The following is a 72,089-nucleotide window of genomic DNA, read 5'->3' on the forward strand; positions in this document are numbered from 1 at the left end:
ATCCGCGACACTCAGCCTCCTTCTCTCTGCTTCCACCACAAACAGAAGTCTTTGTGTCAGACTTAGAAGGTTCCACTTCAGCAGGACAAACTGGTCCCTGTATCTGGCTCGCTCTTCATTGCAGTTGGCCTGAACTTGTGAATTTCTCTCAGACTAGCAAGACCAGATGACAGCATGTGGCACTTTGGGTTTTTAGGTGCTAATTTCAATGAACGTTTTTAAATTGAATATATCTGTTTCTACTGATTGGATTTTTGTAGTTCTAGTATCATGGTAGTCAGTGTTCATGAACTTAGTGACTTTTTTGGTTCACTCTCAAAATGATTGTGGATGTTGCCTAAGAGGGGCTTCAACCCCCTAAACCAAAAACGCGATTTCTTACACACCAATTAGCTGGAATTTTGCCACTTTGCTTATTTGTCCACCTTATTATGCAAGAGGCTATTCTTCACAGTGCTTTTTTTACATAAGGTGTTGCCCTGAAAATTGACACAACAACACATTTCGAGCTAAATATAGCCCAGAATTACATATTGTCATTTCATGTTGTTATGCATATTATCACATAATTTTGCTGCAGTATTGCATCATTACACAAAAGCAAATCAAATGAATTTTGCACACACCCTTCTCTATTGAAATATTGGATAGCGCTTATTACACAAAAATTGGAATGGAAGCTGGGCGCAACAGGATCATACAGTAGGCTAAGTTACTACCACAAGGGGATTAGAAAAAATATATTAAGTTGCTAGGCATGAAAATTAATTTAAAGCTATGCTACTAATGTGGACTGGTGTTTCCACATTCAGATGTTTGTCCTGGTATTGGTAGAAAGTGTCAAAACTGAAATCACAACATGCAGGAAATAGGACTCCCTTAATAGTGGCCTCCGTGAATAAAGGTTCACTGGTGAAGCTCAGCATAAGGCCAGCCAAGAGTGTGCAGCTTTAGCAGACTGTATACCACATTACAGGCTAATTAAAAGGTTCTGCAGATTATAGTAGGGTCAATCTTACAAGTTGGCATGACCCAAATAGAGAAAAACATTCTGGACCACGAAAAGATAAAACAAACTGCTTTAACAGAAATAAAGGTTAGTGACCACACAGCCAACTGTTGGCTAAACAGGACACTCAGGTGAGAACATGTGTTAGCCTCTCTTTGGTATTAGAAGATTTACGTGACCATATGTAGAAGGAAAAGGGCATTACAGTGCATCTTGACATGCTGCTAAATCCTTAATCAAAATAAAACTATAAGGCGTGGAAGTCTCCATGCAGCTGATCCCAACATATACAAAATGCAAGAGAGACATTTCATTGCTAAATCCAATAAGCATGAAGTCTTCTCCAATGAAATGGGCTTTTCATTTTACCATGACCCTTGTATGAGGTAATCATATTTACTGTCAATGGCCCCTGATTCTGTTGTGTGTGGAGCAGGATGGAATCTTTGGAAACAAGAAAAAATAGGCCCCCCACCCACACTAATTTTATATTTGGAAAAAAGGGGAAAAGCACAAGAATCAACACAAAAATATATATTTCATCTAAACCTGTATTTCTTCACAACTTGAATTAATCAGCAAATAACTTCTGACCCAACTTTATTCTTAATACATTAATTCAATGTTCATAATGTTATATATTTTTATGGGGTGGGGTATTTTCTATCAGTAAAAAATACTATCACGCAACTCATAATTCCAGTCCCAGTGCAAACACATTCCTGCATCAGTTTGAAATTTAGCCCTAATCTACTGATAAGGACCTATGTCTCAATGTAGAAGCTGATCAGGAGTCCTTATTGAGACAATCATTAGCTCTTCTTTGGCTTTCCTCAGCACCTACTTACAGGAACTCAAAAGCTCTTCTTTGAAACTCACCAGTAACACACACACAGACAATTACAATTAAAGAAGACTATAGAAAACTCCCAACCCTCCTTCCTAAAAACATCAGCATGTCAACTAACAACTAACCCCTATTGTAATGTTGTTTAATTGAAACTCTTTTTGTATTACATTAAAACTCCTAGAAACACTTTCTACTATTTTCAAGGAACAATTTGCTCTGTCCCTTCTATAATTGCTACAAGAAAATTACCTTCTATTCTTAGCCTGAAATGCATGATTTTCTGGGGACATTTGTTGAATTATTACCCATCTTAGCAATGTATTCTTATCAATGCAAAACGGAAGACATAGTTGCAGGAGACAAAAATGTTTCTTGAGGGTCTACAACTGGAATTGTCAAATGTCAGTTTTTCAAAATACCTAAGCAGACTATCTAGATTCCTTCTCAAGTACCTTTCTACAAACACCCTTCACTCCAGACTTTTCCCACTCATGCAGATTTTCTTCGTTCCCCTTTCTTACTTTGTCTCAGTTTTCCTATTTTTCTCTTCCTCCTTCCTTCTAACTCATCTGCCTTTCTCTCTTTCTCTGGGTTATTGTTAATGTATGATGGACAAAAATAGATTGTGGTTCCCAACAGTGAGTGACAGCACACATCACCTACAAGTAGCAGCAAACGTAAGGCTTCTCCTGTATTGCTAGGTAATTGGAAAAATGAGAAGTCATAAATCTATATTTTTTTAACAATGTCCTTTTTTTTTTTTTTTAGTGTGATCACAAAATCTTGTCACGTATTTATACAAATAATCATATTAGCTAACACTACGATCCTAGCCAATTAGCAATCGGCTCCCATAACTGGCTCCCTTGCCTTTTTTTCCGAATGCCCTTTGTTCTATAGAGCGCCATCTCCAAGCGGTATATCGAGAGCAGCCTAGTTTGCCAATTGACAAAAGTTGGAGGATTGCTATCTAGCCATTGTGATGTAATGCACAAACGATACATGGCCATACATATAAATATCAAGCCCTCCTCAACAACCGACAACCCATTTCCTTGCCATCCAAAGATTACCATGGTCGCTGTAAGCTGCACTGAAATACCCAGACTGCCCGTGATAAAGGTCTGAATTTCCTTTATGAAGAGATGCATCAGCTGCATACTGTCCGCAACGATTGCAGCTGGTTCCCCTACCAGTATTCCATTTTGCCAGTTTCCCCGGAGTGCAATAGAGCTCAAAGATTGCCATGTAATGCTGGCTCTCCAGGGGGCCATTAAACAATACATTAATTGCTATTTCAATACTTCTAGTCAGATTGACCCCTTCAGTGGCGAGTTTGTTAACCCATTTTAACTCATAGAATTCTAAATCATCTTTGACCTTATTTATAAATAAATAATAAAGGGGGCGCATTTTACATCTAGACTTAAGTAGCTCAATGATCTCGATTTTCTGTAATATAATTGCATTTTGATTTTTTTTCCGCTCACAGTAGCTACGCAGCTGCAGGTATTTAAAGAAGTCCCCTCGTGGTAGGTTATATTTCCTTTGTAGACTTTCAAAAGAAATAAATTGTGACCCCAAAAATAAATCCCCTAGGGAGCAGATTCCCAAATTATTCCATCTTTTCATAACAGAGTCAATAAAAATTGCAGGTAACAGAGTGCAGTTCTGGAGCGGGGTATAAATATTCAAATTCGGGCCAATGCCCAACCTCTTTTTCGTTTTCCTCCATATTACATATGCAGCTAAAACCGGCTCGAATCTAATTTTTGGGAAGTAACTGGGCTCGATAATACGATTTATACATTGCTTAGCTTCTTGCCCCAAGAACATCTCATAAATTGAGGGAGCCGCAAAATCAGGGGTTGGATCTATAGGTAACAGTAACACCCCCATATGTTGTAGGATTGAGATCCAATGGTATAATTGGAAATCAGGGATCCCCCAACCTCCTCTGTCTCGGGGCAAAATGCATCTGTTCATAGCATGCCTAGCGCGAAGATAGCTCCAAAGGAACCTTGAACACATTCACTCTATGCGAGAAAAAAAAGCCGCAGGTATTAAAAAAGGGATAGCCCGAAAAACATATAAAAATTTGGGAAAAATAAGCATTTTAATAACGTTGCTACGGCCAAACAGGGAGAGATGAAGATTATTGATTCTTTCCAGTGTTTTATTAGATGCGGTGATAATCGGGTCAAGATTTTTAGCGACTATATCCTCAACGTTTGATGTAATCTTTATACCTAAGTATGTTACCTCTGAATCGAATACCATATTCACTGGTCGACCAACAGGTGAATGAATCACCTGGGTTTTTGCAACGTTTAATTTGTACCCAGAGCCCAGCCCAAAGGCATCTGCCGCCTCAATATTTCGAGGAAGCGCCTCTGCAATCTTAGCAGTAACCACGGCAATATCGTCCGCGTAGGCATATACTTTATGACATTGTGTTCTTATCTGGACCGGGTTAATTATGCTATCTGCCTCCATCGTAGTAATAAAGGGGTTGATATATAGCGTAAACAAGAGCGGGGAGCAGGGACACCCTTGTCTTGTTCCCTTTGCTATCACAACCTGCTTAGAGACTTCGCCCCCTACCCGGATTGCCACTGTTGGGTGAATATACAGCGTTTGTATTGCTTTTATAAACTCAGGAGGAAACCCCTTCCAGGCCAAAACTGCCCATAAAAACCGCCACGTGACCCTGTCGAATGCCATTTCGGCATCCAACAGGGTCACGCCGACGGGTGAGTTACTACTCTGAGCCCAATCCAGAATAGATAATATTCTCCGGATGTGGTCCGTGGTGTCTCAGCATTGAATAAACCCATCTTGGCGGGGTGAAACTAGTCCAGGAATCAGATCATTAAGCCTATTAGCAAGAATTTTTGAGTAGATCTTGTTGTCTGCATTCAATAATGAGATAGGCCGATATGAGCCCATTTCCGTTGCATTCTTCCCTTTCTTTTTAAAGATAACTATTGTGGCCTGAGACCATGAATCCGGTGCCCGACCAAGAAAAGCCTGTTGGCAGACTTCCAGCAATTCCTTCTGGATTGCGTTCCGGAATGTGCTATAAAATTCTAAAGGGATACTATCAGGGCCCATCGCTTTCCCCTGTGCTAATCCCAGAAGCGCAGTTTCTACTTCAACCCAGTCCGGTGGTGTAGATAAAATTGTCCGATGGTATTCTGTCAAAGTATTGGATGCTAGGCAACAAAGATATTCTGACTCCTTCTCCCCAGTCCTACCCACTTCCGTCTCGCTATATAATGATTGATAAAATTCATGAAATGCATGAAGTATCCCTGGCTTCGACGCTTGTATCCTCCCATTCATATCTATGATTTTTACTATGTCGTTATATACGGCCTTCTCCCTCAACCTCTTTGCCAATAATCTCCCAGTATTTTCACTATACTCATATGCCTCTTCTCTGTGTTGTGTGTATTTTTCCGCAATCGGTTCTGCAATATTAGCATAAGCCGAAGTCTTCGTAATTGTAAGATCTTGCTGAGCCTTTTGAATTAATTCTGTCTCTCCACCCTGAGATATTACATCAGCTAGATTATGTTCTTTCAAGACAACCTCTGCAAAATCCTGTTGACATTTAGTCATCCATTTCTTGTATTTAAATTTGGAGAAGCTGAGAGTTTCCCCACGGACAACAGATTTAAATGTAGCCCATACTACCTCCTGGGAAGCCGTGCCTTTATTTAGATAAAAAAATTCCTGTATGTGTTTGAGCATTAATTGACAGTACTCCTCATCGACCAAGAGCTTCCTATCAAAAGTCCAAGTCCGTGGGGAAACCCTCTGGACCCCCTCCATAGTTAATTCTAAAATCACTGGATTGTGATCAGAGACCACTTTCGGATGTATAACTATATTAACTTTAGTTAACAAAACAGTGGAGATAAGAAAGTAATCTAAGCGGACAAGCTTAGAGTGTGGGGCAGAAAAGAAAGTATATCCAGGACTTTCAGAATATAAAACATTCCATGCATCATAAAGGCCTTTTTCTACCATTAAGCCCCGTAGGGCGCCATACATTAATGTCTTTCTTCCTATATACCTATGATTCGATCTAACATTTAAGTCTGCAGCAATATTTATATTCAAGTCTCCGCATAGTACCACGGGTTGGGGTCATTGGGCCAATTCCACATTGATAGAGTTAAACAATTCCGCATCATCCAAATTTGGCCCATAAATATTACACAAAGTAAACGTACTGTGATCGATCTTTACCATTCCTATTGCCCAGCGGCCCCCATTTATCTGCAGCGGAACTACTACAAATACCTAGTCCGCGTTTCATCAATATGGCAACCCCTCTTTTTACCCCGGTTTGCCTAGAGCAAACTACCAATTCCATACCCAGATTCTTCAAAATATCCCTTTTTAGCCATGGTACGTGAGTCTCTTGCAGACATAGTATATCGATTTGCAATATTTGTACGATTTTTGCCCCCCAAAAAAAAAATGACAAAAAACAATGTCCTTGTATAGAAATTATGTTACTTGGTTAATTGCTTTCACGTTTGTTAAATGAAATCTTACACCATCTGTCCTTTTCTGCAGGGTACAGAGTCTGATATCAAACAAATGATCAAAATGTTCAGACAAGGATAGCTTAGACAGATCATCTTAATGTATTTCTATGAATAGGATGCCCCAAATGTGTTAGGAACTCAACTACAGTGCATTATATTTGCACTATTTTGCCTCTTGCTTGAGACAATTGAGCTAATTTCTACACATTTTGAGACTCGAGGGTATGTTTTTCATGAAGATAATTAATACACTTATTGAAAAGTTACCAAACATCACACAATAAAATTGATTTACATTGACAAAGTAAACAATTCCAAATAAACCCTCGATGAAATTAAGTACATCGACATATGAAAAAAAATATGACATATTTGCAGTTAACTTAAAACCATCACACATTAAAATTACAAACAATACATCAAAGAGGGAGGGGTGCCAATCACTTTCTAATTGCGGGGTGGTTCAAAACTGAAATTAAAAGCACATTAACCACAGAATGCTTTCTACCAACAACCGTAGATGTCCATATTAATGGGAGGTGGGGGGTAGGTGAAAAAACGTGCACACAAACCTGGTGTCAATAGTAACAATATCCTGAACAGTACAATCAATTGTATTGTGAGATCAAAAGTCAGGTTCCTCAAGGTAAAGGAACACCACCAAATGTTCTTCAAAGAGGACAAAGTCAAAACAGAAGGTAACCCCCGAGCATTCCACCACAAAAAAATACCAAAAAAAACTGTCCAATGATCTATAAATTGTGTGTTTGGTGCATCACATTGAGTGTAATGTATTTTCTGCGCATAAGCGGGTGCGCCAGGAGCAATTTTAGGAAGTCTTTTAAGTTGATAGTAGTGTGGGGAATATAACCTCCAATTTGTACAATTCTCTAGTGGACTAAGACAAACTAGTTACTAATAGCATTGTAAAAAGGAATAGTCATTCAAAACACTCAACCACGGAATCAGCTAGAAAGAATCAACCCCCTCCTTTTCCAAATGACTCAGGTGAATCTGACATACTGTGGTACAGATGGTTAAATAAATTAAACTCTTATTTAATAGGAATGGGGGTTTGACATTTTTCATTTGTACAGAAACAGCACATATTATTACATAATCTAGGTTCACAAGGGGTAAAAGTGTATGATGATATAACTGAAAGAGAATCTAGTGAAGCTGAGGAATAAACTAAGGAAGATGTTTATCAATGCACCCTAAGAAAGTTAGAAACTCATTTCCAAGAAAGAATCAATGTAGTAGTTGAAAGACATAAGTTCTTTAACGGAGTTCAGAAAAAAAGTAAAAAGGTGTCCACATATGTTGAGGTTCCCAGAGGGATGTCGTCTACTTGTGATTATTTCTTTATAAGAGATCAGCTGGTTCGTTGCACCAATGACCACAAAATTTAAGAAAATCGTCTTACACAAAACACTGATTTATCAGATTCCAGAAACATAGCAAAGGGAATAGAGCATACTGCGGTATGTATCAAGGACATTCTCAAATGAGTCACATAAAGTACATGAGGAAGTCATATCAAATCAAAATCATCTTTACTCAGACATTGTAGAACCATAAAAGTACAGAATAAAACATGTACATCTTCAGAAATATAAATATCACTCTAAAACCATCATTAAACAAACAGTCATTAAAGTGTATAGGCTCTTCTCAGTTTAATAGCAGCAATGATATATCTAGGAACAGCAGAGCAAACATCACACAACTGTAAGCTTGGCCGATTGATCAGGCCCTCTTTATAAGAATTAAGTTGCTTATGCAGTAGGGCGTCGCGTTAAAAATGCAATCTAAAAGAGTCATATAAAGTACAAAAGAACATAAAGGGCCAGATGTAGGTAATCCCAATTTACCTATTCTTACATACCAAATTTTACCGATTCGGTATTTAAGAATAGGTAAATGGGATGTAGATATATTTTTGGTAAAAATTACCGAATCTGTAAGACCTATGGATGCCCATAGGAATGAATGGCAATTACCGAATCGGTAAATACCGATTTGGTAAAATGGGGGAAACATTCAAGGGTGCCATGGCGTGACTTTGACACCCTGTTGCACCACAGAATCGTGCTTGTGTGCAGTTGTGGCACACATACATGCCCTAAGGGCATGTATGTCTGCCACATGGCACAGTTGAAAATGCACTGATTTGCAGTTTTAAAGGTATTCGTTATTTACCACCAATTTATAGTTGGTGGTAAATAACGAATCCTTACAGGTGAAAAGCACTCACTTGAGTGCTTCCTACATTTCAGATTCGGTAATTTACCGAATCGGTATTTAAGAATTCGGTAATTTACCGAATTCTTAAATACTGATTCAGTAAATTACCGAATCTGAAATGTAGCCACCTACATCACAAATGCCTAATACCGGTCGGTAACGGCCGAAATTCGGTAATTTTGGCCATTACCGACCGGTATTAGGGTTCCTACATCTGGCCCAAAATGTGTAATGGATTGGACAGTAACATATTCACAGGAGCAACATGGGAGGGAAGGAAACTAGGAAATCACTAGTGGGAAAGCCACAAGGAAATCAACTGGAAAAAGCTAACAGTGGACAAAGGCGGGCAAGTAGAGCCAACTCGGAAATAGCTTTGAATTGGTACTATTCAGCCACCGGGAGCACTTATCCAGAGCATATAGTGCAGGGAGGAGGGGAGGCTGCAGCCCCCACACTACAGTTGATACTTGACTCAATTAAACAACTACAAGATGAGACAAAAATGGAAGGAAAAAAGAACCGACTGGCAACCAAGAATTTACAAGGGGCTATCAGAAAGGTGGCAAAAATGTGTACAGATACTAATACTAGGGTGACCCAACTGGAGGACCGCACGAGCCACCTTGAAAATTGCCAGGCTAAAGACTCAGCTAAGTTAAGCACATATGATAAACAATTCTCTGTTCAATGGAAACTGGAAGACCTAGAAAACCATCTCAGGGTCCTGGGAATTGAGGAAGGAGTTGAAGGCGATGATATCAGGGCTTATGTCCTGAAATTAATGAAAGGAGCTTTCCCAGAGCTAAGTCATTGGGAGTGGGAAAGGGAAATCCAAAGGGCACACCGCTTCCCGTTGGCTCAGAGGAAGAACCAGGCTAGGTCTCAGGGAGGCACTAAGAGACCAAGAGCAATACTAATATACTTTGGCAATTTCCTGTTGAGGGAGGAGGTATACTCTAAAGCTCGTCCGAACGCCAAACGCTCCTTCGAGACTCAGTCCTTTCTTAACACCCCTGATTATTGCCACACTACTGTAGAAAGGTGATGGTGACTGAGGGAACTGGTGGATCCTTGTCAACAGATGGGCCTGCAAGCCTTTCTAATGAATCCAGCGAGGCAGAAGATCATCCACAAAAATAGTACCAGAGTCTTTACTTCCGAGATACAAGCCAAGGCATATATGGACACGCTAAAATCAGAAAATGAAGATACTGCTGCCAAATTACTCCCTTACAACTACAACTACAACAGTGTATCTATATAAATAGGACCTGGACCACGGAAATGCATTAGGAGGGAAAGGGGGAGAGGGCGAATATGGGGTAGAAGGGAAATGGAACGTGTCATGGCTTAGCACAGTTCACTATATAACAGACAGATCTAGGGGTATGGGTCAACATCGAGGGAAGGACTATCAAGTGCACCTTGAATATGGAAAAGTCACGTAAAGTACTGCAGAGGCAGGCTGACGGTCAGACTTCATCATAGAGACCTTAAGTCTGATTGCTTCACATGGAGGGGGGTAAGCGGTGGGAGGGCATGCAGAGAGGGGCAGGAGGGGGGGTGGGGGTAAAAGGGGGGAGAAAATCATCATCATCACCAGGGAACAAAGTAAACCACAATAGGGTACACAGGAGAAAGAATTGTGAAATTAAAGAAAATTCATGCGGATAGTTACAATCAATATATGTGGGTTAAATTATGCAAAGAAACGCAGGGATATGAAAGAATATTTAAGGACAGTACGCGCAGACATATTATGTTTACAGGAAACTCACGTTGAGGTCTCTTGCAAGCTTTTATTAGATCAGCTGGGATATCAGCTTTTGACATGTACAACACAGGGAACCAGAACACGGGGGTGGCGATACTAGCTCGGGCCAAGGTGGTTGTAGTGAAAAAGCAGATCGCAGACACATACGGCCGCTGGGCCATGGTTGAATGTCAAGCGCAGGGATTTAATTTTACTTTATGTTCCATCTACGCTCCCACAGTTGATGACCCGGAAATTTAAAATCAAATCAACATACAAATGGCCAATTGGCCTCTGTCAATAATAATGTGCGGAGATTTGAACATAAATGGGTTAAATGGCCTATGGAAAAACGACCCCGCTAGGTTTACTGGCCGGAAGAGGAAAAGCCACAGAGCTCTGATACAATTAATGCAAGATAATGGATGGATTGATATGTGGGAGCAACAAAATGCATGCGGGGGTGGGTAGCACATATTACTCTGCACCTCATAAGGCTGTAGTACGCTTAGATTATTTCCTGATCTCCCCTTTGCTAATATCCATCTCCAAGATAAGTAGGCTGCCGCGGGTGATGTCGGATGACAATCCCTTGATTTTAGAAATTCTAACTCCAAATTCACAGAAAGAAACAACTAGCTGGTCATTTGAGAGAGCCTTATTACAAGATGTCAAATATGTCACACACATGGAAGGCTGACTCAAAGAATTTCTCGAGATAAACAGAGGGTCTGCATCGCCTGCGGTAGTATGGGATGCCATGAGGGCCGGTATCAGGGGAGAAACCATGAGCTTTTCTATTAGGCGGAACATGATGGAGAAAGAGGAGATAGAGGGGAAGATAAGATCAGTTACCATACTAGAAGAGGAGCTGACTTAAGCAATCGGCGCACAACATGATATCACAAAGATAGCTCAGAATCTGGCTATAGCTAAGACTGCGGTAGGGGAATCATTTGCCTCTAAGGCAGCTGGAAAATTTCTAGCCTGGAAGCAGGATCAGTATGAGTATAGTGAGCAAGTCGGACGCATATTAGCGATCAGAACCCGGCAGGCCGCAACTAGGGGGGAAATATCAGAGCTGATATCTGAGGGAGGGGGTACAGCTACCACATCAAAGGAGATTTTTCAACACTTTTATAAAAAACTATTTAACCCCTATAGGGCGGTGGGTGGAGATGAAATAGAGCATTACCTAGAGTCGGCATCAATCGAGAGGTATCAATGGAGGATAAAGGAGCAATGGAAATCAGCTTCACTTCTGAGGAAATACAGGGAGCAATCAACGATCTCCCCGCCGGGAAAGCGGTTGGGCCCAATCTTATCCCACTCGAATTCTATAAGAAATTTTTTCCTATATTAAAAGAGGATATTAGTAAACACATGGTCCTGACACAAAGGGGAGCAGTACCCCCTCTGTCTTGGGGAAGGCTACAATGGTGGTATTTCTTAAAAAAAAAAAATCCCCCACTGACCCTGGGTCTTATAGACCAATTAGTCTCATGAACAGTGACCATAAAATATACTAAAAAATCCTAGCAAATTGTTTAAGCTCGATAATTGGCAAGAATATCTCCCCCAGACAGCACGGGTTCATCCCCAGGAGGGGCACTGCAGATCACATTAGGAGGGTATGTACACTATTTGACGGCACGGCAGCCTCACAAGACCCTATGGCTCTTATATTGTTGGATGCTGAGAAAGCGTTCAATAGGGTCTTGTGGGGCTTCCTATGGGCCGCATTAGAGAAGGCAAATATTGGAAAAGGCTGCATAGGGGCCATGCAAGCCCTGTACACAATCCCAAAGATCAGACTCAGAGTAATGGGTGAGCAGAGTGGGGCAATTAACATCAGACGGGGAACCCGACAAGGGTGTCCCTTCTCCCCGCTACTCTTTGCCTTTTATATCGACTCTTTTATAAGGAGAATAGATTCAAACAGGAACATTTTGCCAATTATATTGAATGGGCATGAAACAAAAATACTAGGTTATGCAGATGACCTAGTAATTACATCATCTGACCCTGTTTCTGCATTAGTGGAAATAGAAAAAGAAGCAGATATCTATGGGGCACAATCCGGCTATAAATTAAATCAGGTTAAAACACAAATTGTAGTTAATCACAAGATCACAATGACAGATCAGAGAGTAACAGACTCAGCGGTTTATCTGGGAATAATAATAACATCAGACTTAACGAAGATCGTGGAAAAAAACCTGGGCCCTGTGATTAAAAAATCCAAAAAAGACTTAGACGGAATGAACAACTTGCATTTAACAATAATAGGCCGATGCAATATAATAAAAAATTTATTTTTACCCAAAGTTTTATATCTATTTCAGAAAATTCCACTAAAATTTAATAACGCTTGCTTTAAGGAAATTGAGGGAGTTTCTAATCACTTTATATGGGCAAAAGGTAAAACTCGAAAGGCTATTAAATTTCTGTCTCTATCGAGAGACCGGGGGGCTTGGCGGTACCAGATTTTAAGGCATATTATTGGGCGGCGGTCCTACAATACATCAGAGGACTATTGGGGGGCAACACGGAAGATAGATGGAGGGGTAAGGAGAGCATCCCAGACATATATGAACTCATAACAACGGAATCCAATAAGTGGTTGCTAATGTTTAACGAAGCAAATTACTATAAAAAAGTACAATTTAAGACATTGGGGGCTGCAATGTCAGTCTGGACCCCGGTCCGGAAAAAAATGGAACTCGGGAGGATGAATTTCTATACTCCTTTATTTAAGAATCCCTCATTACCAGGGGTATTCCACGACAATGTAATGAAACGATGGGACATCCTAGGGGTAAAAACCATGGGGGGTCCTACGGACCTTACAGGGTTAATTAGTTTTGATAAAGCACAACAGCTATATAACTTAGAGCGCAGAGACTTCTACAAATATCTGCAGATTAGGTCGGTCCTACTAAAAAAACAGGGTGGCAATATGAATTTTAAAAGAGAGGAAGTTATGGAGCAACTGCGAGGTGAGGAGGGCTGTTCGATATCACAACTATATGATGAACTGAGTCAGTATAAGGAGGATGATCGAGCGAAAGTCTTTGAAAAATGGAGAATGAAATTAAAAATAGTAGGGAATGAAGCTGAAAGTTCGCTTAAACTCGCAAATACAGTATTAAGAGTAGCGAATCTCCAAGCACAACACTATAAGACTATGTTTGAGCTTTATTATACGACACATAGAATAGCTAGCTGGGGCGGAACTAATGGGATAACATGCTTGAGATGTCAAAGTTCGGAAGCAGACACAATCCATATGTTCGCTTTATGCCCCAGCCTAGATCCATTTAAATGCTCACTAGAACAGTTTTGGGATAGAGCATTGGGGATATCTATTAGCCTAACTAACGAAGTGATGGTATTAGGTGTAATAAGAGAAGGGGTCGCAACAGCTCACCATGAATTTGTATTTCTGGCAATGACCTTAAGCCGGTTGTGCATAGCATCTCTATGGAAAGATCCAAACGCACCAACGCTCCAACAGTGGATGACACGGCTGCTAGCCACATACAATCTAGAGAAAGCATTATATGAGAAGAAAGGCTGGAAGGCAAAGCAATTGGGGAAACGGATTTGGGCTCCAGTCTCAGAGTGGAAACAGAGGATGGAAGGACATTAGAGGGGACAAATTAAATGCATTATATTCACAGGGTGGGATCCTGGGGGAAAAAAATGATAGAAGCCACTCCATATATCCGGTAGCTCTACGATTATACTTAGGATAGGGGTCATGTATTTTGATTTGCTTAAAGAAAAAAATGGCATGTTTTTTCTTTTTATGTATTTTTATTTAGTATTCCAAAAGGGAAATATATGATTCATTGTATACATTCTGTGTAATACCGAAATGATAAGGTTTAAAAAACTGATGATGAATAAAAAAAAAATTGAAAAAATCAACTGTGTTTAGTCTCAATCTTGTGAGATAAAATCTATACCCTGGATTTGCTATCCAATCCAATTCAGGTAAGGCTTCATATCAAATGATGTAAATATCTGCATATATCTTTTAACTTTAGGCATACCAAAGGGTTTTTTCTAGTCTAATTATCTCTCTGTATGTTTTGTAGCTACCTTTGACTTCCATTTTAAGATCAGGGGTTGTACTTTGTGGTGATTCAAAAAGGTGACTGTGCCCCAGGCTGTGAAAGGTGTTTTACGCATAAGCCAACCATGGGATAGCAGTCATGTTGGCTAATTTTAGACACTCTAGTAATACTTTCCTCAAAAAGTTTGCATTCATGGAGCTCCAAAGCTTTATCCATAATAAAAGAGGTGCCATAGAGATCTGGTCCTCCATGAACCCTATTCCAAATTCCAGATGTACAATAAGGCTTGAGGAGGATTTTGGAATGGCCAGAAACCTGCACAAAAACCTATTCTTGACTACCTGGAATTTCATGCAGTCAATACAGCCCCAGACTGCGGCTCCATTAGCGCCCACCTATAGGCACTTGCTTTTATAAAGTTTGACCATTTTGTGGACTGGCAAATCTGCAAATCTGAATATTGCACCTTCTCCTGTGCATATCTTTTGTGCCCTTTGAGTAATTAGACACTGTGCTCAACAGGAATCATGTAGTGGCATATGTTGATGTTGATGTTATTTGTATTTGTAAAGCGCAAACTGATACAAGAAGGCGTCCTGGCACTATGAGAAGACCTGCTGTGAGCTGGGCATGGGGATATCCAGTTAGATTGCGAATAGCCACGTTTTCTGTGCCTTTCTGAAGGGCAGGAGGTTAGGAATATTTCTAATATTCAGTGATAGTGAGTTCCACGATTTTGCCACATTGATCGTGACCCTCCTTCCGCCCCAGTTCGCTTTTTTTACATCAGGGATGCTGATGAGTTTTTGGTCAGCTGAATACTCTGTTGGGCTTATACCAAGTAATTGTTGTTGAAGAAAGTTTGGTCCTATGCCATGAAGAGCTTTAAATACAAGGCAGAGTGACTTGAATTGAGTGTGTTTACTGACAGTAATTCAGTGAAGTTGTTTTATTTTGGTTGTGATGGATTTGTATTTTGGAGTGCCTGTTATGAGTCTGGCGGCTGCATTTTGCAGCATCTGCAGTTTGTTCATCGATCCTTTATGAACCGTAAGGTAAAGACTGTTACAATAGTCTAGTCTAGACATTATGAGGGCAGATACTACATTTTGTTGTGCGTCCTTGGGCAGCAGGGGCATGATTTTTTGCACGATTTAAGGATGTGCGAGGTGGTGGAGGCAACCTGGTTTATTTGGTCCCTAAAACTCATTTTATCATCAATCAAGATTCCAAGGTTCTTGACCTTTTTTATAGGGATAGGTAAAGGTCCCATCTCATCTGGCCAACAGCACGGGGTCCAAAATGTGGGGTCATTTCCAAAGAGAACCACCTCCGTTTTACCGGAGTTGAGCTTCAAACAGTTCTGGAACATCCAGTCTCCTACTGCTTTCATACATTCCTTCAGCCTTGTTGCAGTTTCGGGTAGGTTCTCCGGTAGTAGAGTCATGACGATTTGGGTGTCATCAGCGTATGATGTTAAGGCAAACCCAAAACTTTGAATTAGGGGAGCTAAAGATGAAACATAAACATTGAACAACGTTGGGCTTAGTGATGAACCCTGTGGCACACCACACGGCAGGGAGAAAGATTTGGCATTAGGTCCATCTAGTGTCACAGTTTGGGTTCTATCTGTGAGAAATGATTCAAGAAGCTTCCATGCGTTGTTCTTGATCCCTAACTTGTCCAACCGGTCCATCAGCAACTTGTGATGGACCGCGTCGAAAGCCGCCGATAAGTCCAGCATAATCAGTATGGCTTTACCCCAGTGATCCAGACTAGTTCTGATCTCTTCTGTGGACTTCAGGAGAAGTGTAACTAGAGCTATAAAGAACAAAAGATTTCAATGTGTCTTTTTTCTATCACTTCAGTAACATTACAAAACCAATGCCTCTGAGCCAATTAAAAAATTTATACGACATTCTCCGGGTTATAGCAATTTTATTATGATATTCCAGCTATCTTTTGGATCCCCATTGCCTTATTGAGTTTCTCTTTTTGGAATCAGCATTAAAAATTGTGCCCATTTTATGTGAGGTTCCTGTCTATATATATGCAATTATTTTAATGTGCGATTGTGTTAGTGAGATAGTAGTGCGGATGTGATTACGGTATGTTTGACTGTTTGGATTGTGTTAGGATACAATTGTTATGAGGATGTTTTAATTGTTTTGCCGCAATTTATCCATTTTGTATATATATATAAGGCCATTGGTCGCATGCTGGGCGGTGTGCATTGTCACTGCTGCCCCCGCCTTATTGACTCCTGATTCCTGGGGCTGAAGCGGTTATGGGGACCGGAGGAGGCAACGTTCTTGAATTTTCCAGCAGAAAAATTGATTTTAATTGCACGTATCACACCCTGCACTACCACACGGTGATTATTCTACCCCCGCGCAGCACCTACCTGTTTCCACCACAATGGATATGGTACTTGGAGTTCACTCAGACACAGCGAGCTCTAACAGATGTGCGGACAATCAAGGGGCGGAGCGGGCTTGAAACTATTCAAAAGGAGGCAGGACTCATTAACAGCTGACGGCAAATCTTCCTGGACACTTGGGCACTGACGAAGGCTAAATGAAAAGCCGAAATGCATTCGCCAAACGTCTTGTTCAATAAAGTGCTTCCAAATGGATTCTCCCCTGCGTGGCCTCTACACCCTTTCTCTGGAAGGTGGTTGCTGTATATATATATACTAGCAGTCCGTCCCGACGTTGTCGGGGTATGAAATAGAATGTGTGTAATGTGTGTATTTGGCAAGGGCAATTTATTTTAAAATCTTGCGGTAGAATTTTTTTTTGTTTCATTAGAATCGGGACGGAGAAGGCCCAGCTGCAGCCCTGGTTGATGTTAGCAGGCGCGTGTAATTGGTGTAGTGATCCGCCGCCTGAGCCCGGCTACAGCCTTGGTTGATGTTAGCAGGCGGGATCGTGTAATGTCGTTAAATGAGAGAGTTATCAGCCGCGGGTAAATCCGTTTAATGAGAGAGTTGAGTGACAGCGAGTAGGAGAGGCTGCAGTAATTGTCCCCGCAGACACGCTCATTTGTGTGTTCCCCACTTGAGGCCCAGATGCAGGTCTGTTTGATGTTAGTAGGCGCGTGTTCCCCCGCTTGAGGCCCAGCTGCAGCCCTGGTTGATGTTATCAGGCGCGTGTAATTAGTGTACTGATCCGCCGCCTGAGCCCGGCTAGAGGCTTGGTTGATGGTAGCAGGCGAGTGTAATTTTGTTAAATGAGAGAGTTCAGTAACAGCGCGCAGGAGAGGCTGCAGTAACGTTACTTACCACGCGTCCAGCTGAACGCGTTTGTCATGCCCCCAGCACACGGCCAAAGCAGACGATCTTCTGATTAATGTATGACCCGCATGGCATGAAGGGTGGAATGTAGCACACGCCCCCAGCGATTCTCATGCCCCCAGCGTGCCCCTTGATGCGGGGCAATTGCGTTCACATGGCATGAAGACCGGACACACGCCCCCAGCGTTTCTCACGCCCCCAGGGTGTCACGCCCCTAGCGTGCCCCTTGATGCTGCGCCGCAACATAATTGGCGCTTGTATGTACGACTCACATGGCATGAAGGGCGGATACACACCCCCTGCATTTGTCATGCCCCCAGCGTTTGTCACGCCCCAGCACACGCCCACAACCCACGATATGATGGCCGTACCACATGCCCCCAGCGTTAGTCACGCCCCCAGCCCACGCCCACAGCACAACGCAGACACGCCCACAAGGGACTACTTGCTGGCTGGTTCTTTTACCTTTAAAATGTATATGGTGGCGGTCTGCATAGCCTATGTCCTTCTGCTGCAACTGCCCTTTCTAACGCTGTATTGGGAGTTGTGATTGGTGCTGTGGTTACTGAGATTACCCGCCTCAAAAGTTTGGGCTCTCTCTTTATAATATTAGTATGGATATATCCATACTGTCAGTCTCGGAAGTAAACCGAGGACGCCATGTCCTTGCCACTTTCGACGGCTGCCCGTGGAAAGGTGGTGAACCTATTAATCACTCCAAAGACGCTGCAAAACTCTCCTGTGGATCCTACCGGAACACAGCAACCACGGACTCAAAATCGCATGAAAAAGCAGTATTTTATTCTGCAAAAAAAATCGGCAAACTTACTCGACGCATTTCGGGACCCAGCAACAAGTAATGAAAACAATGCCAGTACATCGGTCAGTCTGAATGATGATTCCTCCAACGCGGATACTGTGTCCCTAACAAGTGAATCAAGTGGAGACACAGAATGCATATCCAGGAGAAAACCCAAACTAAGGGGTCAATTAGGATGGCGGACGGATCGCCACCACCATGCAGGCGGTGGCGATCCGTCCACCATCCCTGCTCGTCCGCCACCTGTTTCCCCCCGCCATATTACAATGGCGGGGGGACCGTGGCGGACCTGAAGACCGTCTGCCGCATTTCCGCCTCGGTCGCCTAGCTCTAATATGGTGGCGGCCAAATTATAAGTGTAAAAGCAGGATTTTTGTGGTAAATGATATTTTAAACACAATAATTTTGTCAACTGCATTGCTTACCACAATATTGTGCCCTCTCTCTATTTTATGCATTTTTGTTTATTCTAGATGTAGAGATCTTGTTTTCATAATTAATGCCCTGATTTTTTATTTTGATTCTTTTCAGTTCCTCTAAAAAACAATTATTTCTCATTGTACTTTGGATGTGCCCTCCTCAGAATCTGGTTGTCCCTCAGTATTACTACTAGAAGGGATACTGGAGGAATGTATATTTCTGTTCCAAAGGAGTGCCTTCTAATGATCCTGATGTATTATTTTATAAAAATTAAATGGTCAAATCTCTTTGCAAAAGCAATTACTTTGATTTGATGATTTGATTTGATCATGTTCGAGTTTTCTAGCCTTTCTTGGTTTGATTTTTTCCTGTAAGTTACTCAGAGGTACTCTCCTTAACTCATTTACCTAGAGTCATTGTAAACATGATTTGTGTTTGTAACGATGGTCGCAAACATTGGAACTAGTTCAGGCAGGAGCATGATCTTTTTTGGAAAACCTGTCGCTAATGTAAATTTTAGATAATCATGTAAATAGCTGAATGTAAGATGAATGATTGTTAATGTCAATAGAGAAACAACTGTGTCAGTTTACTTTGTCTTCCTCCCTTTTGCTCTTTTGTCCTCCAGTTCTGTCAGAAAGGAAAACACACTTTGTTTGCTTGACCTTACTGTTGGATAATGTACCTGTCTCATGTTCACCAGGAACCAACCCAGCAATGCACACATAAAGGTCCACAATCCTTTCTGAGGAGGGAATATCTGTGTCAAGAGTCCTATTGGATATTCGAATGCTAGCAATGCTTTCAAACTCTTGGCATTGGGCTGCTGCCCCAACTGCCAAGGACTATGAGTGTAGGCTTGGGCCTACCTCCAGCATGGGGAAGATTTACTGATACACAAGCTGACAGTAGCCTCTAATGTATATCCCAAGTGGAACACTAAGCTACCAGCTACCATTATCCTCTAGTCTATTTCTAGGCCTGTTGAACTGCTAAGACTCTACTGCTTCTTCCTGCTTCTCACTCTGCTTCTGTAGAACCCCCCAGCCATCCCTAGGAATTCATAAACACAGAAATAATGTGGCAAACTGCCCTATGAATTCTTCAACATGGCCCATAGTAGGGTTTAGCTGAATCGATCTAAAGGTTTATGTGAACTGAGTGATGACTCTAGCCCTCAGTCACACTCCTTTTTTCTTGATGATTGTTTGCTTGCATGAACCATACCCCTCATACCTGCCCAATTTGCAGTACACAGTCTAATTTTTCTGGTGTAATGCTGAGGATCTACACTGCACTGGCCTGTGCGGACAAAGAAGGGTCTTTAAACCACAGATGAGATCACTTAACCAGCACTGATGTGCAGAGGTTCAGCACAAAGTTCCCCCACCTGACTACAAAGCGTAAAGAGGTCCTCATTTTTAGGTCTTGCTAGAGCCAGCGCTTTCGCTGGTCTGGTGAGACATTTAGTAAGCGGGTTTTTCAAGTGCTACCAAAGGCTTTTGCTGGGCACTAGCTTGCTATTACACGCACAAGCTTGCGCGCCTCGCTCTGCCTCTCCAATGTCTGAGCTTTTCACGCTAACACTTTCCTATCAGAAGCACGCATTTAGATTCCAGAACCATCTCACGCTTCCGGCTTCAAGACTTAGGACTGTCTACAGCAACGTCCGATCCCCTGTATGGAAAATTCCAAAGTATTGTGCCTCTTTTAACCCTTAGAAAAAGTTAGCATCCGATCACATTATGTCTCCCTTAAAACCAATGCGAAGGAGCTTGATTTTGAACAGAATGAAACATGTTCGCAACTTACTTGGCACCTTCTTCCTTCTGAAAATCGGACTGTGTGACCCTCTGCACACATGTCAAATGAGATCATGGCAACCCACTGCCCAAAATGAAACCAGGTGGTATGCTACGCACGCACCGCAATCAATTTTACTTTCACGGCCGCGCGGCGAGTCCCTTTCATGGCCGCGTGGCCAATGCTGGTTAATTTTAGGTGTCAGTGCCCGCATCTTTTCTCAAGAGCTTTGGAGTTGCCTGGTCTTGTTTGCGCATCCTAGATCCTACTTTCACCTCCCTATGATTCGTGTCTCCTTGTCTCACTATTGTAGGTTGTTTGGCATCTCTCTCTGCCTCTGTTTTTCCTCCATTTTAGGCCTTTCTCTCTTCCTCTGGGTGAGAGTCTCATGATGAAAAGAAAGCCCTGGTACTCAGAAATGATTGTTAGTGCCCACCACCTGCAACGACCATTCCAAGTTATGCGCTACTCCTACCCACCCTTACCAGCTTTTCAGTAGCTTTGGCCTTCTGGACAGTATGCACATCTGCCTGCATAAAGGCAGTCTTCCCACACCTCGCTTGCACTTTCTTCTCAGCTTTACAGTGTTGCTACTTCTCTGTGCTGTCGGATTCCTCTCAGTACACTTGCCCCTTCTCTACATGCACATCTCTCAGTACACTTGCCCTTCTCTACATGGGCACCTATGAGTACACTTGCCCCTTCTCTCCATGTGCACCTCTCAGTACACTTGCCCTTTCTCTACATGCGCACCTCTCAGTTTACTTGCCCTTCTCTACATGGACACCTCTCAGTACACTTCCCCTTCTCAACATGCGCACCTCTCAGTACACTTGCCCCTTCTCTACATGCGCACCTCTCAGCACACTTGCCCCTTCTCTACATGCGCACCTCTAAGTACACTTGCCCCTTCTCTACATGCACAATTCTCAGTACAATTGCCCCTTCTCTACATGCACACCTCTCAGTACACTGCCCCTTCTTTACATGCACACCTCTCAGTACTCTTGCCCCTTCTCTACATGCGCACCTCTCAGTACACTTGCCCCTTCTCTACATGCACAGCTCTCAGTACACTTGCCCCTTCTCTACATGCACAATTCTCAGTACACCTGTCCCTTCTCTACATGCCCAATTCTCAGTACACCTGTCCCTTCTATACATGCGCACATCTCAGTACACTTGCCCCTTCTCTACATGCACAGCTCTTAGTACACTTGCGTCTTCTCTACAAGCACACCTCTTCAGTACACTTGCCCCTTCTCTACATGCATACCTCTCAGTACACTTGCCCCTTCTCTACATGCGCACCTCTCAGTACACTTGCCCCTTCTCCACATGTACACCTCTCAGTACACTTACTCTTTCTCTACATGCACAAATCTCAGTACACCTGTCTCTTCTAGACATGCACACCTCTCAGTAAACTTGCCCCTTCTCTACATGCACACCTCTCAGTACACTTGCCCCTTCTCAACATGCGCACCTCTCAGTACACTTGCCCCTTCTCTACATGTACACCTCTCAGTACACTTGCTCCTTCTCTACATGCACAATTCTCAGTACACCTGCCTCTTCTAGACATGCACACCTCTCAGTAAACTTGCCCCTTCTCTACATGCACACCTCTCAGCACACTTGCCCCTTCTCTACATGCGCACCTCTCTGGGCCTGCCCCTTTGGTCACATTCTTCTCTCCGCTAACCCCTGCACAATTCTCAGTAAACCTGTCCCTTCTATAGATGCACACCTCTCAGTACACTAGACCCTTCTCTACATGCACAATTCTCAGTACACCTGCCCATTCTCTACATGCACACCTGTCTGTACACTTGCCCCTTCTCTACATGCACAATTCTCAGTACACCTGTCCCTTCTATACATGCACAATTCTCAGTATATTTGCCCCTCCTCTACATGCAAAATTCTCAGTACACCTGTCCCTACTATACAAGTACACCTCTCAGTACACTTGCCCCTTTTCTACATGTACACCTCTCAGTACACTTGCCCCTTCTCAGATGCACAATTCTCAGTAAACCTGTCTCTTCTACACATGCACACCTCTCAGTACAATTGCCCCATCTCTACATGCACACCTCTCAGTACACTTGCCCTTTCTCTACATGCACAGTTCTCAGTGCACCTGTCCCTTCTATACATGAGCATCTCTCAGTACACTTGCCCCTTCTCTACATGCACACCTCTCAGTACACTTGCCCCTTCTCTACATGCGCACCTCTCAGTGCACTTGCTCCTTCTCTACATGCACACCTCTCAGTGCCCTTGCCCCTTCTCTACATGCTCACCTCTCAGTGACTACCCCTTTGATCACATTATTCACTATCTGCTGACCCCTGCCCCCTCTCACTGACCTGCTCAGCCTCTCTCCCCTGCATCTCTTGACATCTGGTATTCTTCGCAGTACTTGCTTTCTGAGAGATAATAAATATGGCAGTGACCTATGGGTATCCAGCTAGTCCAGGGTGATTACAATAACATAATTTACAAAACACCCATAGCATTGACCATATTGCAAGAATGTTCTAGCATGTCTATGTGTAAGTGAGGCAGACACAAGATGGATGGAAATGCTGTCCTTTGCAGTGTGATGCAGTTTAGATATCCCCCCACCTTCCTGGCTCTTAAACAGTGCTTAATTTGAGACAGTGGTTTCCGTTGCTTGGCACCGGCACATTATTGTCAACACCAGTGCTTGTGCGAATCTGCCACAAGGTGACGCTGTCGGGGAAATTAAAAATGACTATTACCTGCTGCCCAAGCCATTTTTAGGTCTCGCCTACCCAGCCCGCATGCGCTGCATAGGAGACCTTTAGCCGTCGCTCAGCTCTTTTTCGAACCACATACTCGTGCTTGTGGCGGCATACACCTTGTGGGAGCGCACAAGGGTGCACCACAAGCACGAGTATGTGCTTCGAAAATTAGCGGACTGCTCTCCGAAGCGCACGTGCGCGCACCACTCCCAGGCCTGCAATGGCTCCTCCTCCCATGTTGCTCCATCGCACACAACTTCTCTTCACGCCGTTCCTGCTTGCACACTTGGCACAATTGACAAACCCAGCAACCGTTTATTTAAACTTGCAGCGCCATCCACTAACATTCTGAACTTTCTTCGTTGGTGCTTATTGAGGACGTGCTCTTCACCGTGGCGGACTTTGAGGAGTAAGTCTTGTTCTCTATGTCTCTCTACCGCTTTGCCGATTTGAACTTGTTTGTTTTTCCTTGAATCCAGTTTTGCATGCAGTGTTTAATATAATTTATATGAAGCTACTCACGGGCTTAAGCAAACAGCAAGTATCTCTTAGACGCTCAGCTGGCACGCAGTCTTAGAAGGATGGGGTGAACATCCGAACACTTCTGCTCCGGTGAAGCATTCTTATTATAAAATAGTAGCATGTTCAGACACTTGCTTCTTCATCGGCCCCATGGTGCATGGCTTGTTCCTCCAGCTCATGTCTGTTAAAGGGCATTGTTTGTGCGACATCCGTTGCACAAGGCTCACTTCCTGCAAGTGACCAGAAGAGGTGCTTAGGGAGATTGTCGTGCCCATATTTCATTCCGAGTGTGTCCACTCACACTGCTACCAGCTGTACCCAGTGCCGTGAGGCTGCTTCAACCTGTCCTGCTTCCTGGGCTCACAACACTGGACAGAAGAGGCGGAGTCTTCTCACTGCATGGAACGCTGCTGTTTCAGCACTGGGACGTCACCTCGGAGTTGTTATGATTGGAAAAGAGAGTCAGTTGCCTTTTGACTTCCTGGGGAACTTATGAAATGAACTCTTCTCTGCTGCATGTGTACTGCATCCAGGCTCTTGTGCGTCAGCAGGGGGAGAGAAGATGGCAAAGGGGCGACCCTACGTGCTGCATCTACAGTTCACGCTGCTGAGGTCAGTGCAGAGGGGAGTTTACATCCATCATACACCATTGATTTAGAAAACACAGGTACTGTGCACACGTCAGATCGAAACAATAATGGTAATCTTGTAGTTTTTGAGACAATGAGACATGTAAATATCATTGATTACATGAAGACAGTTCGTATTGTTGAATATTGGTCTTTATTTCTTTTTTTCTTTATTCAAAAAACGCCAGCCGACACGTGTTTCATCACAGGTGAGAGACTGTGACTCATCAGGGCTGTAAAACATAGTATTTGTGAGAGGATGGACTTAAAGCAGCAGTCCAAAACAAGGAAAATAAAATAAAAAATATAAATGAAAATTAAACTACTAAGTAACAGAGCTCGTTCTGCAAGTGACCGTGAGGATGCGACATGCAGTGTTGGGCTAAGAAAGAGAACAGAGTAGTCACATGCACGGAAATCGTGTGATAATCAACAATTCGTTACGCGAAAAGGTGAAAAACGCCGTGAGGACCGAAATATGGTGTCAAAAATAATCAAAAAACAATACCAAATCATGATGACAATCCATGGGGCAATCTTGACATAATGGTGGGCCCAAATCGTAGTTATTCAGAGACAAAGAAGTGGTATATAAAGGTATAATGACATATATATCCAGGTTGTGGATGGACCCATGCGCGTGACATGCAGGTATTAGAAAAAAGTATAAGCAAGAGAGCGCATGACGGTGCAACTCTGGTAAGAAGTGCACGTGAATGATGTGTCATTAAATAAATATAGTAATAGAACGGATTGCAGTCATGTTCCAAACCACGTTGATAAATCTGTGCACCGTGCGGGGAACTTATGGGCCCACCATTATGAAATAAAAGAAATAAAGACCAATATTCAACAATACGAACTGTCTTCATCTAATCAATGATATTTACATGTCTCATTGTCTCAAAAACTACAAGATTACCATTATTGTTTCGATCTGACGTGTGCACAGTACCTGTGTTTTCTGTTTCAAGTGTCCAGGCATCTCTGTGCCTGTTCACCTTAGAGAGGCTTCAAGGATTCCCTCTATACTGTTTGCACCGTGTTACCCTTTTCCCAAATCTCCCATCATCACTGATACCTGTTGCACTGTGTGAGCGCCTCACACTGTCAAACCGAAACCTTCAGCTGAACCCCCACATACACCATTGATTTGTTTCTCAACGGCGGTTGCCCCGCACGTTCCACCACATCACGTGTGTGTCAGTCACTCTACTGACCTTACAGGTGCTCGAGTTGTCTAGTGCCTGGAGGGCGCTTTCATCTACTGGCTTCTCTGGACTGATCGATTTAAACCCAGCTTGACCTTGAGAGTAACAGAATTCAACACTGTGCACTTTCCTCGCCCCCATCACCACCGGAACCGCACTGGGAAGGTGGGCACTGGGCGAAAATGGACGGGGTTTTAGGGTGGGCTGAGTTGTGTTTTTAGGGCCTCCGTTACCCGCCCACGGCTGCCAGTTCATGTCCGTTGTTTCCTTCCTATTTCTGGACCAGTTGCAGCTGTTTGCTTTTTCTGACCCCTTACCCTGTCACCTCAGCTCCAGTGTCTTCCAGGCCTTGGTGGATGAGCGGGGTGATTGCATAGGCCTGCTGAAACAACACCTTCCGCAGAGGAACAAGCATTGGCATAACCAATAGGTCTAGCCTTTGGAACCTTATAAGTGTTTAACCATGCAGCAGTTAATGTTGTTGCAGTAAGGATATTGTGCTGCATAACTAAATACTTATAAGGTCCCAAAGGTGAGACCTATAGGCCATGCCAATGCTTGTTCCTTTTGTGTACTCTTTATAGTTTTTCCCGTGCAACCTAATTTCAACCTTTTCAGAGGTCAGATTTCTGTTCTCCTTCATTACCAAGAACTATCCTGCATTGACATTGGCTTTTGACCCAAAGTCGACAGGGCATTTGTGTCACAATGTATCCAATTTCAAATAAACAGTGTCACTCGAACACTCATCTAGGAAACAAAGAGGTTTTCAAGGTAACTACATTTGAACGGCAAACGCTGGCTTAAAATCATGTTGCTTGTCCCCATCAATTATATTCACCATATTTCTTTTTGTAATATTCCTGAAGAACATAATTAGATAGGGATCATGAATAGTTTATCAGGAAGTACTATTTTTGGACAGGAGGATGATGATCCGTATTGTTATAAGTGCCTTTAGCGTATTGTTCTCAAACACAAAAAGAGTACGGCTGGACATTCCATCTTGATTGCTACTGTGTTAAATGCATTATATTGCAATTTGTTTCAACTTTCAGGCCAGTTCTTTTGAGACATACATGTACTCCTCGACAAAGTTGCCTCCACATTGGTGTATCAATGCTGCCATGGATCCAGAAGCAAGCAAATGGAATGGTACCACTGGCCATAGTTTGATAGCAAATATACAGCCACAACTGTGGCATAATACATGGAAGCCTGCAACCCCTGTGAAAAACAATCTCTATTCCTATTACAGGTGACTTGTTATGTACCTTGTAGCCCTCAGTAAAGAAAAGGAGTAGCGGCTTACCGTAATAACATAACATTTGAGTTCATATAGCACAATAGACAAACAATGCAACCGAGGGACACAGAACACAGTTTCATTACTCCAATCCCTGATTCACAAGTCCATTGTGGTCGTGAATAATGATGGGTTCTTCCTTTTAATAAACATATTTATGTACAGGTTGTATTCCAACAAAAAGCAGCTGACACGTGTTTCGTCCACCCAGACTCTTTCGAGGCTAAGAAGTGTATCCAATATGTGCTGAATGATACAAGGGTAATGACTGTAACACGTTCAGAATTCACTGCGTATGCAAATAAAGGTATCCAATACACCCCAGAGTGTTATCGATCTAATCTGGGTAACCAAGGGGGCAGCCGTCCCTCCGAGGTTCGGACGTTTTGTCCAACGGACTTAAGTATGAGGGGCCTTATTTATGAAAAGTGACGCATCGCTGCGTGAAAACAGCGATGCGTCACTTTTCACTGCGCTCTCCCTGCGACATGATTGATGCATCATATTTATAATATGACGCATCATGTCGCAAGGAGTTACAGATACGTCAGTATTTCTGACGTATCTGTATTCGCAAAAGTCACGCATTGCTGGGGTGTGTCACAAAAGTGACGCAACTCCAGCAATGCGTCCTTTCACATGGGGAAAGCCCCATGTGAAAGGGCTTGCGTCAGTCTTACGCCTGCTGTGAGGCAGGCGCAAGATTTTGACGCAACAGCGTCCTAAAAGTGACGCAGTGAAATCTCATAGATTTCACTGCGTCACTATTACGAGGCTTTTTGCGTGTGAACGCCCCCTTTGCATACATTATACCTGACGCAGGTATAATGTAGCGCAGGGGTTTACAAAGTGACGCATCTACCTAGATGCGTCACTTTGTGTATATATCTCGCAACAAGGCGCATTGTTTACGCCACTGGTGCGTCACAAAAAGTGACGCACCGGCGGCGTAAAAGGCACGCACGGCCTCATAAATGAGGCCCGCTGTCGTTTAGAGTTGCAGGACCGTGATAAGCCTGCAACTGACAGTACACAGGACGCAACTAAGGCACCTATATGTTGTCTTGCTCATAAAACTAGTTTTGGATACTACTGCTCAACACAACTGATAGATGGGCACACACCAAGCATAGCCTCCTTTGTTCTGTTATGTTCATATATCACAATGCCTGCTGGCGCAGCCAGCAGCCTTGGTGAGAGAAGGCAATGGAGCATAATTAACTCTGCATTGATAAAAATAATAACGTATGGTCTTGCACTATTCTTATTATGTAAGGAAGGAGGTACTTTATCCCATATATAAATTGCCCCACTGCACCTGCTGCACTATTGATAGCTATGCCTAACTTTCAAGTTCCATGATTCGTAGGGATCAATGGCTGAGTAGTTCCTGTGACTTCAAACATCAGGAAGAATGCCTGTCACTGGCCAAAAGTAACAGAACCTAATAGTCGATGAAAAATATGCACATTTACAGCTTCTTTTTTAAGTTGAAATCCCTTGTTAATCTGCTGCAGTAAAGGGCCTCTTTGTGAGTTCATGCTCAGAGAAAATACTTATGTTCTGCTGTATATTTTTAGGTAATAGGCTTTTCATCATGCACAATCATCTGCAAACCCATTTTGACAATTACCTCATGATAATGCATCTTTAATTGTCAGAGCTGCTTGACAGCAAGAAAGTGTTTTATTGTTTTTGCTTTTACGAGTACTACTCGACGCATTTTTATCATTTGTACTATGTGATGCAAGAGCTTTTGTATGCCATCAATTATGCATGTCACATTAGAGGTTAAGCAGAAATAAGATTGGGAAACATCTCAATGTGTTGTTCTAATTTTCCCTTAAATTGATTAGCTAAATGGTTTAAAAGTAATTATATTTGAAGGGCTTTGGTCATAAAACCTCTGGGACCCAATGCACTGAGACTGGTATGATTCATATCTATGCCGCTGTCGCGGCGGCTTTTCCTGCCTTCCTTTTCGATTGCCGTTTTAATGCTTCTGACACTTTAATAGCGCCAATCTAAACAACACCTCGTTTTGAAATTTTGTGGCATGGATGCTAAAGGGATATACACCTTTTAAAAACAAGCCTGCTAGGTCTCAAATTACAAATATCTCAGATTTGTGTTTTTAAACTGTATTTCAGTCAAATAAATGTACTGCAACGATTTAACAAATATCTCTAAATAATGACAGATGGTTGGCACCTAAATTTCTATTTTTCGTAAAAAATGAATGTATAAAAACTTGAGCAGATCAGAAATGACGAATACATTATTCAAACAGCCATCTAATTAGATCAACAGATTCAAAAGTTGTAGAATGACTAACAATTCTCAAAATATTTTGTACATTTAGGGGTATATTATCAAGGGGTTTTATCTCCGCTTTTTTGGCTTTAAAAGCCAAGAAAGCGGAGATAAAATTATCTCCCTATTACCAAGCTGTCGCTAACACCAGTTAGCGACAGCTAATAGGAGATAGCGACCATCATGGGCCCCACTTTGCATGTCAGTGGTATTTATCACTAATGACATGCAAAGTGGGCGTGCCAAGATGTTAGCGACTGGAAACAGTCGCTAACATCGCTATCTCCTATTACCAACTTTTGGAGATATTCGCGCTAAGCGCGAATATCTCCAAAAGCTAACACCTGCCCTGAGCAGTTCTTAGCCATGTTATCCAATGGGAGGTGGATAACATGGCTAAGAGCATTTGCTCGATAATGCATGAATATCGCTGACTTTTCAGCGATATTCATGCATTGCGGCCGTTTTTTATCGCATTTGCAATAAACCTTGCTAATAGCAAGGTTTATCTGCGATAAAAATCGCCGGTTTGCGGCGATAATTTTTGTCTCTAAACAAGTTAGAGACAAAAACTATCGCTAGTTGTTGGTAATATACCCCTTAGGGTCAGATATTTTTATATGTCCTCAAACGAAATGATTCAGATTTTTTGTCATTAGAGATGTTCTTTTAATGACAAATCCCATTTTGGGAGTGGGTAAACGTTTGCCAACTCCTAAAATGGTACTGAAACTCCATACTGATATCATATTTGCAAGTGGCATGTTGTAAGCACCCCATCCAAATACAAAATGGGTATTGTAGTGTCACGTCGATATGAATAGCGGGGCCCTTCTGGTCCCTGATGGACTCCATAGGAGAATGAAATAATTATTTGGGTGTATCTGGGTGTCATCAATAAAGTTCATGATGCAGTGCGTATAGTTAACGGTTGCACTCTGAAGAATAAAGACAAGCACTACAGAACTCCATGGTTGGTGTTGGCATTTGCATGGCGCAGGGCTGGGGAGGAAACTACAATTGGCAACGAGGTGGGGGATCTGTAAACCGAATAAACAAGAGTGCTTTCCCAGAGAGTTTGCTGAGGTCCAGGAAATTGCCCGTGCATGCCAGGTGCCCCTCAGTCAAAGTGAAGTAATCGAAGGTAGGCATATGTGGAGTGAAAAAGCCACTCCAGCCAGTTCAAGGCTTTCAAAGAATTTATAGGCCCTACAGAAAGTGCAGTCAGAGTCTGGAAGGAGCCTGCTGGTAAGGCTGAAAGATGAGGTACTGCACCTCAACTTAACACAGAGCCAGCATACATACAGTACGATGGAGTTGAAGGCAGCGACAACCAGGTATAAGGAAGCACAAAAAACTGTGATAGCCAGGTGCAAATGTGCACCAAAAGCAGAAGCTTTCAGGTACGAAGACATGCTGAAGGCAGCGAAAACCAGGAATGAGGCAGAAGGTTGAGAATGATGATGACCCTGCACTTAAGACAAAGCATTTACTCATGCCAAAGATGAAAAAGAGTACGAAAACTGAGGAGTTAGGTCCCGGGACACAGGGTAAGCTGGACCATAGAATAATTTATGGAGAAAGAAATGCCGACCCTGCAGTTTTTGATGGCTATTTTAATTCAAGCAACAAACCAAATCTTTGTTATGATTTGTATGGTCTGATTTATTTAAACCATTTACTTTTTATATAAATCTCATTAATTTAAGGCATTAATTGCATGAGAAAAACACTACGTGCATACAATAAAACATATACAAAAAACATTTAGCTCAAAAACATTTGACAAAGAATATTTGACAAAAGAACATGTGACAAAGTAACATACAATCATTTAGTGTACATAAATATGTGAATACAATCATACGAGAAGCGTCAATCGTTATATGATATTTAGCAAAAACTTAATTATAAGAATAAAGCTGTTCGCAGTAAGGACCAAGAGACAAAATAAATTGTAACAAATACAAATTTTTCAATTGTCTGATTAATAAACAGATCACTTAAATCCTTTCTGCTATTGCCGACGCGTTTCGAACTTGCTCTGTCATTTGACAAGTTCTCATCAGGGCTTTCTCGTTTTAGTCGTCTTTATTTTCAAGTTGGCAGCGGGTTTCCAAATGTTCAAGAGATCTTATTCAGTCAGTGTTGGTCGTTTTCTTAGAGCCGGTGGTCTGCACCTTTATTTGGTATGTGTTCAAATCAGCCGTGCGCTGGACAAAAATCTACTCCCAACCGCCAGCCGGCGGTGGCCACGTCTTTTTGCTCCTTATTCTTGGCGATCGGAGTATTTCCTTGCAGTTCCCCTGTTATTCAGACCTTTAGCCGGTTTCAGTTCGATTTTCTTATTCTGATTTCAGGATGTGTGATTGGAAAAGTCAAGTTTTGATTCCTAGTTCATCTTTCATTCCTGTCACTGGTCTCTCTTTCTCAGACCCGCTGCGCCCCACTGACTGAATAAGATCTCTTGAACATTTGGAAACCCGCTGCCAACTTGAAAATAAAGACGACTAAAACGAGAAAGCCCTGATGAGAACTTGTCAAATGACAGAGCAAGTTCGAAACGCGTCGGCAATAGCAGAAAGGATTTAAGTGATCTGTTTATTAATCAGACAATTGAAAAATTTGTATTTGTTACAATTTATTTTGTCTCTTGGTCCTTACTGCGAACAGCTTTATTCTTATAATTAAGTTTTTGCTAAATATCATATAACGATTGACGCTTCTCGTATGATTGTATTCACATATTTATGTACAATAAATGATTGTATGTTACTTTGTCACATGTTCTTTTGTCAAATATTCTTTGTCAAATGTTTTTGAGCTAAATGATTTTTGTATATGTTTTATTGTATGCACGTAGTGTTTTTCTCATGCAATTAATGCCTTAAATTAATGAGATTTATATAAAAAGTAAATGGTTTAAATAAATCAGACCATACAAATCATAACAAAGATTTGGTTTGTTGCTTGAATTAAAATAGCCATCAAAAACTGCAGGGTCGGCATTTCTTTCTTCATAAAAGATGAAAAAGAGGGCATAAGATAGCAGATCGGCAATGACAACACTGTTGCAAACAGATGGCAGGGGCTTAGACATGGTATGAATGGAGCTGGTTCAAGCGGGCAGCAGACAGAGCCGGCTCTCGACTGCAGGAAAGTCCATGTCGCCATGTTCTTTAAACCACTGCTTCCATTCAATACCACCAAAAAACTGAATATTGGCATCAGATGGAAACTTGCAATGATTTCCTCAATGCAATAGAATTAACAGATGCCAAAAACATAATTACATTCTTAAAGAATCTTGCAGGTGATGGAGTGAAAGAAGCGATAAAGAAAATACCATAAGCTGATAAAATATCTTGTTACTTGGAAATGTTATGTTATGAAATGTTGTATAGCGCGCAGCTGCCCCAGCAAAGAGGCGTCCCAGCGCTGACAGCAGAAAAAGAACAGGGCCACTAGTGGGACTAGGGCCTACAACATAGGAAAAATATGTGTTTTGATTGCCTTCCGAAGTGCCAAGTAGTTGCTCAAGCTATGGATCTTTAAAGGGAGGGAGTTCTAAAGTTTTGCTGCCATGGTGAGAAAACAATGTCCCCCCAGCACTCATCCTCATCACCCTGGGAACAACCACCAGGTGCTACCCTATAGAGCGAAGATGGCGGGTGGGTACATAGGGCAAGAGTAGGTGGGCCAAGATACCTGGGGAAGAAAGATTCAGAATCTTAAAAGCTATGCAGAGGGCTTTAAACTCTATCCGCCTAGCCACGGGCAACAGTCGAGTCGGCGAATGGCATTAGCTGTAGAACAAGTTCTAGGGAGACCGAGAAGAATTTTAGCTGCCACATTTTGGACCCTCTGCAGTTACAAACTTCTGCTTTATTTGTCCCCAGATAGAGCGAGCTGGCATAGTCCATTCTTGACAAAATCGAAGAATAGACAATAACTTGCCCGGTGGATGGGTCAAAGAAACCCAGCTGAGGTTTGAGCCCCTGCAGTAGACCAAAACAAGTCCTTGCCACTTTTTTGTTTGGACTTGAAAACTGAGGGCCAAGTCCATCCAGACCCCCAGATTGATTACCACCTGCTTGGGGTTGGGCGCGCAACCTAGGGTTTTGGGCCACCAACGCTCACTCCATAACTTGGAGCCTCTTCCAACCAACAACACCTCAGACTTGTTGGCGTTGGCCTGGAGATAGTTAGGAGTCATCTACTCGGTGACAGCAGCGAGATCGTTCCCAAACTTGAGAGCATCCTGAGGAGCGTCGACAGAGAGGGCCACTACCAACTAAGTGTCGTCCACATAAGAGGCAATAGTGAGCCCTCTGCTCCTGGCCACAGCAGCTAAAGTTTGGACATACACATTGAACAGTATTGGACTCAAAGCTGAGCCCTGTGGCACACCTTAAAAAAGAAAAAGAAAGTCCAATTGGTCGCACACTGCTTGTCCTATCAGCGTGTTGCCCCAAAGCATTGTGGTCCATGACCTTGTTTGATGGTATGAACACGGGAAGTGAAAGGGGAGGGCTGTCACCTGGAACGTCCTCTCAGAGAGAAAAGAGCTGAACCAATCTTAGGCAAAGCCAACTATGCCAGCCTCGTCCAGTCATTGCAGCAGGATCTTATGGGAGACCGTATCAAATGCGGCACTGAGATCAAATATTATCAGTGCAGAGATGTGCCCAGCATCTAGTGCTGTCTGCAAATGTCCAGTCACAGCTAGGAGAGCCAACTCTGTGCTGTGACCAGGGTGAAAGCCATTTAGAGAGGGATCTAAAATGCTGTTGTTATTCAGAAATTCTGTCAAGATGGAGTTAATATAGGCCTCCAAAATCTTAGACGCCCATGGCAGAAGAGATATAGGGCAGAAATACTCCAGCTTAGCTTGGTCCAGAGTCGTTTTTACAAGCAGAGGGACCACCCTCGCCTGCTTCCACATCCTAGGGACAACCGCCATGGAGAGGGACATATTAATCACCTGGCACAGAGGTGCTGGGAGCACAGGCAGAGATTTCAAGAATTGGTCAGGCTTGAGGGGGTCAGCAGGCAAGCCAGATTTAACTTTGCTACATAGCAGGCACAGCTTATCCTGAGAGATCGACGGGAAGGCCGCAATACTAATTTATCTTTAGTAAATGAAAAGACCAGAAGCATTTGGCAAAACAGCAACATCTTAGTTTAATTAAATGCTGCGGCTGGGAGAGCCTGAATAGAATGCCTCCACTCAAAATCTATTGATGTACAAAGTTTTGGCCGTCCAGTTATATAGTTCATGAGGTACAGTAGCATGTTCTCTACGTTCCAAAAGAGCATCATAGTCATAAACCAATCATGCATGCGCTTCTGATAAGCACAGAGTTGGCTCTTGACCTTGGGGAGACTAGGAAAGGTGCATCTTCAACCAAGCCGGACAGCAAGCTGAAGAAACACTGGAAGAGTTTGCTGATCGACTTGAGGCCCTCATCAAGCACTGCAAGTTTAATGAATTTAATGATTAAAAATGATCCATCCATCTCAGAGTCATCAATGGTTGCCTTTCCGACTCATTCAGATGGTGTATGCTGTATGAGAAAGTCAGTCTAAAGAGAGTGCTCATGGCTGCAAGACCAAAAGAATGTGCACATCGACAAGCTGCTGACATGAGAGCTGGAGTAGCTCAGATTGTATCAGCATTGAACATGAAAAGTAAGCAAAAACACAAGGTTGAAGGCCATAAAGTGATATCTTAGAGGAAAAAGAAATTGTGTTTCTGATCTGGATTCTACTTTCCTTACAAAGGTAAATGTCCTGCCATTAGACAAACATGAAAAGGCTGCAGGAAAGAAACACAGTTTGTAATGGTTTGCTAAGCGAAAGAGAAACTAACTGCATCATGAAAGTTCCAGAAACCATCTAGCCATGCCCACAAGACCAACCAGCGATACCAATTGACACAAGTGGAGACTAAACAAAGTCGTTCATCATGGAATTCATCTTCTAAAGGTTCCTCAATGTCATTTTAGAGCAACATTGAAGAAGATGGCTGTGCAATGATGTCGACTGGTGAACAATGTGAGCATGTAGGTTTGGCTTCATGCAGAGAAGAGTCAAAGTCCAAGCAAGATTGACATCTGAAACAACCACATTCCTTTGGACTTTGTCCCAAGATTGCCCAAAAGGTGAATGATTGGTCCATACCATGTGTCATCTACAGCGGTGATTCGATAAACGTCTTGCTGGCACAGAAGTACAATGACTGTCACCAGTGCCCCGTCTCACACCTTTGAAGACAAAGGTATATACATGGGCTGCCTCCAAGCCTTGAGGCAACCATGCGACACAAGAAGATGGAGTACAAGCAATGATTCATGTTCTTCAAAGTAGTTTGTCAAGTGCATGTTTACTAATTTTCTTACAGCTGCTGACATGGGTCTGATTTCTATCAATTATAACATAAATGCACATGCAGACATTGTAATTCAGTTCCCTTCATTGTTTCATGGACTAGGAAAACCTAAAACCTTGAAAGTGGCACTTCATATCAATAAAGACATTCATCCTGTTTCTCAATGACATAATTGAATACGTTTCATATGCAGGAAGCTGTTGAGAAACAACTGGCAACGCTGTTAAAGCATGATGTAAAACACCATCAGTTTCCCCCATAGTGGTAGTGCCCAAAAAGTACAGTGGATGTACTGTGCACATCTGTGTCAACATGCAGCAAGCTAGCAAGGCAATTGAGAGAGAACAACATCCAGAGTCTCAATATTGCAGTCATGATTACACAGCTGAATGGTGCCACAGTCTTTTCTCATCTTGATCTGAACAATGGATAACATCTACTCGAACTAGGTGAAAACTGCAAGTACATTATCACCTTTTCGACTCGTATTGGGTTGTTCAGATATAAAAAACTAAGGATCCAATTATGATGACGGGTGGACTTGAGTCTGCATGCTATCGTAGCGGGGATTGGGACCACCCACCTGTAAGGCGGTGGTCCCGAACCCCACATTAGGATGCGACCGCCACCATGGCGGTTGCATCCAGGCACTTCAACATTGCGGCGGGTGCTGCTGGCAGCAGCACCCGCAGCAATGTTAAATCGCCGTGCTGTGCATCTCTCTGCACTACGTGGCAGGCACTATGCAGTTTCTGCCACTTAATGCAGTAACATGTAGGGGGTACCATGAGTACCCCCCAGTGCACCCCCACCCCAGGGGGGCCCATAATGGGCCCCAAATAGAATCCCCACCAGCCTGTAAATGGCGGTTCCACCACCATTCACCAGCTGTTGGGGATGCAGCATTTTAATTTGGCAGACGGTACATGCTAGGCGACGCCACCATTTTACGGATGCTGACCGCTCCACCAGGCAATCGGACCACTTGCCTGTGGCAGATCCGTGGCAGGCGGTCTTTGTGCCCACCATGGTCATTGTCGGATTCCCCCCACCATCCTAATCTGGTGGGGGCAAATTGTGGTCTGATGACGGAAGGCCCACCACCGCAAGGCTGGCGGTGGCGGGCCTTCTGCCATCGTAAGCAGGCCCTAAGTTTTGTGTGATGTTAACAGTTGCATAACTTTTTTAGGACATCATCCACCACATAATACAGCCTGTCAAATAAGCTTTTAATTATAATGACGATATACTGGTATTTGGGGCCACTCGAAAGGAACATGACAAAGCCCTTACACAAGTATGCCACTTTCTAGCTGACGCCAGTCTCACTTTGAACACTGAAAAGTGTTCATTTCACAAAACAAAATTCAAATTCTTTCAGCATATTTTCTCTGAAAAGAGGATGACACCATAGCCATTTGAAGTACAAGCCTTATCATCCACTACTCTAACACAAAAGGTGAGCATGTTGTGATCCTTCCTTGGCATGGCCAGTTGCTGTTTCAGGCACATTAGCAATTTTGCCAGTTAGTGCCTTGTTGTTAGGCATGGCTGTGTTCAAGTGGTCACAGGAATGTGAAAGAAGCTTTAAGAAATTGAAATGTGCAATTTAAAATGTGACTAAAATGGTCTTTTTTATCCAAAATGTCATACTGGCCTTGAAGTACATGCCAGCCCAGTGGGGTTGGGTGTCATCCTCGCCCAGTACAGTGGACACATCAACGCTCAAAGGCACATTGTGGCTTATGCAAGCAGAAGTCAGTGGCAGACAGAAGGTGCCTATTTCCAACCTGAGAAAGAAAGTCTAGCTATAGTGTGGGCTTTGGAACACTTCAATGTATTTCTACACTGAAAGCACCTCACCCTTGTCACTGACCACCAGACGTTGCTCACCATTTTTGGGATTGCAAAAGGCTAAAATGCCCCCTTGCATTGAGAGTTGGGAGGGTTGGGATTGCAGAGTAAGGGTTTCATCATTGTGTATGGGCCAGTGAAAGATCAGAATCCCACTGACTACTTTTCATGAGTACCAGTGTAGTGTCACAGTATAAAGTCTGAAGCGACTGAGGCCTATGTTATCTTTATAGTCAAGTCAAGAACTCCTGCAACTCTCTCGGTGGAACAAATTCCTGCTACTACAAATACAGATCCAAATATGTGTGTTCTCGAAGATGTTATTGCCCAGTAATCCTGAAAGACACACACTCAACCTATTACGGATGACTTTGAATACCAAAAATTAAAAAATGTGAACAAGGCACTCTGTCACTCAAGAAGGCATTATATTACGAGTTCCTAGAATTGTCATTCTAGAGAGTGTGCGACAACAACTCATTCAACTAGCCCATGAGAGTCATTGTGACATTGTCTCCACCAAGACAGCTTTTCGAGACCGAGTGTGGTTTCCTGGACTTGATGAAAGACTTGAAAGAGAACTAAAGGCCTATCATTCGTGCAACTACTTGTTTCCTAAAACAATGCAGAAACCATTAGTTATGTCTGACCTCCTGAAGCAGGTGTAAGACAGGATTTCAGTTGATTAATATACGCCCCTTAACAATGGACATCATCTAATGGTATTTGTTGATGAGCACTCATGATTTCCCCTTGCAGAAGACCTGTCATCATCCACATATGACAAAGGGCCTGATTACGATCTTGGTGGATGGGATGGTCAAATGTGATGATATTCCATCGGCTGTATTACAAGTTCCATAGGATATATTGGAATTGGAATTTGATGGACGGGATATCCGTCATGTTTGTGATTGAGTAACCCTGTCCACCAAGATTGTAATCAGGCCCAGAGTCATTGGGACATAAATTTAATTTTTGCAACATGGGATGTCCCAACCATTCTCAATCTGACAATGACCCACTGTTCAACAGCCAAGAATTTAAAGAGTTTCTCTCTAACATGGATGTTAAAGATTAGAAAAGGACCCCTCTCTGGCCACAGGCCAATGGTGTTGTCAAAACTCCTCATGGCACTGGAAAGGAACTGAACTGGCTCAAGATTTCAAAATGCATTGAATTTATGGTACTGTGCTATATGTTCAGGGCCAAACATGGCCTAGCACCCTCATATATCCAAGGACTGGTGACTCCTTATATGCCTCTGAGTTTGCTGAGATCCATTAGTCACTCAATGTTCGCCACGCCTAGGTTTCAATTAACCTGTATTACTGGATGCTGATTTTCCTATCTTGGCTGTCATTATGAGGGATTCATCACTCTTCAAGCACCTACCTCGATGTTTGTCAGCTCCAGATGCCAGAAGTGAGATCTGTCCACCTGAAATTCTGAAGAGCCCACCTCCTACATCTGCATCCCTTTTGCCTGGGGCAGGACCCACTCCTTCACTTCATCAACCTCACACAACTAGTTCTGTAAGACTGTTCCAAGCACCTCAACAACTCATTGAGGAACAATGAGGTACAAAATTAATATGTGGACTTTTTATTTAACAGAAAGGAGTATGTAGTGTCCTGAAGATATGAATAGAGTGACCCTTTTGGTCCCTGATGGACTCCATCGGAGTATGACATAATTGTTTGGGTGTGGTTAATAAAGTTAATGACTTAGTGCATAGAGTTAATGGTTCCACTCTGAAGAATAAAGATGTGCATTATAGATCTCTGTGTGTGGCATGGTCATTTGTGTGCTACCAGTGTGAGGATGACGTTACAGTTATGACATGGATCAATGCTGCACAACAGAAATCCAATTGAAAAATATAGAAAAACTATAGACTTCCGATTTGGGTGGTACCCTACTGGCAAAAGGGAAGGTATCGCCTTGGGATCTCCTCCCCTTTGTGCATGTTAGAAAAAGTTTGTTAGAGAAAAGTTATTGATCCAGAAGACCACTGCCTACTGTCCAATAGGGTTTACATGCAGACCATATTGTTACATCTGACGGCCTTAGGGTGGTCTCGCTTCCACCTTTTTGCCTGCCTCCTCCACTTTTCTGACCTCGTTTTTGCTGGTATTAGGACCCTGTGCACTATACCACTGCTAACTAGTGCTAAAGTGTTTTTGCTTCCTCCACTAAACATGGTAATATTGGTCCATCCTTAATTGGCATAATATGCCATGGGGTCCCTAAGGAGCCCATTGTTGTTTTCCAAATGTTGGCCTAACTATACACATTGTAGGCTGTACTTGGTTTGCACATGTAAGAAAATATCACGCTTGTTTTTGTACCACAGTGCTATTTTAGAAACAGACTGCACATGTTTTCGTGGTTTGTTCTTCTGCTGGGATTTAATTAAAACAGCACATACAAGGTCAAACAATCCTGCTCCTTTGTATTTTCTGTGGTCAGACACTAGACATAATAGAAAAACCCAGCTCTTGTTTTTGAACACACGTTTTATCATATAACTCAGGTTTGCCAAAAAAAAACAGAGTGCGAGACTTGCAGGCAGTGCAAAGGTTCTGCGATGGAAAGGCTGCGCCAGCTATGATGTAGAGCAGCTATCTATGTATGCCAAGGTATGGGGTTTGCCACTAATCATAGATATCTATAATCTATAACCACTTAGCTTCTGAGGTGAAGGTGGGTTTAGGCAAATCTTTGAGCTACTATGACAGGGCTTTACATCGTACATGGTCTTTTGATCATGCTAATGACATTACTGACCTGTATATGTTTTCTTATTATGGAGAAGTTATTGAATACTAGAGCACAATAGTTTCAATAAATATTTTAAGCTTCCTTCATGTTTCTTTTCAATTTTATTGTGGACATATATGAGTGAGAGAACAAAAGGGACTGACCTGCTAGAGTGATCCCTGAGAGAGTCAAGAGTGTTGCATTCTGGGGCGCCAAATAACCTGTTTCTGTGGGAAGGTTAGGAGGGTAAGTGAGGCACTATGAGCTAGTCAGGTTCGGGCTCGTAGGTACTGATATGCTATGGTGACTCAGTTCCTACATTCTGATGTTCTATTGTCCCAAGCATAGTTCTGTTCCTGAGCAGAATCCCTGCAAGATGGTGCAGCCAATGCTTGGTCTTGAATTATTTGCGGGTCACCTGAGTAGTGCTTGTGTTTGACCACAATACTCTTACACCTTTAACTGGAGATGTCCAAGGTGTTTGGGATTACTCCTCCACAGTACTTAGGAAGCACCTAATTCTGTTGGTTTTTCAGGCTTGAAAGTTTAAAAGTTCTGCTTTTAATCCATTTTAGTTTTTTAGATGGCTGCACAACCTGAAGCCATTTCAACTAATTGCAGAACCGCAGTTTATGCACATTTAACACAACATGGACTTCCTCATTTGCGTGGTCATAATATTTTTGTAGTGGAAGCGGATGCATCATACCAATTTAGAGTTTTTTATTCTTGGGTCACATTTCCAGCTATGGGTGCTAATACTAATACCTTCCAGACATACAGTACACCTGCATGGTCTAATCAATGTAGACCTTGCGCGCTTTTTGAGATTATTATCACCCAGTGGGAACATCAAAATTGGTTCCTTGGTGCCCTCCTACATGTTGAAACGCCTGTGTGCTTGGGTCCCCTTACTAACGATGGGTCGGCCTGGCCAGCATTGGCTGGATATACACTGTACCCTAATATGGCTAATCACAATCTTGTGCAAACACAAGCTTTATACACTTGTCTTGTGACCTTATAATAGAGGCCTGAAAGGGAAATTCCACTCGCCTGCAGTACCCACCAAAAGTCCTTTAATTGTTCATTCAGTTATGGGGAAAAGACCCACTAATCATAAGGAAATACTACTGGTTCGCTCAAATAATGAACCAAATTGAAGCTGTGTTTGCCCTTACCAGACCACAAGATAAGCATAGATCTTTGACTATGTGGTTTCCCAATGGGATAGTTCTGAATATTGAAGAATGCAACACCTGAGGGACAATTTACGCCCCTGCATATAATTTTCGCCATGGCACTTCCTCAATGTCCGTCCTACCAGATGTACTCAAACAGATACAGAATGAATATAGGGTGACTATTGCCCTAGATTTGGGAATGAAACCAATGGGAAACTTTCTCTTTGTTTCCGAAATTGTTCTATCTAACGTTAAAGGTGAATGAGCATCCCTGGCTATACTCCAGCGGCTCACAGTGGTTGCACAAGCTGACTGCAAATGGGAATTGCCTTTAATTATTGCTGAGATGTGTACATCCTTAGGACGCCATTATTTGGAAATTAGACCTACCAAGCCACCTCTTGGCGAAGCTAGTACAGACAAGGAAGCCACCCAGGCCCATGAGTTTGTTAAAAAATCATGGGATAAATCTAAACAACCACAGAAAGGTAAACCTCGCTGAGGTTCTCTACCTCCAGAGTCCTTTGTGAGATGGTACAATTTATGTGATTGCACTAAAATCAAGACTCTTTCAGGAATTGTCTGACCAACAGTATGACAGAAAGACCAATCAGACTGCAGACAAGAAGAGTATGTGAAACAGAAATGGAAGACACAATGCTAGTCTGCTGAGAAGATAAAGAAGGACAAACCTTCTTTTTTTTAAAGCCCCTTTTCAGAAGAAGAAAGAATTGTAACTTTCCCTTTAATAGTGGTGCACCTAATGGAGTGTGGGGGCATCATAGGAACACTGAGTGTGACCTGTCAACAGTAAGTTGCAGCTTTGAATGCAACATATGCTGGTGATACTGAGAACCCTCCGCCTGAAAAGGAGTTGGGGCGGTGACTATCCTAGACAACGCAACAGAAGTCACAGTTGTACGCCAGAATCTCCTGGAGTTTCTGGTAGTGAGAGCAACTGATCTTTTTATTACAGTTGAGACCTCGGATAGGAGCGTTGCTTCTCTGGATAGATTATACAATCTAGATATTCAGATAGAAGGTGACAAACAGTGTACCATTAAAGCAATATTCTGGGAAAATTTAACGTTGTCTTATGACATTCGTCTGACCAAGGTTGATTGGCATCCTCAGTTTGTACAGAAATTCCCTAAAGGAGAGGATGTTATTCTTCCTTCGTTTTCTGCCCTTGTCCCTGAACAAGTCAAACACACGTACGTGCCAGAATGGGCTCTTCCTCTAGCCCCTGTGACATATTGCAACCATGTCGGCTGGGATAAGGTTTTTCCATATCATGTAATACGCTTTCTGTCCAGCCCGCAAGTGAAACCACAATATCTCATAAAACGCAATGCAAAAGCACCTGTTTAAGAAATACTCACACAATTGGAGTACTAGGGAGTAATTGAACCCTGTGTCTCTCAAAAGAACAATCCTCTTTTTCCTGTCTTGAAAACAGATCATATATATTGCACTGTCTTAGACTACAGACATTTCAAAAGTCATACACTCACATTTGCTGTGCAAAAGACACATAGTACAGCACTGATTAATAATATAGTCCGTAAAAAATACAAAACAACCTTGGACATTTCCAATTGTTTTGTTCAACCACAATCTCGGGCCTGAAAGCCATGATTGGACCACTTTTAGCACACTTGGAATTCAAATGAGATATGAAAGACTCCCGCTGGGCTATAGGAATAGCCCAGCACTATTTGCTGCACGCATTGGGGTCGATTCCGATTCGGGAAAAAGCACTCCGATTAGCCGGAAGGAGCGTTTTTCCCGTACGATTCGTACACCTACAACGTCCCTGTACGTACGAGCAAGCACGATCCTAACCAAAAGCGCCACTCCGTACGTCTCGTACCAAACACCGTGCAACTTGAAAGTACATACGGATTGTATCAGGGTGACGCGGTACGCTACGTCCAAACGTAAATAGGCCGCTCTTTACGGACCAGGAAGTACGATCCGTGTTGACGACACTCCATACGGCCCTTTTGCTACAGGAGCTGAAAAAAGCCGTAAAAACAGAGTCCGGCCCGAACTGCAACCCAGTACGCGACATACACGACATGAACCCCATCGTCCGTGTCATCCCTGTCCTGTACGCCTACGACCTCGTACATAGAAACCCCCGAGGGCGCAGACGGTGAGTACAACCTACCGCTACAACTTAAGTATAACTGTACGGCACGCCCCACGCTCACATCACCATTGCAATAGTGAAACGTGCCGAACATACGCCATAAATGTCGGGGTACGGTGTGCCACACGCTAGCGCATATCACCATTCCAATACTGATACGTGCAGCACATACGCCATGAATGTCGGGGTACAGTGCGCCACACCCTAGCGCATATAACCGTTGCAATAGTGATAAGTGCCGCACACACGTCTGTAATGTATGTGTACGGTGCGTCACATCTGAGTGGTGGATGGAAAAGACTCCTAGCAGTGCCCAGACATGGAAGGAGGGTGTGGATAGGACTCCCAGGAGTACCCAGACGTAGGAGGGGGGTGTGGATAGGACTCCCAGCAGTGCCCAGACATAGAAGGGGGGTGTGGATATGACCCCAGCAGTGCCCAGACAAAGAAGGGGGGAGTGGATATGACTCCCAGCAGTGCATAAGACATGGGAGGAGGGTGTGGATATGACTCCCAGCAGTGCCCAGACATAGGAAGGGGATGTGGATATGACTCCCAGCAGTGCCCAGACATAGGAAGGGGGTGTGCGTAGGACTCACAGCAGTGCCCAGACATAGGAGGAGGGTGTGGATATGACTCCCAGCAGTGCCCAGACATAGGAGGGCGGTGTGGATATGGCTTCCAGCAGTGCCCATACATAGGAGGAGGGTGTGGATAGGACTCCCAGCAGTGCCCAGACATTGGAGGGGTGTGTGGATATGACTCCCAGCAGTGCCCAGACATAGGAGGGGGGTGTGGATAGGACTCCCAGCAGTGCCTAGACATAGAAGGGGGTGGATATGACTCCCAGCAGTGCCCAGATATAGAAGGGGGTGTGGATATGACTCCCAGCAGTGCCCAGACATAGGAGGAGGGTGTGGATATGACTCCCAGCAGTGCCCAGACATAGGAGAAGGGTGTGGATATGACTCCCAGCAGTGCTCGGACATAGGAGGGGGGTGTGGATATGACTCCCAGCAGTGCCCAGACATAGGAGGGGGGTGTGCGTAGGACTCCCAGCAGTGCCCAGACATAGGAGGAGGGTGTGGATATGACTCCCAGCAGTGCCCAGACATAGGAGGAGGGTGTGGATAGGACTCCCAGCAGTACCCAGACATAGGAGGGGGGTGTGCGTAGGACTCCCAGCAGTGCCCAGACATAGGAGGGGGGGTGTGGATATGACTCCCAGCAGTGCCCATACATAGGAGGGGGTGTGGTATGACTCCCAGCATTGCCCAGACATAGGAGTGGGGTGTGCGTAGGACTCCCAGCAGTGCCCAGACATAGGAGGGGTGTGTGGATATGACTTCCAGCAGTGCCCAGACATAGGGGGGTGTGGATATGACTCCCAGCAGTGCCCAGACATATGAGGAGGGTGTGGATATGACTCCCAGAAGTGCCCAGACATAGGAGGGGGTGTGGATATGACTCCCAGCAGTGCCCAGACATAGTAGGGGGTGTGGATATGACTCCCAGCAGTGCCAACACATAGGAGGAGGGTGTGGATTGGACTCCCAGCAGTGCCCAGACATAGGAGGGGGGTGTGCGTAGGACTCCCAGCAGTGCCCAGACATAGGAGGGGGTTATGGATATGACTCCCAGCAGTGCCCAGACATAGAAGGGGGTGTGGATATGACTTCCAGCAGTGCCCAGACAGAGGAAGGGGGGTGTGGATAGGACTCCCAGCAGTGTCCAGTCATAGAAGGGGGTGTGGATATGACTCCCAGCTGTGCCCAGACATAGAAGGGGGTGTGGATATGACTCCCAGCAGTGCCCAGACATAGGAGGAGGGTGTGGATATGACTCCCAGCAGTGCCCAGACATAGGAGGGGGGTGGATATGACTCCCAGAAGTGCCCACACATAGGAGGGGGGTGTGCGTAGGACTACCAGCAGTGCCCAGACATAGGAGGGGGTGTGGATATGACTCCCAGCAGTGCCCAGACATAGGAGGAGGGTGTGGATATGACTCCCAGCAGTGCACAGACATAGGAGGGGTGAGTGCAGAGGACTCCCAGCAGTGCCCAGACATAGGAGTCGGGTGTAGATAGGACTCCCAGCAGTGCCCAGACATCGGAGGGGGTGTGGATATGACTCCCAGCAGTGCCCAGACCTAGGAGGGGTGTGTGGACATGACTCCCAGCAGTGCCCAGACATAGGAGGAGTGTGTGGATATGACTCCCAACAGTGCCCAGACATAGGAGGGGGTGGATATGACTCCCAGCAGAGCCCAGACATAGGAGGGTGGTGTGGATATGACTCCCAGCAGTGCCCAGACATAGGAGGAGGGTGTGGATATGACTACCAGCAGTGCCCAGACATAGGAGGGGTGAGTGCAGAGGACTCCCAGCAGTGCCCAGACATAGGGGTGTGCATTTCCAACATCATACAACAACTACATGCCTGTATGTGTACATCCCTAACCTGTGACACTCATGATAGTTGCATATCAACACATCACTCACAGCAGTGACCTACTCCACTAGGAATGGTATCCTGTCACACACTGGGTAACACATCACATGTGGTTGTTTTGTCAGATCCCACAGGCATATCCACCCATGTAGTTTGCTGGCACCCCCCCTCCAGCATGACTCAATAGTGTATAGTCATGTAACAGACCACTCAACAAATGAAGCACAAATGGAATAATAAAGTGTCATGTACAACCCGGACATGATGTGACTGTCCAGGTGGTGAAACATGTACTCCCTCATGGAAGGTACAGGGTAGGAAAGTCCTAGATACAAAGCACCCAAATGTGTTTTGTGTGCACCAATTTCAAATTAGGCAATCTGTATCTTGAGGTCAAGGCGGATAACATTGTCATGCATAGTGTGAAACATTATGATGGACTCAAGGCATTACTACACACCACAAACCCAAGCACAGTGAGTAGCATGGATGGCACTGACCAATTGTCAGATAGCATTTGTGAGCAGGCATGGCCATTGCGCAAGTGAATGTTCTAATCAATGGGAAATCCATACTAAAGTCACCACAACAATTGTGCAACTGTCTATAGTGAAGATCTCATGTGTCACTGAGGAAGGGACACTCTTTCGGATTATGTCTGTATGCAAACTGCACACACACAAATCTAGATAATTATCTGCAAAATTGGGATAGCACAGAGATACCAAGGTCCACCTCATTCCCATCTGAAAAATAGTCAGTCAGTCAGTCAGTCAAAGAAACTTTATTCGGTTATTTAAAACCATAAAAGCAAGACATGGTATACAAAACAAGTTTAAAATTCAATTAAACTTATATAAAAAGACATTACTACACTTTCATAAAAAGCACAAAAAAACGAATATTATTAAAAATAGATGACTGTAAGAGCAAATTTACATGGTGTCCAACAAAAGTTATACAAGTGTCAAAATTTGGTTGTTAGAAATAGCAGCCATTCTTAGTTTATTTTGTCTGGCAGCTGCTGCCAGAAAACAAGCTACCCCATATGTTGTCTGTACCGAGTTCAGCATCTGTAAATGTAATAATGCTGGCCGTACCTGGACAAAGTTCAATTTTTTCAGAATAGGTACCAGGAATTTTTTGCGAGCCACCAAATAATGTTCACAAAGCATAACTAAGTGGAGGGTGTCCTGTATGGAAAAACAGTCGCAGGTACAGGGGGGTAAGTTCTCTGGTGAGCCCCACTCTGAAAAATAGTCATCTTTCACAATACCAAAACATTAACATTACACCAACTTGTAGGCACACAGCACCTAAAGCAATTCCCTGAAATGCAATAGTTCAGAATGAAAAATAATATGCTTTATTCAGCGCCATAGTGTAAAAGAATAAATAAATGAGTCCAGGCTAACAAAAAGCCAATGGTCGGTCCAAAATACTGTCCATAACAGTGGTGACTTTGTGGAGGTTGTCACCCCCAAAACTTGCCTGCACATGGTGGACTTAGAGGTCTGTGGACCCATGGGGGCCATCATCGGAGTCAGGGTCCAGCACCGCAGGGACAGGAAAGGGAAGGGTATGTGTAGTGGGTGCAGGTGGGGAGGATTCCTCCACAGTGGCAGGTGCAGCGCAAAAGGTTGCAACATATTCAGCGCTGCACACTGCTGCCAGTTCTGACAGGCTACCACCTGAACCCGGGGACACAATGGGAGTGGAGGTAGAGGGCTGTGAGTCAGGTGTAGTGAGTCTGTGAGTGGGTGTGTGATGTCTGTCCCCTGTCCCTGTGAGTGTGCGTACATCCCCCTGAGATTGGGTGAATGGAGGTCTGCGCTTAGACTTACGTGTGGGTGTGCTGGGTGTCTCTGTTGGGGTGTGTGATCTTGTGCGTCTGCGTGTATGGTGGACAGGTATGGGAGAGGGGGATGTGGATGGGTCAGAAGGAGTGGGAGGATTGACGCTGCAGGATGGCAATTGCTGTCGTCAGTGTTGAGTCCATGGACGCCAAACTCCGACGTTGATCAGACATGTCAGCTGACATGCCCTCCATGAATGACAACAACTCTGTCATGATTTGTGTTTGGCCATGGAGGACAGTCAGCATTGACGCCTGACCAACTTGAATCTGCCGGAGTAGGTCCACAGACTCAGCACTGAGGGCAGCATGGGAGACAGGGGCAGGGGCTGCGGTGCCGGGGACGAAGGAGACATGGGGGCAGCACGGACGAGGGGGCCCTAGCAGCTGGGAGGGTGTAGATGGGTCTGGAGGAGGAGGGGACAGACATAGTGGGTGCAGATGCTGCATATTCCCCCTCCTCCTGGGAGTCCGAAGCCGAGCTGTCCGCATGAAATGATGTGTCTTGCTCATGAGGTCCGGCCGTCTGGCTCCCTTCACCCTCTGTGCCACTGCCTCCCTCCGACACTCCAAAGCTGGTGGCACTGTGGCTGGGTCCCTCTGCCTGGTCCGTGCTTGTGTCTCCTCCACTTTCGGGTGATGATGCTGTTGGCAAGGAGAAATTCAAAATATATATCAGTCACCTGTACACATCAGACATATGAGCAACAAATCATTTGGGGACATTTCTAATCATGGCATGCATCATGAGTTACATGCTACATAACTCAGCACATATGTAAGTCTAGTACTGCGCAATAGTAATAGACACAATGCTCCTTGTATACAAAGATACAGGTAACAGACCAGGCCACAACTTGATTGAGAGTCACAATGATGAGCCACTGTATGTCAACAGGTCAGGTGTTGATCCATCACCTTTCTGTTGCCCACTCTGCCACCCCAGTCCAGACATGGTCATGTTCAAATCTGTCTGAGCCTGTGCCACATGGGAACAGTCCTGCCTGAAGTGCCATGTAATGCCATCCCTGGACCTGAAACAAGCTTTCTATCACCTCTCACTGGCATCACAGCTGTCTACAGCCAGGCTTGCGTGAAACACAGATGTGTATACAAACAAGCAAAGGTTGAAGACGGCTGTAATGCCAGTAAGTGGTCCCAGGAACCTTGTTTCCAGTCCAGGGAAGGCATGGCTTGACATATTTGGCTGGACTGTTCCCATGAGGCACATGGACAGACGGATTTGCACATGGCCATGTTTGAACTTGGGGGGCAGAGTGTGCAACAGAAAGGTGATGGATAAAACCCTGACCTGTTGACTGGGTTTGCGTATATGATTGGTACAGAGGCTCCCTCCATCACCACACACTATTGTGACACTCCTCACAGGGGCATCTATCACCAGATCATACAGTTGCTAGCACATAACACACACTGGCTGTCAAGTGAAGTGGCCCACATGTCCAAAATCCAGGAAATGCCTAAGCTAATGTGCCTGGAATTGAGAATATTCAAAACATCACTGCATTGTTGACACACCCTCAACCACATGGGAAATGTGAACACAATAGTGTGCACACCAAGACAAAACTGCGTTGCACCACCAATACATACATGTAGCACAAATCTATGTGGAACAATCATCTCTGTGAGCCAACAATATAGTCTCTAAATCCAACAATGACAGCATTGTCCAGCATCACAGGGTAAGTGCATAGTGATGAGTTCGCATCAGAAATTACATACACAACTCACCACTGACAACTCAAGGCTAAACAGCCCGGCCCATCACAGCTCTCCTGCACAACACCCCCATCACCCCGTCAATGTCAGTGATACAGCTCAAGTTGTGTAAACTCAGTATCAGAGTAAAAATAACTGTGCAGCAATTACAATTAACCCAAGGTTACCTTGTGTGGCTGCCCATCCATATTAGTCACAAACAACCAGCAACATATTCTTGTGAATAGGCATACACGCACTGCCCAGTATGAGTATGTACAAGCCAAACTTGTTATACATGGACAGTGTGCACATGTAGATAACACATGAGAAATACAAAGTATACCAGGGACAAAGGCCACTGAGGCAGACCCGTGCTGAACTCCATGTTGAGACTCATGATCAGTGCCGACAATTAATGAAGTGCAAACACAGGACAGAGGTCCTGCAACAGGTAAGGTACCAACACGTGTCACAGACCTCCCTCCAACATGATGATGTGCTAAGCAATATGCATACTAATACATTCCACCCTAGGAGCACATGCGCAAAAATGAAATACCCAGAGCAGGGGACACATGTGGAGGAGGGGAAGGGATGAAAAAGAGCATCAGCTGAATATGGGGCATTGAAATGACAATGCATAAATTGCCTGTCTGACCAGACCACCCAACTGTGGGAGTGTTACCAGGCTTCTGAGCACTGCAGGTAGCATGTGACACACATGACAACAAACAGACATGTACCTACCCCCTCTTTGCTGCTGTCCCTCCTGCAACTGCCTATGGAGGTCAGGAAAAACCACTTTCAGGACCCGGAGCATGTGGGGGGTAAGATGACGGGTGCCACCATGCCGGCGTGCAGCTTCAAGCTTCAGCTGGACCCGGGCGATACGCCGGGTCCAGCACCGGATGTCCTGCCACCTCTTTCTGATGTTACGGATCCTTCGGCGAGGGCCCCCCACAGACCTGACAGCCCTGGCTATGTCCAGCCAGATCTTCCCTTTCTCATAGACAGTTACCTGTGAGGAATACAAAGTGAAACAACATCAGTACACCTGCTCCATGTCCCAAAGAAACACACTTGCACCACAATGACGATGAAAACAGGGCATAGGATGCTGACAGGACTTGCATCATTGTCCATGTGAATGTGGCCTGTAAGCAAACATCAATGCACTACATGCCTTATAAAGGCAACAGATGCCATAAGGGGTGCAAACCACTAACTGAGAATGGCACAGACTGAACAAGATATGGAACTTCAGGGTGGTGGACAGCACGTGACATGCTGTCACATATCACACTACACCTAAGAACCCTCAGCAGACCACAAATGCACACCCCGGGAAAGATCATTTGCTTGTCATTGTCAACAGTGTATACAACCTCACCTGGCACATGTCACACTTTACAAAGATGTGACAGAGGCGTCATGCTAACTGTCCAAGTCATGCACACGGCACTGCATACTTGTCACATCAAATGGGTACAGCTGTGGCATACGCCATGCATCAGTGTTGCCAAACATCACATACACAAATTGCCAGATGACAAAGAACATTCACACTCTTCAATGTCCATGACTTCAAATCATGCATTTGTCCAACATCAACACAGGTCACAAAAAACAAATAACAACAGTGAGTACATTCATCTGTCACTCTGGGAGGAACCCTGTTACACCACAGTAACTCATGGCTAAAAAACATGCAAGGCGTGGCACCACAGTAAGTGTGATTCACATTGCATTGAATGTCAAAGTTAGCACAATGCAGGAAAGCAGTAAACACTATTTAACTACATCATACACTGCATGGGACTTACCACAATGTACACACCCGGCACTCACTACTAACAACATTGCATCCCTGTTACATAAATACACAATGGCTGTAGTGACACTCACACATTAATCACTCACCTGATCCCCTGGTTTCCCATAGAGCTTGCTGAAGTTTGGTAGGGGGCATCCAGTAGGGCCTGGTTCTCCTCCTCACTGAATGCAGGTGCCCTCTCCATGGTCAGCAAAATCAGAGTCCAGGGAATACAGAGACAGCAGCAGTGTTGTCCACTCCAATGTTGTGCAGGCAAGTGCCCTCTCACAGCCACATGCAGCCTTAAATCAGTGCTGCTGAGGGGCTGTCAGTCCAATGAGCACAATGTGAGAGGCCAGAATACTTTGCATCCTATGGTTCATCCAATCCCATTACACATGAGGCCATGACACACATTTGCATGGTTTAAAATGTGAGCTTGAGCTCCACAACAAATTTTGCAACATTGCATAGTTATGGCCAACTGGATTTTCTAGAACACCTGTAGAACACATTCAAATCTTTGTTTCCTTGACAACTAGCCTGCAATCTGGGTATTCTAGTCGTCCCCTAGATGTTCCCTATGTATTTTCTGGGATCCCCACACAAGTACGGTGCGTTTCCCGTCGCGAATGCCACTTTTCCAATAGTGAAACGTCCCGCACACGCAATGGCGTGGTAGGGACTGCTCGCGTATGGCTCGAATGTAATGGTGAAACGACCTGTACCACGCACGTACTATTGGGGTAGGGTCCGCTTGCGTATGGCTCGAATGTAATGGTGAAATGACCCGTACACATGCACGTACTATTGGGGTAGGGTCCGCTCGCGTATGAATTTTGAATTTAATTTGAATTTAAAAATATTTCTATAGCGCACTTTTACCACGCGGTTTCTTGGCGCTTTTGAATAGTAGGAGGGCCAACAGGAGCAGAGGGAAGACTATGCATTGTAAGCTCGAGAAAAGAGCAGGGTTTTTAGACCTTTCCGGAACTCAGTGTAGGAGGGTGTCCCGCGGAGTTCCGTCGGGAGGGAGTTCCAGAACGCAGGAGCGAGAACTGCGAATTTTGTTCCGCCTGCCTTTTTCTTTCTGAAACGAGGGATGGTTAACAAGGCCTGATGAGAGGAACGAAGCTCTCTGCCCGGCGTGTAGGGCATGATGGCGGAGGAGATGAACTCCGGAGCGGTGCCCCTTCTGGCCTGAAAGGTGGTGCAGCCAAGCTTAAACAAGGCTCGTTCTTTCACCGGCAGCCAGTGCAGGGCCTGCAATAAAGGAGTGACGCGATGGAATTTAGGCAGGCCATGAATCAGGCGGGCAGCCTGATTCTGCACTAGCTGCAGACGGCGAATGGCATAGGCTGGGGCGCCGTTGTAGATGATGTTGCCGTAATCAAGGCGCGAAAGCACCATAGCCATCACTATGATCTTTAGAGCGGGCAGAGAGAAGAAGCGAGAGATCTTCCTAATGGTTCTAAGGGAAAAAAAACTGGAAGAAACAACTGAGTTGACCTGGGAGTGAACAGAAAGTGAGGAGTTCAAAAAAATACCAAGGGTTTTGACCTTAGGAACCGGAATCGGAGGGACACCAAGTGAGGGAGGCCAGTGAGAGGAAGACCAGGGACTGCAACCACCTCCGGTTAGGACTAGTTCCGTTTTGTCCGGATTGAGTTTGAGGTGGTTGCAGTTCATCCAATCCTGAATGAACAACATGATGGATTGGACGTTCAGGGATGAGGAGGAAGAATGGGAAAGGTTAAAGATAAGCTGGAGGTCATCGGCGTAGTTAAACACCGTGACCTCCAGCTGCTGTAACAAAAAAATAAGGGGGTAGATGTATAAATTAAACAAAAGGGGAGAAAGTGAGGAACCTTGGGGGACTCCACATACAACCCCACGAGGGGCAGCAGTGAAACCAGCTAGGTGGACCGCCTGAGCCCTATCACTCAGGAAGGACTCAAGCCAGGCGAGGGCCAGGCCCTCGAATGTAATGGTGAAACGACCCGTACACACGCACGTACTATTAGGGTAGGGACCGCTCACGTATGGCTCGAATGTAATGGTGAAACGACCCGTACACACGCACGTACTATTGGGGTAGGGTCCGCTCACGTATGGCTCGAATGTAATAGTGAAACGACCCGTACACACGCACGTACTATTAGTGTAGGGTCCGCTCGCGCATGGCTCGAATGTAATGGTGAAATGACCCGTACACATGCACGTACTATTGGGATAGGGACCGCTCGCGTATGGCTCGAACGTAATGGTGAAACAACCCGTACACATGCACATACTTTTGGGGTAGGGTCCGCTCGCGTATGGCTCGAATGTAATGGTGAAACGACCCGTACACATGCACGTACTATTGGGGTAGGGTCCGCTCGCGTATGGCTCGAATGTAATGGTGTAACGACCCGTACACAGGCACGTACTATTGGGGTAGGGTCCGCTCCCCTATGGCTCGAATGTAATGGTGAAACGACCCGTACACAGCACGTACTATTGGGGTAGGGTCCACTCTCATATGGCTCGAATGTAATGGTAAAACGACCCGTACACACGCACATACTATTGGTGTAGGGTCCGCTCGCGTATGGCTCGAATGTAATGGTGAAACGACCCGTACACACGCACGTACTATTGGGGTACTGGGCGTTTGACACACTCTAGTGAATGCATGTGTAGGTGCGTTTTACAAGATCACGCATGGCACCATTACAATAGTGATACCAGGAAAACACATGGCATGGATGTAGGTGTAAGGTCATAATGAGGATGTCGATGTATATATTGGCATGGCATCCTTACATCAGCAGGCCCTAGGTGTGGCAGACAGTGAAATAGCACAGGGCATGTGATCATGTGGCACAGTTGATGTGTGATGAGCTGTTGAGACATGTCATTTGTGATGGGGCACTATGTGGTTCAGATAACCTTTACACGTGTCACATAAGTAACATCATAAACATGTCGTGATGCACATCAACACTGGGATAGCACACTATTCAATACCGGCATCTGTCACATGATGCCAGGGACAGGGGCACTGTCTCACTTGTCAAATTGATGCCCAGCATGACCCTGTGTGACAATGTCATGTGTGTGACATGTCAAAAATTAGGCATGCTGTTTGTATCCCGTAAACTTTCTCTGCTGTAGGTGCATCTATGATGGGTCTGTGCCGTGATTGCAAGGGTTTCCCATGTACCCACACCATGCCACAGGGACATTTCAACTGCTCATGTGTGTGACGGCATAATAGATCATTTGTCCCCAAACATACAGGTCTGCATCCTGAGAATGGCTGTGGTGTAATTTAGTTAAATGCACACCTCATTCACAATGTTACAGATATGTGCAATTGATAGTACATGTGACGTGGGTGTCTGCCTTGCAGTCAGCTGTCTGGATGTGTTGACAACCTTCTCATGCAGGTCACGTGATGTGTGTCACTGACGTGATACATTGTTCTGCTCACTCAGACCAGCCCAGCGTATCATTTGTGTGCATGTCATGTCCATTTCACAGACAACAGTTGTATCAGTTATAATGGAGGAGTGCAAGCTAGCTGGCATATGTGTCCTTGATGTACAGGCCATGCCAGACTCAATGGTGATTTGATGTGTTGAAGCAGTGTTGCTTCTGCTATGTACATCGTAATTGTCATTGGCTGACAGTTGTACACCTTTTTCCCCAAATATGTCGTGCAGGGCACCCCCTCTGCCAAGGCTGTTGCCAGACTTGGATGCCATGAGGGAACATGATTGCATTCGCTGTTACCGATTCACTCAACATTTGATTCAGGACCTGACGGACAGGCTGGAACCACATCTCCTACCACGACACAGGTATCCAACTGCGCTGACACCCAAGGTCAAGGTAATGGCAGCCCTACATTACTTTGCCACAGGTACGTTCCAATTTACCATAGCTGATGTGGGGGGGATGTCACAGACCATGTTCAGCCGTGTACTACGTGATGTGTTAGCTGCTATGTTAAGGCACATTGATGAATTCATCAAATTCCCTACTCCAGACTAGTTGACAGGTGTCAAGGGTGATTTCTATCCCCTGGATGGGATGCCACATGTAATTGAGTCCATTGATGGAACACATGTTTCTTTGGTGCCACCACAAGCTCAGGAGCAGGCCTACTGCAACAGGAAACATTACCACTCTATAAATGCCCTGGTGGTGTGTCTTGCTAACATGCTGATTTTCCATGTTTGTGCACGTTTTCCAGGATCGTGCCACGATGCATTCATCATGAGGCATAGCAGGGTGCCACAGATGATGCTGCAGCTGTGCAACCATCGGGCATGTCTTGTTGGTGAGTAAACTCTGTTTCTCATGTATGTCTCAATTTCATGTATTTCTCAGACGGCATCACATTACACACTCATTGCCATGATGTCACTTTTTAGGAGACGCAGGATATCCCAACATGCCGTGGCTCATGACTCCACTCTGCAACCCAAGAACAGCTGCAGACCAGCGGTACAATAATGCACACGGGCAGACCAGGCGAGTGATCGAGCGAACTTTTGGACTCCTGAAGAGCCGATTCAGGTGCCTTGACAAGACTGGCGGATCCCTCCCATACGCCCTGATCAAGGTGTGTGGCATCTTCACCATGCGCTGCATGCTGCACAACATGGCAGTTAAGGAGGCAGTCCCACTCATCCTGGATCCCGATGAGCTGGAACATCCACCCGTGGAGGATGAAGGCCTTGGCCAGGATGCAAGCGATGAGGAGGAGGAGGGTGATATCCGGAGTCAGCTCATACGCAACTTCTTCTCATAATGGTGAGTCCTAGGAAAATATTGTGCAAGCTTGTACCATAGAGTGGCATGTGTAGCATAATGTGTGTCCAGCTGACTGTATACAATGTCACTTTGATGTTTGTTGTTGCAGTGTCACACAAGTGCTGATGTAATGCCACACACATACGTGCAATGTGTGAACATGGAATGTACAAGTGTACTACATTCTTAGTGTATTATACCTGACCATGTCAGTAAGAAATTATTCTGAACGTGACCTCTTGTGTGCCTGTCATTCCCAGGTCGCCCTGCCTGTTGTCCGTTGGTGTCATCTTAGTCCTCTTGCTATTCCTCATGAAGTTAGCAACGTCAGCCGAATCAGCGGTACATGCACGGACATGTTGAAATGTCAGTTTGGATAAGGATTCCAAACAGGCTGTTTTGTGTTGGTATGGTTTCAATTGTGTGGTAAATGTTCATGCACATGTTGGCTGACCATACATACATGTCACATTACCATGTCTCAAATTTCATGTTGCCCCACTCCCATGACAGGACAGTCACCCTTCTTGACAGTCATCTGTAGTTGAGTTTTGACTCTGGTGAATGCATCAATGTGTGTAAACCTTGACACTGAGACATTGCAGATACCACGGTTTGACATTGTGTGGGACATCACAACCACAGCCACTGTGGGGAATTGCCGCCTCACTGTGTGCAGCAGGATGTGTCTGGATCATCCCCTCAACCTTGTGTGCCAGTACAGTTTGATTTCCCAAAAACCATGTTGTGTAGGTGTGGGCCAGTGTATGTTCATTCAACTGTCCTCTGAGTCTAATTGCATGGATGCATTGCCCCTTGTGCCAGTATGTCATGTCACTGTCATGTCGTTACCTCAGTGCCGGGGGAGAACACAGCCTCGCTAGCCTTCTCTGTGAGTTGATATTAACTTTCCATTACCATGATGCCAGAAATGTTGCGCTGATGTCATCACAACGTTGTGCTGTAGCAAATGTTAAATGTCCGTGGCACCAGTCGAGTGAGGTCATTCACAGGATTATCTTGTGCCGTGCAGCATCTCATGATCATGGTAGGGTTTTTTTTGTGGCTTTGTTCCTCATTACTCAGGTTGAGTTTGGTTCCACCTGCTTGTCATGTTTAGCATAGTGGGGCACAGTTGGAAGAGCCAATGACTGTCTCCTGCGGGGCTTCCTTGTGTTTAGGTCATTCCCTTCCTCATTGGAGGAGCTTCTTACGGCTCTTGCGGGTGATGTCTACTTTCCCCTCATGGCCCTTACCGATTCACAGGGCTAAATATGGATTGTTGGCTTTGTGTCAGTAGCACTGCTCTACATTACATTTTCACAGATTAGGACCCTCAATCATACACTGTGACTTAGTTGATGGCCGCATGGATCTAATTGCATAGTAGCAGCCTTGTGAGCGTTACACATGCATCGTTTAGGTGACAAACTGTGCTACCTTTTATGTGCCCTTGTTCAAGTATCTGATCTTGTCTCATTGCAAAATCTGTGATCACACAAACAGGGTACAGTGGCAGCGGTTACACTTCACAGGTGTGACTGGTACAGTGTAGTTCAGGAGGTATTCTGTGATTCTGTGACAAAAGTATGGCTTCCTTATGCTTGTTTTTCATTGTTTCAGATCTCCTCCCTGCAGTTCCCCTCCTCTCCTTCCCTCGCCTGATCTCCCTTTTGTGTCTGTCTTTTGTACTCAGACCAAGGGGCTATTTGGAGATGGAACCCTTTCAGCATCGCACCACTCTGATGATCAAAGGTACGGACAGTCCCTGGCAATCGTGTGGAGAATCTTTCACCAGCATTACAGGTAACATCATAGCATGACTGTGATTGTATTCAGAGCAATGCCACTGGGCATGTACATTGGCTAATGCAGCATGGTGCAGAAAACAACTTTATCCTATTGTGTAGGAAGTGTGTTTCACACAGTACATTGCGCCTCATTGCTGTCAATGCACATCTCTTGCCAGTCTGCATGCGTTCAATATGGCATTGTTTACGATGATTGTTTATATGTGTTTACACATGACAACAGTACAGTGACAACATGCATGCTGTTGGTAATGGCAAATGTTGTGCCTGACGTACATGGTTGTGTATGTGTTGTTTAGCTTGCTACACACGACATGCAGGCTACACCTGCTGACACTGTGTGTCCTGTGCCCCGCTTGGCCTTAGGGTGCCTAACCCTGTGCCCACGATCTTTAGCGATTGTACACCCATTTAGCTCGGGGTGGCCCGTGGGTAACCAGACACTCCTGCCTTCACATACACATGTCACATTGTGCCCTGCAAGAATCCTTGGGTTTGTGTGCTTGTTTAGCTTGTTGTCTCACCCATTCTGCCGTCATGTGTTCACTCATTCCTGCTACTGCATCCCCAGCCACAACGCTGCACCAAGTGGCCAGATACTGCACCACACACGCCTACAAGATACTCCTCTATCCATCTATTCTTAAAGCATGCCGCAGCTTGTCTGTGTCACTGTTGCACAACCTCCATGACAAAAGCAGGTCCGTCTGCACCTGCAACAAGCACACTGCAAGACACTCAGCTAATTTCATGACTCATGTGACACAACAGACTCATGCTCCAGCCACCCTCCACACAATGAACACCAGACAATCATCCACCTTGTATCACGCTATCACAAACACACCCATGACAGCTTCTCTGCCTGTGTGTGCAACTCATACTGGCAACACGATGCAGCCCCACATAACAGTGCGTCTACATACAACCAGGTCATGTGCCTCGTACAGATCACACACAACTTCCAGCAGCACCAAATTGTACTGTGTTACCTCGACAACACAACAGCACCACACATCGCCTTCATTACTGTAACGTGGTAGTACGCAATATCAGCACACCACTTCTACATAGCCATCACAGACGGATATTCCAAAACCCACAGGGACCACACACCAAAAGCAGGCTTATGGTTGGTCTAACTTAACGAGGTATACCTTCAGAGTCACATACAACACCAAGGACACACTCCGCATTGTCAAACATCTGCACATCCGATATCACACCAACAGCCTGACCACCCTCATTGTGACTATCATCTACAGCTCTCCAATCCTACACAGACAATTTGGCTAAGCCATCTATCAATCAATCAATCAATTCATTTGTTGAGTGCCCTACCTACCCATGAGGGTGTGAATGCGCTCGGGGGGGGGCTGCTACAGATGGAAAATCCGTGTCTTGAGAAGTCTTCTGAAGGCCAGCAGGTCCTGGGTCTGTCGTAGCCTTGTAGGGAGGGTGTTCCAGGTCTTTGAGGCGAGTTAGGAGAAGGATCTGTCACTGACGGTGGTTGTCCGCATGTGAGGGACTGTGGCAAGTGCAAGGTTTGTGGAGCGGAGGCTGCGTGTGGGTGTGTAGAAGCTGAGTTTGTCATTGTAGTATGCTGTTCCAGCGTTGTTAGGAGCCTTGTGTGCGTGGATGAGGAGTTTGAAGGTGATCCTGTTGTTGACAGGGAGCCAGTGGCGGTGTCCATGCCGTGGTTGCTGCGGAATCCAGACGGGGATGGTCCTATGATGTTGTTGTCTTCGAGGTAGCGGCTCAGCAGTCTGTTGACGATCTTCTACGTGACCTTTTCTGTGAAGGGGAGATGGCCCTGAAGTTCTTGAGGTATTTGTGGTCCGCCTATTGTTTATTCACTAAGGCGTTGATCTCAGCATTTTCCCAGCTCCCACTGAAGGTAGCTGTCTCAAAGGAGATGTTGATTGTTTTTTGGAGAAGGGGTGCGCTGGCTTAGCTGGATTGTTTGAAAATGTTGAGAAGCCATGTGTCAGATGTGGATCCGGAGTGGATGGAGTCCATGGTCCTGATGGTGTCTTTGTTGCTGACGTTATACCAGGCGGTCAGGTTATTTTTGTGGGTGTTGGTCTAAGGGGGTGGACTCATTTGTGGGTGTGGGTGTGGGCGTAGCGGAGTGGAAGCTGTTGTGGATGTTGATGATCTTACGGTGTAAGAAGGTGGAAAGTGAGTCACACAGGTCTTGTGATGGTGGTATGTCATTGGTGTTGTAGGTGGGAGTTGTGAGTTCAATCACGATGTTGATGTGCTGTTTGCTGTTGTGTACATTGCTGTCTAGGCTGTGCTGTTGGCGGTCCTGATGAGTTGGTGGTGTCTGCGGGTGGCGCTCGTGTGCGGTGTAGCTGTCTGATGTTTGGTTGCGGAGCCAGCTCCTCTACGGCTTCCGACAGGTGCACTTGGAGGTCCTGAGCACTTCGGTGAACCATGCGGCTATCTTGTTGTTGTGATAGGTGGCGGAGGTCTTGAGTGTGGCAAGGGTGTCAGATCCACTGTTTGAGGGTGATGGCAGCAGAGTCTGGGTAGGTGTGATCGGCGGGTGGTCCCAGGGCGAGGGTGGTGATCAGTTAGTCCACGGTGGCCTTGCACCAGCAGCGGCGTGGCATGTGCTGTGTGCGGGGTGGTGTGGTGTGGTGGGTTTACTGAAGATGAAGTCGAGGCATCTGTGGTCTGTCCAGTGGTGTTCGGTGGTGTGATTGGAGGAGATGTGTGGAGTTGCGGAGAAGATTGGGTTCTGTGTGTGCGTCGTTGTTGTTCTCAAGCTGGAAGTTCATGTCCCCAAGGAAGATGTAATCCGTGTAGCCGAGGGCGTGTGTGCTGATGAGGTCAGCAATGGTGTGGATGGATTGTGGTCGGGGTCCAGGTGGTCTGTCGATGAGTGTTCCTCTGAGGGTGTTGTTGGCGTCAGAGTGGATCTGTAAGTGCATGTGCTAGGCGGTGGGGAGAGTGTAGTTGGTGTTGGTAGTAACTCTGGGAGTGTTCATGTGGATGATGGCGATTCCTCCTCCCACTCTGTTGGTGCGGTGTCTGCGGTAGATCTTATGGCATTCTGGGATGGCTATGGTGATGTCTGTTTACGAGGTGGTGTTCAGCCTGGTCGCCGTCAACGGCACCAGCCAGCCCAACTACAGCAACAACCTCTACACAGGTACAAGAACCAGACTCCAGGAGTACTTGTGCAAATCCAGGGTGCATGCACACACCTCATCCTCAACATCCCCTGCTACTGCCACATGACCGCCCACCTGAGATACCTACAATAGTCCCACAGTCAATTGCAGGTTCACCTTCATACTCCTCAGCCACACTCAGTAGGCACTCCACAGGCCCAGGCCAATGAACTAATTTGGACGTCTACCATCCAACACTCCGTTGCCCACAGTCCGTCCTGCCACCCTTGGCGTGGGCACCATTCATCACATCCACAGTACAACTGCATGCGGCTGATAGTTCTCATACCTCCGAACACAGATCCTGGTACTCCCTCCGTGAACACATACATATTACCCATGATCTGTACACCTCCAAGTGACTCTTCTGTACCTGTCTGTAATTGCAGTATTGCAAGCCAACCCCCCCTTCAGCATTTTGTAACCATCATGGGTGTGTATTGCCATCCATGTATATAGTTGTTGGAATATTGAGACCTATGTGTGTCCTCAACCAGGCTCAGGTCCCAGTGTGTGGATGGCTGCAGTTTGTTCAACACTCTGGCATTTTTATACATGTCCCCACACATATGTATTTGACTCTGGGTACAAAACCTCTCCACAATGCGTTTAATGTTATTTAGATTTATTTTCTGATCTTGTGCGGGAAACGTGAGTAGGTGCTGTACAAAAAGGGGGGAATCCAAAGTTCACAGCTGGAGATGTGATGTCTCACAGTTTGAGTCAACAGAGTCCAGGCCACAGTGCTTGGCATCATTGGGCACACTGCGACCAGCAAGTCCATGTGGGAGAGTCAATAAGGTGATGCTGTTGCACACAAAGGCAAAATGCCAGACCAGGTGACCTGGGAGTTGTGCATAGCCCACTGCCTCTCACAGTCTTTTGCGTGGACGACCCACCTTCTTTGTGGGACACTCACGTGCAGGCCTTGACGATGCCTGGGACGCTCCATCAGACAATTCCTCCTCCTCCTCCTCCCTCCCTGTGGCTGGTGTTGGTCTTTGCTTTGATGTTTCTGGCCTGGTGACACAGGGAGGGTGCTGCATGTTGCCAGCAATCTGACGGAGTGATTGGCTAATTTCCCTATGCACCGTCAAGAGCTCATCCAGTCTTGCCTCCATCCGTCCCTGGTGTTGTTGGTGACTGGCATGTTACTCGACCTGATTATTTTTAATTTCGGTGAGGGCCTCCACTACCTGGCTGAACTCCCTGGTGTCCTGCCGGTATGCCTCCATGATGTTTCGGAGTTCTGACATGCCGGGCCCTGCAGATTGCTGGTCAGGTTCTCGCCTCCGCCTTGCGCCACTCCCACCACCCCTGCCCACACAAGCCTGGCCTGCGCTTGTGGGCACATCGGATCGACAAGACCCATGAATGATGGCAGTGGTGGTGTTGTCTGCCACCTCCTGGGTGCCCGGCGAACATTGTTCCTCATTGTCAGACTGGCTCTGTTGCGGATTATGGGCAGGGCTCCGAGCTGTCTTCTGGGATGTGGCGGGAATGGGTGTGGTGGTTCGCACAGATGTATCGGATCCAGCTGCTGCAGGGGTTTGGGATCCCGAGGGGCCAGGTTGGTTGGGGTCAGCCACGGTGTGTTGAGAGGCATCGCTGTTGGTGGGGTCAGGGTCCTGCTTAGCCTGGGACTGGGATCCATCTCCCCCCTGGTTGGGGGTAGTTTCCACACGTTGCCCTGTGGGTGTGAGTGACAGACACTGTTAATGCACTATCATGCAACATCCAATTTTGATATACATTGTCGTTAGCACTGTTCCACCTGCTTTGGATTGTTGTCATTGTTCACTTGTGTATGGGTATGTTGTGGGATCAGATTGACATGTGCTGAGGGGTCATTGACATGTTCGGTACTGTTTACAATGACTGGCACAGCCATTGCTGTGGCTTGTGTCGCCAGCACGACACAGATCCAGCTGTGCTATGTGTGCCCCAATCTGCACAATGCAGCGTCACTCCTTATGCCTGGTTCAAGCATGCACAGGGTTTAAATGCAACATGTTTATTATAGAGACTGAGTGGAATTTTTCTGATTTCAGTCTGCAACTTTTGTGAGGTGTTGCTGTGCCGTGACGGCCACACACTGCCAACCCCCCCGGACCAGTACAACTACTTCTGGCACAGGGCTTTAGAACGTGGCACTTCTCCAAGATGCATCACCTTGTCAATGCCCAGGTCCGTGGTGCTACTCAAGTGCATCTACAGCGTCCGAAAGCTGTGGCTACAGAATTGTGTGAGAGGCACAATGGACTTGTGATTAAGCATTGTGCATTTTTTGCTTGGATGCGTCATCAGATCAGTATTTGTTTTGTTGTATTACATGACGATTGTGACAGTGGTGCACTCCATTGCCTGCCCCCAGAGGCTCTGTTTCTGTAAGGGGTGTGTGTGACAGGCCATGCTAGAAGTTTGAGTGTGATTTGCAAGTGGACATCCCTCGTGGTGTGTCTGTCCCCCCATGAAGCCTGCTGCCATGACGGTGGTTGTGAGTTCCTGTGCAGGATATCTGACCTTGTCCTGGTGTTAGTATTTGCACTGGCCACAGGAGGGCCTTGTGCTACCTACACCAGGGCCCAGTGTCAGCTATGTTGTCAGTACTTTCACACTCCCTGTGCATTGGCATGGTGCATGGGTGTGTACCTGGGCCATATGGGATGAGTGCAGCCTCCTACCCTACACCATGCACCCTCTCACCCTCCCCCTTCCAGCCTTATGGCACTCCCCTTGCACCCACCCCCATATTGTTAGGCACTGCTGGGAGTCATAGCCACCCAACCACATACTGTTAGGCACTGCTGGGAGTCATAGCCACCCAACCACATACTGTTAGGCACTGCTGGGAGTCATAGCCACCCACCCACATACTGTTAGGCATTGCTGGGAGTCCTAGCCACCCACCCACATACCACGCCCATACTGTTAGGCATTGCTGGGAGTCATAGCCACCCACCCAAATACCACCCCCATACTGTTAGGCATTGCTGGGAGTCATAGGCACCCACCCACATACCACCCCCATACTGTTAGGCATTGCTGGGAGTCATAGCCACCCACCCACATCCTGTTAGGCATTGCTGGGAGTCATAGCCACCCACCCACATACCACCCCCATCCTGTTAGGCACTGCTGGGAGTCATAGCCACCCACCCACATACCACCCCCATACTCTTAGGCACTGCTGGGAGTCACAGCCACCCACCCACATATTGTTAGGCATTGCTGGGAGTCAACGCCACCCACCCACATACCACCGCCATACTGTTAGGGACTGCGGAGAGTCATAACCACCCACCCACATACTGTTAGGCACTGCTGGGAGTCATAGCCACCCACCCACATACCACCCCCATACTGTTAGGCACTGCTGGGAGTCCCCCCATGTTACATGAGTTGTTTGTATACTCACCAGGCTCCACAGCTCCTTCGATTCCGTGGACTCCCACCGGTGGTAGCAGGGCCATGACTTTCTCCTCCCAGGGATGGTATTGTGCAGGTCTGCGGGGACCACCACCTTCAGTGTGGTGTGCATTGGCGTAGTCTTCGTCCATCTTCCTCTTGACCATCCTTCGCAAATCGTACCACCTGGCCTGGCAATCCCTCTTGGTGCGCCTGATAGGTGCAACAGCATTAATCTTATCGACGATCCTCTCCCACAGGTGTGTTTTCGAGATATGCTGGTCTGTCTGACCAATGCACCAACCAGCTGTGGCTCAGCTCTGATGACTTTCATCAAATAATTAAATTCCCCTTGGGCGCCTTAATATAAGAAACATAAATATGCACATAAACATAAACATAAATATAAATACACCAATTACCATTCATGTGATACCACACCAGAGAAGCAATGTAAAGGAAACAATTTTTATGAAAATATACTGCAGAATTGATTCATATTAAAACAAAGTACAATTATTAAAAATTAATTAATCATCAAAGAAACAACTCATTTCCACATTTCTAATTAAAACATACATTAACATAAAGGGACCGACATTTCAAAGAAGGAAGAATTTCAATTCCTATCAGTAAAAAGGAGATACCAATAATGAAATCAATTCAGTTTAACGTCAGAATTGTTGTCAAACAGTGTTAAATGTATTCCTTCTTTACTTCTAGCATTTGATGCTAGAAGTAAAGGAGGATTTATGTTTATGTTTATGTGCATATTTATGTTTTTTATATTAAGGCGCCCAAGGGGAATTTAATTATTTGACGAAAGTCTTTTGTGGTACCCTATCCCTTTGGTATTGGGGTCCCTCTCTCTTTTACTAGAGATCATCTCTGAAGACTTCATCTGTAAGGATCTCCATCTCCGGGTTAGTGAACTTTGGATTCCTTGGTGTGGTCATGGTGTGGGGTGTATGCGATTGGTGGGGTGATGGTGTTTATGGATGAGGGTGTGTGGGTCTGATTGTGAAGGGGGTTGTGTGGGTGTGAATGAGATAGGGTGTATGTGTGAAGGTGTATGGGTGCAGTTGTTGGTGTGCTGTCAATGTCTTTGCGCAAATAGGTATGTTGCAAACGATGATGGGTTGTATGTGTGGGCCCTTTTATTTGTCCATTTGTGGGTGTGGCTTATTTTGAATTTTTGGTGGGTGTGTTATAAGGGGTTGATGTGACTTGGGCCCTCTGTTTGGCTGTTTGGATGTGGGCAGGACATTGTTTTCCAATGGAGTGTACACAGTAGACATATTTAGTGGTGTTGTGCGACTCGTTTGCACCGTCCTTGTGCTGGTTTCGGGGTTCACGTGCGCTTTATTAGTAGGGGGGTGCGGTTCGTATTTGTTTGTGCTGCTGGCTCATACAGGACGTTTTTGGTGTGTTCACGTACGCTTTATTGAGGGGTGTGCGGGTCGTATTTGTTGGTGCGGCTGACTGATACGGTCCGTTTTTGGGGTGGGGGTTCGCGTACGTTTTATTGAGGAGTGTGCGGGTCGTATTTGTTGGTGCGGCTGGCTGATACGGTCCGTTTTCGGGGTGGGAGTTCGCGTGCGCTTTATTGAGGGGTGTGCGGGTGGTGTGCGGGTCGTATTTGTTGTTGCGGCTGGCTGATACCGTCCGTTTTTGGGGTGGAGGTTCGCGTACGCTTTATTGAGGGGTGTGCGGGTCGTATTTGTTGGTGCGGCTGGCTAATACGGTCCGTTTTCGGGGTGGGGGTTCGCGTACGCTTTATTGATGGGTGTGCGGGTGGTGTGCGGGTCGTATTTGTTGGTGCGGCTGACTGATACGGCCCGTATTTGGGGTGGGGGTTCGCGTACGCTTTATTGAGGGGTGTGCTGGTGGTATGCGGGTCGTACTTGTTGGTGCGGCTGGCTGATACGGTCCGTTTTCGGGATGGGGGTTCGCGTACGCTTTATTGAGGGGTGTGCGGGTCGTATTTGTTGGTGCGGCTGGCTGATACGGTCTGTTTTGGGGGTGGGGGTTTGCGTACGCTTTATTGAGGGGTATGCGGGTCGTATTTGTTGGTGCGGCTGGCTGATACGGTCTGTTTTCGGGGTGGGGGTTCGCGTAAGCTTTATTGAGGGCTGTGCGGGTGGTGTGCGGGTCGTATTTGTTGGTGCGGCTCACTCTTACGCGATGTTTTCCATACGAATCATGCTTCATGCGCGACTATGTTTGCCCGTACAAATAGCGTACTCGGGCCCCGGTCTGGATCGTACTTGTTTGGTCGTACGGCATGTTTACAAATTGTACGGGTTGAGTTCCGACGCCATTTTGTACGGGTCTTCGATTATGGTTCGTACGGGTCGCTGATATTCAGACGTATTTTAGGGATAGGATCGTACTACGCAGTTCGGACGGTCTTTTTTCATTCGTATGGAGACTGCTACGAATACGAATCGCACAACAGTTTTTTATCCCGAATCGGAATTGGCCCCATAATGTCAACTCTTCAAGATATTGACCCTGATGAACTGTCCTATGTGCATGATATCTACCTATCAGATGACGAATTTAATCCTACCTGGCCAGCGTAGATCACATTATATTCGTATTTGCTGAACTTGGCAACAAGTTCAAATCAAAAAATCTAACAGCTTTTCAGACTGTCCTTTTCCTAGGATATGAACTTACACATGAGGGAAAGATTAAAAAAAGACAGTCTCTGATAGGATATCTTAAAATTTTGGCAGGTTCACTGATAGAATATCGATGTTAAAAAAATCTATGTTAAACATATTGAAAAAATTTAGAGACTACAAAAATATCGACTCCTATACCTAAACAGGTAGGCACACAAATATTGTATCAGGAATATTGATGTAAAAAATATAGATGTAAACATTATCGATTTAAATAGATATATAAAATAAAATATTATATATTATATATACTAAATATTAATATTAATTTTAGCAAAATAAATTACATTTAATTTACATTTAAAAAAAATATTACCAAGGAACTTAATTAAACAAATGAACACACAAACATAATAAACTACATATATATATTTACAATAAAAAAGGAATACATTATTATCTTCAATTTATTTTAAAACCTAAAAAGTATATAAAAATAACAACTATATATATAACTAATTTAAAATATAAAAAACTCTAAAATAAATTAAACATTAAACTATGAAAAAATAGTTAAGCATAACTTGCCCAATACAATCAGTGCAACAGTAAGAAAAGTGTTGGATACCAAAATAATCACATTTACTATTCCAACTCCAGTGTGTACAGTAGTAGGGAAAGTGTTGGATAGTGGACGGGTACAAATTACTATTCCAACTTCAGTGAGTGCAACAGTAGGGAAAGTGTTGGATAGTGGAGGGGTATAAATTACTATTCCCAACCCAGTAAGAGCAACAGTAGGATAAGTGTTGAAAAGCGGAGAAGTAAAAATTACTATTCCAACTCCAGAGAGTGCAACAGTAGGGAAAGTGTTGGATAGCGGAGGGGTAAACATTACTATTCCCACTCCACTGAATGCAACAGTAGGATAAGTGTTGAATAACGGGTAAAAAAATGTATTCCCACTCCAGTGAGGGCAACAGTAGGAAAAGTGTTAGATATTGCAGGGTTAAAAATTACTATTCTCACTACAGTGAGTGCAACAGTAGGGAACGTGTTGGATAGCAGAGGGATATAAATAACTATTCCCACTCAAGTGAGTTCAATAGTAGGAAAAGTGTTGGATTGCGGAAGGGACAAATGTACTATTCCCACACCAGTTTGAGCAACAGTAGGGAAAGTGTAGGATAGTGGAGGGGTAAACATTACTATTCCCACTCCACTGAATGCAACAGTAGGATAAGTGTTGAATAACGGAGGGGTAAAAAAAATATATTCCCACTCCAGTGAGGGCAACAGTAGGAAAAGTGTTAGATATTGGAGGGGTAAAAATTACTATTCTCACTACAGTGAGTGCAACAGTAGGGAACGTGTTGGATAGTAGAGGGGTATAAACAACTATTCCCACTCATGTAAGTGCAATAGTAGGAAAAGTGTTGGATTGCGGCAGGGACAAATGTACTATTCCCACTCCAGTTTGAGCAACAGTAGGGAAAGAGTAGGATAGTGGAGGGTTAAACATTATTATTCCCACTCCAGAGAGTGCAACAGTAGGGAAAGTGTTGGATAGCAGATAGGTAAAAATTACTATTCCAACTCCAGTGAGTACAATAGTAGGGACAGTGCAGGATAGCAGAGGGATAAAAATGACTATTCCCACTCCAGTGAGTGCAACAGTAGGGAAAGTGCTGCATTTCACTTTTTTACTATTCACACTCAAACACTTATAAAAAAATATATTAAAAAAGAAAATATTAATAAACACAAATAAAAAAAAAGGGGAAAAATATTAAACATATAAAAGGAATACATATTATAATACTAATTACATATTACGAAAACCTACAAATATTATATAAAATAAAATAAACAAATTTACAAAAAAATAATTCTTTTAAACTAAAAAATATTTACAAACAGAAAAATTAATTAAAACATAAATGTATTCATTGTATTTCCTACCCTATAATACCACACCAATAACTAAACACTTCAACATGTTTAATTACATGTATTTACATAGTTAACAAAATTATTAATGAATTGAAAAAATATTATTAAACAAATTAATAAACTTTAATTGACAACACACACTTTAACACTATAATATCCAGAACACACACATAAATTAAACCATAAAATGATTAAACAATTAAAACTTATTTTAAAATGTAAAACCATTACAAATTTATTTCATATCCACCCTTTACCCATTTAAAAGTAAAAACAACCCACAAAAAAATTAACAATTACGCAAAATAATTATCAAATAATTAACATTAATTAATAACTATATGTAATTAATTTAACACAATTTACTTCCCACCCTTTACTTCTATAAAAACCACAATGCACACCTAAAATTAATTACACAATTACCATAATTAATTACCAATTAATGTATTAAAAACAATTAACCAATCATTAATTCATCAATTAAAAATACATTACTTCCAATCCTTTACACCTATAAACCCCTCAACACATACCTAAAATTAATTAAAACAATTACCAAAATGAATAACCAATTAATTGAGTAAATTAATTAGCCACCAATTATTAATTCATAAATTAAAAATACATTTCTTCCCACACGTAACACCTATAAACACCAAACCACACACCTAAAATTAATTACAGAATTACCATAGTTAATTACCAGTGAATTAATGAATATTAATTAATATCCAATTATTAATTAGTTAATAATAAATTACTTTACATGTTTAACTTTAAAACATCTCAGATTCTAAAAGCAACACAAGCAAGCATAAGATGCTTTGTGTTAAGGTGGTAGACCTCAAAGACAAGTTGCCACAGACTCATGTAACACATACTTTGATTCATCAGCTTGTGAGAGCAAACATTGAGGGAATCCCTTGAATGATGAATCAGCCAAATCTGCAGTCACCACAGCTACTGTTGCTGCAATCACTAGTCTAAAATAGGACAGATGATATCTTATCTGCCTTTAATGCAAACAAAAATTGCACAACTTTACCTAAAGCATTTCCTTCTAAATATTCTTATTACATGAATTAAAAAAAATCCTTTGTTACAATTCCTGGCATTTGTGATCCTTTCATTTCCAACCAAGCTCAGAGGGTTTAGTGATAGCACATGAAGGTGTTGCTTCTGCACATGCGGGTGTGCCTGTCACAATTCCCTTGCTACAGCAACAATACTGGTGGCTCGGCTTATATCAGAAGGTCAAGAAATAAGTCCTGTGTTGCAACATTTGTCAACAAATTAAAGCCACCATAGCTCATCCACCGCAACACCCCTACTAATTTCCAACAAGCCTTTGGATGCATTTATTTGGAACATCGAGGTCTACTGATTTCGGACCATGCGTATGAATTTTTTAGTTGTAGTTGATTCATACTTTAGATTCCTCTGTGTTTGGTCATAGCATTCAGCTGATGCTCAAACTGTTTTAAAGACATGCAAGTCTTTATCAGGACACATGCATGCAGTGCATTTCACTTGGACCAGGGTCCAGCCTTTGCGTCAAAAGTATTATGGGATCCCTGGGTGTACAGGTGTATTATTCCTCTCCATATCGGCCTGAGGGCAATTCTGTTGTGGCGAGGATGAACTTTGACTTAAAACAGTCCTTATTAGCTAGAGTATTAGGCACTGGGTATAGTTGGATTCCTCACCTATATGGGTTTCAAATGGATCTTAATAACCTCCATAAAAGTACTTTTTGACATCAAAGTGTATGTTACAGACCTTGCAACTGCGTCTTCTTCAGGAGAAGTTGTTTATAGAAATTCACCTTTGGTGGACCCACCTCCTTTGGATTTTTCAACTCCTACAATGGAACCAGAAACTCTGGTTTTTATGCTAAATGCTACTGGGTATTAGATATGTTGGGATGTTTATTTTTATGACACTTCTGTTTCAGACACTCCTCCTGTATGGATTTGTGTTTTCTTTTCATGGTTGAAATGCACTAATAAAGTCCCACCTTGGAAATACTTTTGAATAACATTTTCCTTGACTTTTCTTTTCATGTGGATTGGACTGTTGTGACAGTTATTTCCCTACGGATTAATGGCCACTACCTCCCAGGATGTTCTGCTATTGAACTGGTTGGAGGGGTGTAGGGCCCTCATTCTTCTTCACATAAACTGAAAAGAGTTTTGTCCCTCATGAACATTTCAGCTGTTCCAGTAACTAATGGAATTGTTTACGGTAAAGCTCCTTTTGACATATTCGATCCTTCATAGATCCTGCAGATACCATATGTGTTCAACGTTTCTATAGGTGATGTAATAGTGCCTGGGTCACATTAAGATAATTTGGATGTTGAAAGTATATACTCCATGCTCTCCAAGCTGGAATATTATACAGTTTTCAAATCAGAGGACTTGTACTTTAATTCTGCGTACTATGCTGACCTGTTTTATTATTACCGTTACAGTCATCAATTTCTACATCGGACTATTGTGCAA

Source organism: Lissotriton helveticus, chromosome 6 (assembly GCF_964261635.1).
Source record: "Lissotriton helveticus chromosome 6, aLisHel1.1, whole genome shotgun sequence".
Lineage (NCBI taxonomy): Eukaryota > Metazoa > Chordata > Amphibia > Caudata > Salamandridae > Lissotriton > Lissotriton helveticus.